We start from the raw sequence: 70,636 nt of genomic DNA on the forward strand, positions 1-70,636 counted from the left end.
TCAAGTACTATATCATGTGTTCTTATCGATTATTACGAGTGATGTACTCTTCACTAAGAGTTCGGTATAAGTGAGATTAGGCTCAGTGGTAGAACAAACCAAACATAAAAACTAATTTATTGTTAAAAATTAATAAGACCGTTAATTATAATTTTGTGGAAACTAGATTGCACGTAAAGACTCATCGCATATATAGTTTTACATGCGTTTATCATTTTGAGATATTTAACTCCTTACGTCTATTTCTTTGTAATGTTGGCAATTAGATCTAGAAAATAAGTGTGTTTTATATTGGAAGGCCATTTTGATTTCGAATAAGAGAGTTTAGACAATTGCTTCTGCATATATCCCTCTCCGGAAGGAAATTTGACCTAGAAGAGGGAGAAAAGTACTTTGTAAGAATCTTGCGAATACTATACACTTATTTAGAAGCTCACACGTAGGTCCGAATATTTGCAATACTCGAGGATACCCCTGCTTGGGAAGCTCTCAACTTTCATCGAAAACAGCGTACTTGGGTCTTGGGCTTCCCATCTCACGATACAGCCCATATATAACCAAGTTCATCCGTGCAATGGGCATCCTACCAAACGAGGGGAAATATGAAACTCGGGCAGTTTGCTGCAGCACTAGTTTTCCTCCAAAAAAAAAAGTTTCCCTCGAAAAAACAGTTTGCGGTTTGCTAAACAATCATTTTGGGGATTGAGTAATCTCCCAATGATTGACCTTATGTGTCGCAACCGTTGAGCTGCCATGATGAAGAATCTTGTAATGGATAATGATTAGGAGAAAGGAACACCAAATGTTAGGGTAAGCTAGAACAATTATTCTTCCTTTTTAACGAAATACGTGCTGGAATATAATAAGTTGTAGCGTTGCTGACGATGACGATCAAGGACCCAGTAATCGTGGCCCCGTTTGGTTTTGTAGCGCGCTAGTGAATAGTAAACTTTGACCGCTTATTACGGTGTCAAACAAAATCAGTTTATAAAACCAACTCCAGAACCCCCGCGCTAGTGACCCTGAAGAATCTAATGAGGCCTTTGACTTCATTTAGTGCTTCATACATGCGAGATTCTTTTTTCGGGATGTGTGCGTGCTAGAATTCTTGACCATCCAAACGAGGCCCGTATCATCACCGTGAAATCCCTTTAGCTCATGGATTCTGTTCCTCTCGAACAGCAGGTCCTGTCCTTTGATTCGCCCACTGTTGTTTAGAAGTTTAGAGCCACCAGGAGGACACAAGCCTATTGCTCGCAGGCCACGCAGTGGACAGGCCCGTCGCTGGCCACGTGCGAGGTGGGCGACCGCACAGGGCGTACAGAATTGGAGGGCCCCCAAATTGTTCGGTCAAGTTCCATAGCAAATAGCTGCCGCTAGAACTAGAGAGAAATGAAACAACAGTGGCACATTGCCGATTCCTTCCACACGAAGACACCGTCGCTGTCGTCAATGGCTTCGTTCGACCAATCGATGTGAATACTGACAACGTAACCGCGTCGCTCGTTGCTCGACGGCCGACACCCATTTGTGCCGAGGTCGAGGTGCCGTCGCCAATCGCCACGCTGGCGGCCGCGCCGCCGCCGGCTCGCCATGCCATGCCACGTCATCGCCGCGGGCCTCCATTTGCATTTCGCACACGATCCTCCAAATCCTGGAGACGGCCATGAGTGGATAGATGGATGGATCGATGGATCGATCTCGGCGGATCAGCCAGCAGAACAACAACGCGCTGCATCGTGCACCCTACGGTGCGCATCGACGCGGCCGTGCCACACGCGGGCAGAGGCAGCAGGCCGCATCGATGAGGCTGGCCCGTGCGAAGCGCACCGATGCCTGCCCTATTATGGCCACGGGCCAACAGGGCTTTGCAGATACTAGCCTGCTGCCGCCGCCGTGCTGTGCAGTGCAGCTGCAGTGCTGCTCCGTGTCGCACGCATGAGACGGGGCTCATGGCCGGTCGCTGGGAGTGGATGGATCACGGATTCACGGACGGGGACATGGGGTGCCGGCCGGCCGCCGGCGTGGCCCAGCGGCTAGGCTAGCGGCCTAGCGCCTCCCGCTCTGCCGCGGCGCCGGCCCTGTGGCCTGGGTGGGCCGGCTGGGCGGCCGCGCCGCAACCTGCCGTGTCTCTTTCTGATCTAGTTAAACCGACTCCGCCACCTCGCCGGCGTCTGTGTGTGGATGTTCTTATTCCTTGGCTTGCGGTGGATGTGGGTGGGTGACGGCGAGCGAGAGATGTGAACTTTGTCCAGGCCAGTTTTTTTGGCGGCTATGTTCATGGTGGAAGAGCATCATTTTTTTTTATCTCTAAACATTGTTCATAGGATAATTTGATGTTGGTTGAGGCCGGAGGGAACGACAAGGGAGAAGCTTCTTGAAGACCGGAGCGGGGGATATCCAAGACAAGAGCAGTTTCTTCGCTTGTTTTTTCTTTCTCTGGAAAAACAACAACTGTACCTCGATCGCGTGCGGCGTGCCTGGCCGGCTGGCCTCTGCACCGGAGAGTTTTTTTTTGTTTAATCGGTATCTGAAGCGCCGGTCTCGTCGATGCATATGCGGATTAAACTAATGCCACGATTAGCCGCGAAGCTGAATCTGCGGTCGATCGTGGCTTCCGTCTCCAGCGGTCGATTCTTCCCAACAGCTCCCACGTGATGGACCCACCACCCACTCCCACCTTCTAGATCCTGCACCCCTCCTTCCTCCCGCAGACAGTCCACAACTCTCCTTCCTCCTTCCCTCTTAGTGGATCCCGCACCCCTCCTTCCTCCCGCAGCTCTCCTTCCTCCTTCCCTCTCAGATCCACGGCGCGAGGCGGCCCTTCTCCTTCCTCCTGCATCCTCGGCGCGGCGGCGGCGGCCACGAGTCCGGGCGTGCGGCCGCGGGGGAGCTCCGTCCACGGCGCGGCGGTGGCGGCCGCGGTGAGATCCGCCCGTGGCGCGGCGGTGGCGGCCGCGGGGAGGCGCGCCGGCGGCGGCGGCAGGGCAAGGAGCTCCGCCCGCGAGCTCGCCCCTGGCGGCGGGGTGGCGGCGGCAGGGAGGCGGCGACGACGGGCAGCGCCTCCTCCTGCGCACCGACATGTTTTTTTTCTTTTTTTTTCAATTTTTTTACCTGATATTTTTTTGATGTAAAAGTTTTTCTCATGAGATTTTTTAATTTATTTTCGTACAACCTTCCAAATTTTTTCTTTGAAAGTTTCCCCTCGCCTCTAATTTTTTTCTTTGAAAAAATCTTTGTGGTCGCCAATTTTTTCTTTAAAAATTTTTCTGCTGCTCTCCATTTTCCCTTGAAAATTTTTTCGCTCTCCAGAAATTTTTCTTCAACTTTTTTATTTTTTTCGCTCTCTAAAATTTTTTCTTGAATTTTTTTTTTGAAAACAATAAAAAATTTACAAAAAGTGGAAAAGAAATGTAGCTGTCGGAAATCGACCGTACGGAGACCCCTTCCGTACGGTCGACTGTAAATTAGTCTCCCCCACGATTAGCGTATGTGCCGTTGTTCAGAGGCTCCTCCTAACCGTGTGTAAGAGGGCAACACGCTTGCTCATTTTTCTTTGCAATAATATATTCCCGATATGGTTGGTGTTGTTTTTTTTATTCCTCAGATCTGGAGTACAAGTTGTAGTATCTGAACGTACGCCCAACACACACCACACACAACCCACGCACCTCATACACACCCCTAAAGCGCATGCTAAACCTAAACTTATATACAGGGACACGCCTACAATATATTCACGAAGACCGGGCTTCGCTTAGCGACGAGAACGTCGCCTCCTATTGTGCTGCATAGGCGCTTGAGGATACAACCGCAGAGAACGGGGAATAAATCCCCTGGTGGGCACCAGGCGTCGAAGCACGGCTTCGAACGCGGGCAGGCAGGGAGCACACCGGCTTCCCTTGCCAACTGAGCTACGGCTCCGTCCCCGGTGTTGGTTGCCTGTATGCATGGGTGATGGCCGTGCTGGAGACAGATGAGGTCGTCTTCCTGATGGCGATCCCCTGGTTTTATCGAAGGGGATTGAAGTTCTTGACGGCCACTGTCCGCGTTTTGGATTGCACATCACCCAAGTTTACATCAAGGCGAAAGCACCGTGGATAGGCATGCTAATTTAGCCATCCTTTTAGTCACCTCTACTATCTTTGCCTCTTCGGTATAAAAAAATATATGCAGTCCAAAGTGCAAGACTTTTTTAATGAGTTTGAGGAAAGTGCATGATGTACATTGAAAAAACAATATGCATAAAAACTATTTAGCTTCGTCACATAAAAGAAAATTTTGATAATTTTAGCATATATAAATATTCAGTTTGGCTTTGTGTACCTCTCATCCTTTATTGTTAAGATAGTATAAAATTAGTAAAAGACTAGCCTATAAACTCGTGCTCCCGCACAGGCTAATTATAATTAATATAAAAATAAAGCTTATAGCTAATCTTACTATTATTAATTGGAGGCTTCTTTAGAGCCTCCACGTGAAGCCACCTAGGATCCTAGGTGAACACTATGAAAAAATAGAGAAATCCTATAAATTATCATAAAAATCAGAAACATCCAGCCATCAATCTAACAACTCTAATTATAATAACCATCGGATCTGTTATCTTTCCTAATAAATTAACAACCTCTGCCATTATGAAAATAGACTAAAATAACCCCCTAAACATATATCTAAATTACCCCTCTGCCATTATAAAAAATCTAAAGTAACCCCCTAATCTTTGTGTAAATTACCCACCCATGCTATTATAAAATAATACAAATACCCCTCTAAATTTGCATATAAATAATCCAATTATGTCATTATTATTACAAGTAAAATTGCTCATAAATCTGAATCTAAATTATATAATTATAATAATATATTAAAGTACACCAATATAAAATTCTAAAATTACTATTTGTATCATTATTATTATATATTAAAGTGCACCAATGTAAAATTCTAAAATTACAATTTCTATCATTATTATTATATTATTATTTATAAAAATACTACCCACAATATATGTCATCATATATTCATGCATGATGCAAGAGATAAGAATATCAATTTATAAACAAATAGTTCAACTAAACATATATTGAATACATATGGATGCGCACAAAATGAAATCTATTGTAACTAAATAATAATAAATATATATTTTAGACTATGTGTTAGAATGTTTAATAGATGAAAAGGGCGTGAGATAGATCATTATAATTATTGTCCTTATTTTTATATTAATTCTCGTGCAGGAGCAAGGGTTGATAGACTAGTAATTACAATTACCTATCTCACACCCATTTTCATCTATTAAATATTCTAACACAGAACCGATGATTATTATAATTAGAGTTGTCGGGTTGATGGCCAGATGTTTCTGATATTTGTGAGAATTTCTAGAATTTTTCTATTTTTGTAGAGTGTCCACCTAGAATCTTAGATGACTTCATGTGAAGGCTTGAAAGGGCTTCCAGTTAGTAATAGTAAAATTTGCATTGAAACCGCGCTGCCCCTCTATGAAATGATCCCATCCGGATATAAGACATGAGAACGACTGAGCGAGCATACAGGAGAGGATGTATGAGTTTCATTGCAATACTAACACGCGGCCCTCCACCTGTCGTACGTCAATGGAACGAAGTACTGCCCGAGGTCGGAATTAGTGGACTTTTCAGACCGGATGGAGGGAATAATAAGTGCTCCCATCCGTTTCAAATTATTAGTCATTTTAGTCTTTTTTTAGATGTATAGATTTACTATGTATCTAAAAATAATATATATCTAGATAAATATCAGGATCTATGCATGTTATATCTATATGCATGTTATATCTAAATGCATGATAAGATCAGTGCAATCTACAGTAAAAAAATTAACTAATAATTTGGAATTGAGAGAGTAGTAAAAGTATGGTCGGGCGTAAATTTGCAGGTAGGTAGCACCAATGCGCCGGAGATATTTCTGTCTCTGTGCTAGCTAAATGCTGTTTTGGAGTCTGCCTAACTAAAGTAACCAGTAACGTCTAATCAGTAATTAATCAACCACAATCACGCAGTGCATTCAGAGAACCTAGCTGCTGAGAGGTGCCGTTAGCTCCTAGCTAGGTTCATGAACTGCTAGGTTGCACACTCCTCGGCGTGCATGTCATGGTGACATGGTTTCAAAAGGAGACAACAGCAAAAGAGCCCACGGCCCTTTTTGTTGCGAGCTGAAAATACAAGAGGGCAAGAGGCCGTGGCGTCCAGCTCATGCAAAATATAGAAGCTTCTTCTGCCGTCCAACACGAGAAGAATCTTTTGCGACGCCATCAGCCGGGGAGAAAAAAGGACGTGAAATACGACACGTCGACAAATGCTTAGCACACAGTGCCAGTAGCCTAGTACACATGTGACGAGAGAAGAAAAAACAAATAGGCAATCGATTGCCAGGTAAGCAACCAGAAGCGTCCTGCGCTAAATTCAAAGTCCCTGACAGCAACCGCTGCCGCTGTATCGTAGTCTCATCGAGCAGCCGTCACTGTTGCATCAGCACAGGCGGCAGAAAGAAGAATCTATCTACACTTGTACAGTACTTTTGTACAGGAAGCCGCTTCGCGAGTACATGTACATGTATAATACACCAAACAAGCACACACCACACTGCACGGTATTTTCATTGCTCGTTGTGATTCATGCGTAAACAACGGAACTTCGATGGCTTACACACGTCACAACTTGAATGATGATGTCAATTATTTTAGCAGCTCTTTGTTTGATTCAGCAATATATCTCAACGCCAAAGCCGGATAAAAGGACACCTTAAAATGGTAGAATTGGCTCAAGAAACATGCAAGATAAAAAGTTTTTTCTTATGCAACAAAAGTCTTTTTTCCCGCCATAAAGCATCGCAATATTTGTCCTTACGTACATCATTTACTTGGAACATTTTGAACTTTATGAAAAGTCTTCAGGGTGACGGCCATGAACTATCTAGAACTTCTTTTCGCAAGCACACATGCTGACTTGAGAAATGGTCGCACTGAAAAAAAAACATAAGTTGAGTGACGTCCCGATCCCTTTTTTCCTACTATATATATTACAGGAAAGCCCCACAACTACTTCACATGACCTACTAAAACTATTTACAGATACACCAGTAAAAAACTAAAAATGGATAAGTAAACACAAACTCTCACCATCTGCATGTTTACATATTACCTGCACCGTTTTGCAAAGTCGCCGTCAAAAAACACCCTTTTGTGGTCCTAGTGTCACTTGCAGCATAGACAGCCCAAAAAGTGCACACACACAAATTAGTGGGCACATTCATGCATGGTTACAAAACCTCTAAGAAAAAAAAAGAAGGTTATGAGAGAGAAAGAAACTAGAAAGCAAAGAAAAGGATGGGATAAGATAATAAAGGTGGGGAATAGATGAGGTGTGGTCTTTGTAGCTCTAAGGCAAGAAGCGGTTTTAGGTCCACCAACTGGTTGCTATAAGGAGATGGAGACCATCCATCCATCCATCACCTATCATCTTCATATCCAGTTCCCATCCATCCTAACCAAAACGCCCACTCCCAACCTAAACGTGTGTGCTGCAAGCTCTCTGGTCCATAATTTGATTAAAAATAACCACGGGTGGCTAAGAGAATTTTGCAATCGTAAATTGTTTGTCTTGAGTCTTGACAGTTTTCACCAGGCATCTTCGTTCGGTGCTCGGGCTAAATTCTGGATGTCCAGGATTGGGATCTTAAGCGAGAGAATTATTATAGAAACACGTGCTATCCTAGTGTGGTCCGTGTGGGTCACGTGGTAAGGCCGTTAGGAGGGCAAAAAAATACTATTGAGAATAGCTAGCTGCAGTAGCTCTCTTGTAGTCTTGTTGTTAGGTGCACTAAGAGAAGGGTGATAGTGTAAACTTCTATAACTTTACTTTACAGCACAAATTGTAAAAAAGCTAAACCCGTGGAAATTATTCTCTAGATATTTTTAAGAAAAAAACTTTTTCCCTAAGTTCGTGAGGAATCTTTTACGATATTATTTCTATGAGAAAAAATGGACCAAACTTACCTTTTAGGTTGGGCAGTTGGAGGCATGATGCGTGTCTATGTCTCCATAATTCGGATAAATGCTAGCTATTGCGCATTCAAATTTGGATAAAGTCAACACGACATATTATTATGACACGAACTTAAGTAAAGTCGATTTAGCTTTAACACTGAGAACCTGTGTTTCCCTTGGTCCCAACGTGGCAACGACACGGGTGCGCCTAACGTTTTGCCCCTCCTACTCTTCCCAGCTGGTGCACAGAGAAGCTTGTTCGTTGTGGACCCGAAGCTACGGCACCACACCATGGATCGAGAGCCCCAACCCCCTTCATCCACAACTGCTACACGCACGGGCATAATGCAATTGTTCGAATCCCAATAGCAAGCAACTTTTTTCTTCTTCTAATTTTTCTCCCTTTATGAAGTTTATCGATTCTGAATGTTGATTTTTTTTTGGAAAGTTGAGGTTGATTTTCCTTGGTGGTGAGCGTACCGTTTGCAGGGTTTGAGGTCTCCCAGCAGTGGAGTGGAGTGTTGTCAGGGGGAGTTGGATGTCACATGCGATAAATCCTCTGCCCATGTCTTTGTCGTGGAACTATTCGCGCGGATCCTGCGTATCCCGGGCGCTAGATGCCGCCGAATCGCGGGCGCGAGCGGGCGCTCCCGTGCGCGGCCATTAAATGCGTGCGTTTTCATCGGACGGTAAACAGGTGAAAAATTCAGCAGGAGCAGCGCAAACAGGCCGCGCTCTCCCGTCACGGCCGTCCCTGTACAATTAAATGATTTGAGGCTCTTTTAGTTCGCACCCCATAAACCCCGTAAAAAAAACATCACATCGAATATTTCGATATATACATGGAGTACTAAATAAAATTTATTTACAAAACTTTTTGTATGGATGGGCTGTAAATTGCGAGACGAATCTAATGAGCCTACTTAATCCATGGTTTGCAACAGTTATGCTACAGTAACTATCCGTTAATTATTAATTACTCATGGATTAATTAGCATCATTAGATTCGTCTCGCGATTTACAACCCATCTTTGTAAAAAGTTTTGTAAATAGACTTCATTTAGTACTTCAAATTAGTAAGATTTCATCGCAATTTTTTTTTGCAAAAACATCTAAACACGGCCTTGATGCGTTGATGGGTGTGTAGTCCGTGGGTAGTGTGCCAAGCAAGTCGTTCGCCATTCTATTTCAGAATACTTTCTCTGTTTTCGAAAATAAATTTATCAATTTCAAAAATTTATCGACTCAGTATTCGAAGATTCTCATTGTTTGCATATATTTATAAAAATATAATGTGCATGCATTGTGAATGTCTAAGTTGTCGTGTAATCGCAAAAAAAGGCTATGGTAAAATACCACTTGCTTATCCTAAGACATTTTCTTTTCTGAAAAAGTTGCACGAATCTAGAGTTAATTAAGACAAAAAAAACCATTATGAATCTTTCCCGACCATGGAAAATCCCCACCGTACCCCGCGGCTCACGAAATGGTCCGGCTCGACCACATCGCACGGGCACGGCCCCGCACCCCCAAAGCCCAACCCGTTCCGAACCTCCGAAATGTGTTTTTCAAAAAGAAAAAAAATCCTCCGAAACGCAAAGCCGAGGCGGCGCCGCACCGTTCCTTGATCGCTGATCCTTCCCCTCCGCATCGCCGCCCTGACCCCCTCGCCGGACGCTGGGCCATCCCGATTCCCCTCAGGTCGGCGTTCCTCCCGGCCTTCATCTTCATCCCATGCGCAACCGGCGAGGTTTCACCTCCATCCCTCCCGTGCGATGCTGGAGCCTGATCAACCCCGCGCGATCAAACTCATCCGTTGTTCTCGGCGGCCCTCCCTCACCTCTGCTCCGGCGGCGAAGCATCGCTGTTCCCCATGGTTTCAACTTTCAAATGGCCCGGCGCATGCTCCACGTACGCCGATCTCTCGTGCACAGGTACCAGGAAATCCAGATCGATTCCCAGGAAAATTACAGGTTCCCAAGCATCCCGAACTTAATTCGCGAGATCTCTGTACTTGCCTACCTGCAGCTTGTTGGCGTCAACCGTCCGGTCCGGCTCTCGACTTCAGATGAGAGCGCCAGCAGCACGGTCCAGTCGGGGAAGGAGGCTCCAATTATTCAAGGCGGCCGGGGCTTTCGTGCAGTGGGGGCGGAAGTGTCGCGGTTGGATGCCGCTGGCCCACGGCGGCATTCCAGTTGCAGAGGGGCGTGGCACGTTTCGGCAGAGTATTCAGGCGTTGAATCACCACTATCCAAGGTACAACACATACTGTATATACTATACGCCATGGGAGGGGAGCACTGAGAGCGCACGGAGCCTCTCCGCGCGACACGCGTCGGAGAGAAGCCGCCCGACGCGAGCCATGGGCTGCCGCTTTGGCCGTTTCCCCACGCGCGCTGTCGTTGCAAGTGGGGCCGCGTGCCGCACCGCCTCCCCTGCAGTGCCGCGCACCCGAGCACGGTGAGCTGACTCCTTCTCCTCCATGAGGAACGCCGCCCCCTTCTCCTCCTCGCGGACCGCCGCCGGGACTCCGATTGCCCTCCCCACCCCACCCGCGCCCTCCACTGCCGCCCCCTACCCCTCGCCTACGCCTGGGCCCCGCCCGAGATTTCGCACCGTCGCCGTCCGTTCCGCCCGGCCGCCTGGGGGATCCGACCGGCGGCATCCCGGTGGGGGATGTGGCCCGCTCCGCCCTCCGGTGCCGTCGTTCGCTGAGGTCCCCGCCCCCGCCGCCGGTGAGATCGAGGCGCGAGCAGGGAGGAGGAGGCCCGCCCACTCGCCGGATTTGCGGAAGGAGGTGGCGGCGGAGGGGCCGAGGCGGTGGCCGCCGCCCCGAATCAAGGGAAGAGAGGCCCTTGCTCCGCCGCGCGCTGCACCCTCTGCCCTCGGGTGGAGCGCCCTCCCCCGTGGAGCTCGAAGAAGGAGGCGCCACCAGACGCAAGGAGGGAGGAGGGAGGAGCAAAGAGGGGGCGGATCTGCGCAGGGGATGGGCGGATTCGGCCGCCGCTGCCGCGCTGCGCAGCTCTCCGCCGTCGAGGAGGAGCTGGAGGAGGGGCGGGCCGGCGGCGTGGGAGGGAGGGAGGGAGAAGGCGCTCGGGCTCGCGTGCAGGGGCGGCGGATCTCACGGTGGGCGGATTTGTCCCGGAGGTCGAGCTCCGCACCGAAGCTTGGGGCCGCCTCGACCACAAGCACAGGCGGCACGAGAGGTGGCGAGGCAGGGGAGGTCGGAGTTGAGAGAGAGCAGAGGAGGGGGGCGGCGTGATCCAGTCCGGCGCGGCGTAGCGCGCGTTTTGCCTAGTCCCCTGTATCGATGCTAGTTTATCCTCTTGTTAAATAGAACACCTAGCTACGGATGTCCAGGATTTATCCTCTTAGCTTAAGCCCTGTTTAGATCACTTTGCATTTTGGACTTTTAAAAGGGAATCTTCAATATTTGAAGTATTAAATGTAGACTATATTACTGTAGCAGTAGTGTCTAATCACGTCCTAATTAGGCTCATTAGATTCGTCTCGCGATTTACAGTCCATTTGTGTAATGCGATTTATTTTTCGACTATATTTAGTACACCATGCAAGCGATTTACAAAAATTTTACATTTTGGGTTTTGGGATCTAAACAGGGCCTTAGCTAAGGTGTCGTTTGGCATGGCTTATGCCAAAACAGCTTCATCTGAGGGGTGAAGAGAACATCTCTTGTGTTTTCAGCGGGTTAGATGTTTATGTATTACTAATTTTAACTACATTTAAATTTGTGAATCTAAAATTCAAACAAAAATATGAATGGATAGAGCATACTAGCATCATCATCATGCAAATTTTGAGATAGAACTAAAATTTATGCAATGAGAAACAAAAAAGAGAAATCAGCCTATGAATAGTTGCGAATTACGGGTCTGAGATGAACAGTTGAACCCGCAACTATTTAAGTTCAAGATTCTCTTTTTTTGTTTCTTCTTGCGCAAATTTTTGTTAAACCACTTTGCATGATGGTATATACTTACATGCTCTATCCATTTATATTTTTGGATAAACTTTTGATGCACAAATTTAGGTGTAATTAGATTTGGTAACACGGTAGCACCATAATGGATGGTAACACCGGGTATGTTCTCCATTGATGAAACCAAAGCTGGTGATACAAAAAAATGCTTTACTTGCTTCTAGTTTATTTTAGCATGGACTTATCTGAAGTCAAAATAAACTATGCCAAACAAACCCTAACACAGAGTTTAACATAATGGGTGGGAGTGGGACGTGTGGGTGTGCAGTGTTGGAGTAATGGGCTTGGCCCATTCATTCTAAAGCATTAAAAGAATTTAAAGCCCACTATTAATGCTAGGGAATCAATGCTTAATTCCGTACCGGGAATTGAGGAGGATCTCAACCGACTTAAAAGGTGGACTTCGTGTACACCACTTGTGAAGCCGGCAAGAGGAGGACGGTGAACCACACGCGCGCACTCGCTCGCCTCGCCGGGCCGGGCCGGGCCGGGCCGGGCCGTGGCCGAGGCGAGGCGAGGCGCGGCGCAGCGCGGCTGGCCGGCCGGCCGGACGTGACGTGCAGGTGCGGCGCGGCGCGGCGCGATGTGATGGCTATTTTGCCGTTGACAGCAATTAATCGTGCGATTAAACATGCAATTAAATTTGTAATTAATGGCCATAACCGCATCACCTAAATGACTCTGATGGTGTCCAGGTTCAACGATTCTGAGCACCTGAGTCACTATATAAGGAGTGCCATTCCCCTCATCCATCCTGCACCAGAGCACTGAGGCAACTCGGCTCCTCTATTCTCCCTCTCCAGTTGCAACAACTGAGTTCCCCAACGCTAATTTTTGCGCGCACAGAATTAGCGTGAGCAGGCCTCCGAAACCTTGCTCGCCTTGAGATCCTGCACGGGATAGGCGGGCAATCAGGTTTTTGGGTAACGCTTTAGCGTGTCTGCTCAAAAATACTAAGGCTTTGCCCGATTGTACGACTACTTCCTGGTGGACGAGCCGAACGACTACGTCGACTACATTCTGGTGGCCGAACGACTACGTCGACTACATCTTGGTGACCATTCGCGGGACTGCACTGCGAACTTCTTCCTGCACCGATTTAGTTCGACTACTTCGACTGAGGCCAACCGAGTAGATGTCTACTCCAGTTGGTAACAGCGCAGCCAATGCCTCCGGCAACGGCCCCGCTTCAGGGTACTCCCTGAAACTTTGGTTATTTATATTGTTTATGCTTATATGTGTGATAAGTATAAACATGTTCACATGTTTTATTTTACTCCTTAAAGTCATAGAAATATTGCTAGTTTATACATTTAATTTTGGAATTAAAATATACCGAAAATTGACTAGATATCTAACAATCCAAAAACCTGATTGTGTTAATAGGCTTTCGGTATCTAGCTTTGCTGCATCAATCAAACCATCACCTTTTGATGGTTCAAATTACAAACGTTGGCAAGAGCGGCTTATACTGTGGTTAACACTATCGAGAGTGATCCATGTGAAAGAGGGTAAGCCTGAACAATTCTCTCCAGAGGAAGGGAGTGCGTTCGATGAGACTGATATCCTCTTTCGAGGCTTGATCATTAGTGTTCTCAGTGATAACCTGGTGGATTCTTATATCCGGCTGCCAACTGGCAAAGCATTGTGGGATGCTCTTGAGGCTCAATATGGAGTATCTGACGCCGGGAGTGAGTTGTATATCATGGAGCAGTTCCTTGAGTACAGGATGGTCGAAGACCATTCTGTAGTGGAACAGGCTCATGAAATACATACTCTGGCAAAAGATCTCAAAAATTGCAGCAAAGAGTCCCCATGTGTGTTACCCAATAAGTTTGTGGCTGGAGGTATAATCTCTAAGCTGCCACCTTCTTGGAGGGACTTTGCTACTTCTCTAAAACACAAGAGACATGAGTTCACAATAGATGGACTCATAGGGACTCTTGATGTTGAGGAGAAGGCGAGAGCAAAGGACATACGTGGGAAAGGAATTGTTGGTGCTTCAAGTGCCAATCTTGTTCAGAAGAACAACTCCCACAAGAACAAGAAAAAGCCACCGCAGAACCAACCAAAGACTAAGAAGACAACCACTTTTAAGAAGAAGAAGAAGACGGGAGCTTGCTATGTGTGCGCTAGTACGGATCACTTTGCTGCAAAGTGTCCGAACCGCAAAGGCAACGACTCCGCCAACATGGTTATTAGTGAGCCTGGAGGAACATCGGGGTACGGTAATTTATTACCTACTGTTCTTTCAGTCTTTGGTTCACCCGAGTGGTGGGTCGACACTGGTGCTAATATTCATGTTTGTGCTGATGCTTCTTTGTTCTCTTCTTACCAGACCGGCGGGACTTCCTCCTTGCTGATGGGGAACGGATCACATGCGCGTGTTCTTGGTGTTGGTACGGTAAATCTGAAGTTTACTTCGGGGAAGACCGTGCAGCTGAAGAACGTACAACATGTCCCCACCATCAAGAAGAATTTAGTCAGCGGCTCTCTACTGTGTAGAGATGGTTTCAAATTAGTCTTTGAGTCCAATAAATGTATCTTGTCTAAGTTTGGTACTTTTGTTGGAAAAGGTTATGAAAGCGGATGCTTGTTCTGTCTTTCTTTGTCAGATGTTTGTAATAAAATTGCATACAATGTTATTAACGTTGATGAAACAAATGTTTGGCATTCGAGGCTTTGTCACGTTAATTTTGGTTGTATGATGCGCTTAGCTAATTTGAGCTTAATTCCAAAGTTCACTTTTGTCAAAAATTCTACGTGTCATGTATGTGTTGAATCAAAACAAACTCGTAAGCCTCATAAGACCGCGGAGGCAAGGAGCTTGGCACCCTTAGAATTAATTCATTCCGATTTGTGCGAAATGAATGGAGTGTTGACAAAAGGTGGTAAAAAATATTTCATGACTTTGATTGATGATAGTACTAGATTTTGTTACATCTATTTGTTGAAGTCAAAAGATGAAGCTTTACACTACTTTAAAATCTATAAAGCTGAAGTAGAAAACCAACTTGAGAGAAAGATCAAAAGAGTTAGGTCAGATCGTGGTGGCGAGTATTTCTCAAATTTATTTACTTTATTCTGCGAGGAACATGGTATTATTCATGAGAGGACGCCTCCCTATTCACCTCAGTCAAATGGGGTTGCCGAAAGAAAGAACCGCACTCTAACGGATTTAGTTAACGCCATGTTAGATACAGCGGGACTTTCCAAGGAATGGTGGGGTGAGGCTATATTGACTGCATGTCATGTCCTAAATCGTGTTCCTACAAAGAATAAAGAGATAACTCCATTCGAGGAATGGGAGAAGAAAAGGCCAACACTGTCATACTTACGTACATGGGGTTGTTTGGCAAAAGTGAGTGTGCCAATAACCAAGAAACGTAAGCTTGGACCTAAAACTGTGGATTGTATCTTTCTAGGTTATGCTATTCACAGCGTTGGATATAGATTTTTAATAGTGAAATCTGGAGTACCTGACATGCATGTTGGTACTATAATGGAGTCCAGAGATGCTATATTTTTTGAAAACATTTTTCCCATGAGAGATGAAACAAGTTCATCTAGGCAAGAGTTCATCGAGGATGATGGCTCTGCTGAGCCGATAGAACACAATGAACATACACTTGTAGAAAATCCTGAGGAGAATAACAATGATGCTCCGAGAAAGAGCAACAGACAAAGGACTGTAAAGTCTTTTGGTGATGATTTCATTATATACCTCATAGATGATACACCCAGAACCATTGAAGAGGCATATTCATCTCCTGATGCTGACTATTGGAAGGAAGCAGTAAGGAGTGAGATGGATTCTATTATGTCTAATGGAACCTGGGAGGTCGTTGAACGTCCTTATGGATGTAAACCGGTTGGATGCAAGTGGGTGTTCAAGAAAAAGCTTAGGCCAGATGGTACTATTGAAAAGTACAAGGCTAGGCTTGTGGCCAAGGGTTATACCCAAAAAGAAGGAGAAGATTTCTTTGACACTTATTCACCAGTTGCCCGATTGACCACAATTCGGGTGTTACTTTCCCTGGCAGCCTCTTATGGTCTTCTCGTTCATCAGATGGACGTTAAGACGGCTTTCCTCAATAGAGAGTTAGAAGAGGAGATCTATATGGATCAGCCGGATGGGTTTGTATCAAAGGGTCAATAAGGAATGGTTTGTAAGTTGTTAAAATCTTTATATGGTCTCAAGCAAGCGCCTAAGCAGTGGCATGAAAAGTTTGATAGAACTTTGACCTCTGCCGGCTTTGTTGTGAACGAAGCTGACAGATGTGTGTACTATCGCTATGGTGGGGCTGAAGGAGTGATTTTGTGCTTGTATGTGGATGACATACTGATCTTTGGCACTAGTCTTAATGTGATTAAGGAAGTTAAAGACTTTTTATCTCAAAGTTTTGAGATGAAAGATTTGGGAAAAGCTGATGTTATCCTTAATATAAAGCTGGTAAAAAAGAGTAATGGTGGGGTGATTCTTACATAGTCTCACTATGTGGAGAAGGTGTTAAGTCGCTTTGGTTATAGCGACTATAAACCTGTCTCAACACCATATGACGCCAGTTTAATTCTAAGGAAGAACAAAAGGAAAATGCGAGATCAGCTGAGATATTCTCAGATCATTGGGTCATTGATGTATTTAGCTAGTGCAACAAGACCTGACATCTCGTTTGCTGTAAGCAAACTGAGCCGGTTTGTTTCAAACCCAGGAGATGATCATTGGAAGACTCTTGAAAGAGTAATGCGCTATCTAAAGGACACAATGGACTATGGAATTCACTACACCAGGTACCCAAGGGTACTAGAAGGGTATAGTGATTCAAACTGAATTTCTGATGCTGATGAGATAAAGGCCACAAGTGGATATGTGTTTACACTTGGTGGTGGAGCTGTTTCCTGGAAGTCTTGTAAGCAGACCATCTTAACGAGGTCAACTATGGAAGCAGAACTCACAGCATTAGATACCGCCACTGTTGAGGCTGAGTAGCTTCGTGAGCTCCTTATGGACTTGCCGATAGTTGAAAAACCGTTACCGGCAATCCTAATGAACTGTGACAATCAAACGGTAATTGTCAAGGTGAATAGTTCAAAGGATAACATGAAGTCATCTAGACATGTGAAAGGCGGTTGAAATCTGTCAGAAAATTGAGAAACTCCGGAGTTATAGCCCTGGACTATGTTCAGACGACTAAAAATCTGGCAGATCAGTTTACAAAGGGTCTTTCACGAAATGTGATAGACAATGCATCTATGGAATTGGGCTTGAGACCCACGTGAGTCATTCTATAGTGGAAACCTGTCCTATGTGATCGGAGATCCCGTGAATTAGGATGGTGAAACAAACTAAAGTCTGACTGTGAGAAGAGAACCTTTGTGAAAAGGGCTCATTCCGTGTATAAGGTGCATTTCTCTTCTAATCTGTATGGCAGGTTGGTCTATACCTTAATGTGTGCCAGGTGGTTTCTTTTAAACAAATGAGTTGTTTTCTTGAAACAAAGATGTTGTCCTACAGAACATCTGAAAGGAACACACCTATATGAGTTTGACCACTGGTCATGGTCTATGAGAATTGGGTATTTTCTAGAAACTCATGAAGGGCCTGGAGTATGACTTATAAGCTCCAAACCGCGGGGATGCTTATGCAGCCTAGTACCAGTGTAGGGCTCTGGTCAAACTTGTTTGCACAAAACTGGCAATTCAAGGCATAGTCCATTGCACAGTTGTGAATAAGTGTAGCCTTTGTCCTAGATGGAAGTTCAACTTAACAGTCTCTGTCGAATACTGGTATATCAATGAGGGAATGATGGTATTTCTAGTGTGGCTTGAATTTCTTGGTGGGGATTGTTGGAATAATGGGCTTGGCCCATTCATTCTAAAGCATTAAAAGAATTTAAAGCCCACTATTAATGCTAGGGAATCAATGCTTAATTCCGTACCGGGAATTGAGGAGGATCTCAACCGACTTAAAAGGTGGACTTCGTGTACACCACTTGTGAAGCCGGTAAGAGGAGGACGGTGAACCACACGCGCGCGCGCGCTCGCCTCGCCGAGCCGGGCCGGGCCGGGCCGGGCCGGGCCGTGGCCGAGGCCGAGGCCGAGGCGAGGCGCGGCGCGGCGCGGCGCGGCGCGGCCGGCCGGCCGGTGACGTGACGTGCAGGTGCGGTGCGGTGCGGTGCGGCGCGGCGCGGCGCGGCGCGGTGCGATGTGATGCGGTGCGATGTGATGGCTATTTTGCCGTTGACAGCAATTAATCGTGCGATTAAACGTGCAATTAAATCTGTAATTAATGGCCATAACCGCATCACCTAAATGACTCTGATGGTGTCTAGGTTCAACGATTCTGAGCACCTGAGTCACTATATAAGGAGTGCCATTCCCCTCATCCATCCTGCACCAGAGCACTGAGGCAACTCGGCTCCTCTCTTCTCCCTCTCCAGTTGCAACAACTGAGTTCCCCAACGCTAATTTCTGCGCGCACAGAATTAGCGTGAGCAGGCCTCCGAAACCTTGCTCGCCTTGAGATCCTGCACGGGATAGGCGGGCAATCAGGTTTTTGGGTAACGCTTTAGCGTGACTGCTCAAAAATACTAAGGCTTTGCCCGATTGTACGACTACTTCCTGGTGGACGAGCCGAACGACTACGTCGACTACATTCTGGTGGCCGAACGACTACGTCGACTACATCTTGGTGACCATTCGCGGGACTGCACTGCGAACTTCTTCCTGCACCGATTTAGTTCGACTACTTCGACTGAGGCCAACCGAGTAGATGTCTACTCCAGTTGGTAACAGCGCAGCCAATGCCTCCGGCAACGGCCCCGCTTCAGGGTACTCCCTGAAACTTTGGTTATTTATATTGTTTATGCTTATATGTGTGATAAGTATAAACATGTTCACATGTTTTATTTTACTCCTTAAAGTCATAGAAATATTGTTAGTTTATACATTTAATTTTGGAATTAAAATATATCGAAAATTGCCTAGATACCTAACATGCAGTACATCCGGACTCCAAATTCGAATCGTGTTCTCGAAGAAGCTCCAAACTAGAATTAAAGTTCCAAGTCTACTCTTAATACAAAATTGAGCTACCTCATCACTTGGTAAATGTAATCTCTTGTCTCTTCCCATCCATATTGAATTGTTGGAGGCGTTTGGATAATTTTGAATTTTACAAGATGGTACGCTGCAGAACATTAACTTAATATACCTGCTCAAGGGTGATGCACCCAAGAGGAGAGCTAACAAAAAAAGATGAGTTGGTACACCACAGGAATTAATTTTATGCGTACTCACCTATGACCAATAGAATAGCCGCATAATTGGTGCTGCGACGATGCGTATAGCCAATAAGAACGGCCCATGTCAGTACGCGTTATCGTGAAGAAAGAAGCAACCGGAAGTTGTGGTGGACACACCGCCAAGTCCCTCCCTCCCACCAGCCCGAGCAGAGCTGCCAAGTTGAGCCAAGGTGAGTAAGTTTAAACCCTCCAAACCCCCCACCCCACCAATAATCCTACACAACTTTCTTCCCGATAACGCGTACAATAATCAACGAACACCAGCAGCAATAATAAAGATGGGGGGAGGGAGAAACAGCTTTCTCTAGCAGGCCCTCCAATTATTTTTATATTGGGTGTTGTTGTTTGTTGCAGTTAGTGGGTGGGGCTGGATTTTTTTTATTCCGGAGGCAGGAAGGAGGAAGAAGAAGCAGCAGAGGAGAGAGTGTGGTAGCAATACAGAGAGACTCTCTCTCCTCTATTTTCCTTTTGGTATTGTTATCTTGGGATCTGATTTTGTCCCCATACTGGGAGGGAGGGAGGGGGTTGGGTTTCTTTCTCCTCTCTTCTTCTCTCCTCTGCTCACCTCACCTCACCGCCCCCTCCTCCCAAGGCTGAGCATCGGCTCGGGTCCGGTGACAGCAATCGCTGCCGTCTTGCCCTGCCCCCCACGAGGAGCACACCATCAGGTCTGCCTCCATTTTCCTATTGCTTAATCAATCGCCTCCGCATCATTGGCTCCCGCCTGTTGGTTGCAGCATCCGCAGCAGCAACAGGAATTCTTTGGTGCATATTCCCTGGATACATGATTCAGTTTGCTTGCTCTGGTTCTTGCTCTTCTTCTCTGCTTCTGGAATTGTGTCTCGTCCGATTTCGGTGGGTGCAACCAATCCTTTTGGTTTCCATGGGTACTGTTATGACCCCAATGATTGGTTAGTCTCCTCTCAATTATATGGTGTTTGTGCTATAGCACAGGGTTTTCTTGGTCCAGTGGGCTCTGGGCTAGCTGGTCTCTCTAAATTGTGAGGTTTCTTGGTTTCCCCTGGGTTCTTGGGTGGCTTGGGGATCTGTAGCTGTGAGAGTTTCATCGGGGAATTCCAGCAGGTCGGGGTTGCTGCGGTTGTGTTTGAGTTCGCTTTGTTGTGGAAGTGCAGGTATGGGGCTCAGGCTGCTGAATTCATGATTCTCCTTTTACCTCCTGGCCTCACGTTCTTGATTTTTTTTGGTGTTGGTGCTTGGAGAAACCATCCTCTCTTCTTCACATGTACTCAGAATTCTTGCGTAATTTCTTGAAATCAGTGTTTCCTGGTAGAATTTCTAGTTGCCGTTTGATATCGCATAGTCTGAATTTCTAGTTGCTTCGTGAGCCACCGGGAGGGATGGCTTTTTGTGGAGATGGTAGGATTGAGCTTCATTGCGGTGGAGCCCTTTTGGATTTGTTGCTGATTCTTGAAAATCTTCTTTTATCTCGGCTTGGATGCCTGCATGAAGGCCATGCCCTTAAAGCACCGAACCCCTTTTTTCTTCAATTATTTCCACCATCTTTTTTTTTCAGGAGTCGGTTCTTGTGTTGGATTACTCCCTTTATTACTCTCTTATATTCTTTGTTCGATGGAATTCTTAGCTCCTTTTATCGGAGTTGAAGTGCTTTCTTATTTATATCGTGTGGCAACTAAGTTTTGCCTAGGACATTTCTCCAAGTTCCACCTCTTTCATATCATTAAAAATAGTGAAATTACAGCTGCAAACGAGCAGCAAAGCATCCCCGGTCTCTCAAGGAAATTTCGAACTTGAAATCACATGCTATTTTATCTCTTTCTTCCAGAGCGATTCTGAAGCAATATTCATTCTACCTGGGTGCTGAGCTGGTGTAGGAGCTCTAATAAGCCTAGTGTACACATCAGTCATCAGCCAAGTGACTGAAAAAGGTATTGATATCTTACAAGCAGTTTCTGCTCAAAGAACCATTTTCGAAATTGAAACTTGTTCGTGGTTTTGCAATTTGCGTATGCTATAGAATGAAATTTCTGGTTGGGCGTCTTGAATAGCCATATTATTTTGGTGAAGCAGAAGGAATTTACAACCACGTTCTTATCCTCTTGGTAAGGAAGTAGCAAAAGGACAACTTAGCTAAGGACCACTTGTACCTATAGGTCACAAACCAGCGTCTTACCTTGTCAGTTATATGCTCCTATTTGATGAGCATCATTTCTCTTTGTCCTCCAGAAATTTGTTAGAGAAAAGAACAAGGTAGTGGTAACTACTGCCAAAACTGAGGGTTTGGCCCTGGTCTTCACACTCGTGACTGGCATTTGTGGGTGTCTTTTATGATTTTATCTTTGTAGAAGTAGCAGAACCGGTTTATGATTTAGCTACTTTTCACCCTATCTTTTTTTTGGAAGCTCTTTTACCATATTATTTTACGACAAATGAAAACTCTCTTTCATCATTTGCTATGTCACTGTATATGCACAGATTAATTCCTTAAACAGATTTTTGTTCAATTTGTTCCATTCACCCAATTGCAGGAAAAGCAGCAGAAATATTGGTCGAGGGCTCTGTAGTTGTTTCTCCAAACTTGTTTTATGCCTTTGCAGTAATCTTGATAAAGTGAATAGTCAAAGCTAAAACATGGCTACTTATTACTCGAGTCCTGGCAGTGAAAGAGATTCGCAAACCATGTACTCAACAGAGTCAGGCAATGCATCATATCCCATGCCAGCCCTAGGGAACTTGCTTTATCCGAACAATGCATCTTCTGGACCGTATACAGAATTTAGTGGCATTATACAGCATCAGCAGAATTTCATGGAGCTACCTGGCCATCCTTCAGCAATGTCACATGATTCATCATCCAACGAAGCTACTAACATGGGCACTTCACTCACAGATCAGCGCTCTTTTGGTCCTTTGAAAGATATGAGAAATGAGATGTTGATGCATTTGATGGATGGAGCACACAACAGTGGCAGTGATCTCATCCACAATGATGCCCATAACACAGGGCAAATCGAGTTTGGCATGTTAAACAACCACAACTCAACAAGTGTTCCATCAGCACCAGGCCAAGGGCTCTCTCTGAGCCTCAACACACATATCTTGGCACCTTCCTATCCGTATTGGTCTGCAAAACCAGAGTTACTGACACCAAATTCTTACCAGGGTGATGACAACAGAATGAAGAGTGTGCAATCTGAGGCCTCACGGGCAATCCGAAATTCCAAGTATCTGAAGGCAGCACAGGAATTGCTTGACGAGATTGTCAGTGTTTGGAAGAGTGTTAAGCAGAAAGCAGATAAAGGCCCTGCTGAAGCAGGAAAAGCAGATGGCAAAGAGACTGAAGGGGGGAATAAAAGCGAGGGAGTGTCTTCCAATCCACAAGAGTCTGGTGCCAATGCGGCAGCTGAGCTTTCAACTGCTGAGAAACAAGAGCTCCAGAATAAGATGGCAAAACTTATGGCAATGTTGGATGAGGTGTGTGAGTCTACTGCACTTGTAGACTTTTTAAATCAAACTTCAGTAACACAATGATGTTTTTGCTAGACTGATTGCTGTAGAGTGTAGGACTAATCTGCATGATTCAGAGAATTGTTCGCAAAGATTAGTTTCATTTATAAATTTACGGATATTGCAATATAAAGTTTGATAAACCAATAGTTTATTATGTAGGGATGGCTGTAGATTACTTTTTCTCATATATTGAAATTCAACTCTATTTTCTGCCATTTGTTCTTAGAAAATACTCGGGGAATCCCAAGCCCATAAGTTCTGGATGAGTTGTGGTCTAAATATCGAGTCAAATAGTTGGTTCCTGATCCAAAGGTCATTTGCAATGGTTCAACTCCTAACAAGAGCTTCACGAGCTGAGTTCTTTATAAAGCTGGGAGAGCTTGGTCAAAGGTTAGTTTAAGCGGGTCTGGCCTTCTTAATAATGCCTAGCTGCCCACAATCATAGCCATGTCAACAAGGCTTGAACCTATAGATAGCCAATTTTTTAGCTAAAAGGTCCTCCGAAGAAGGACTGAGCATTTGTAGGAACAGCTATATTGATAAAACTATTTTTCAGGGTAAGATTACCACCAAACCCTCAGCAGTAAATTGATCTTAGGATGGGATCAATCAGAGGAATGAGTTAGGTGTATTTTGATTGTTTCTCTAATGCGGTATATCTGGATTTTTAAGATGACACTGGTATTTGCTTCCAGGTAGACCGAAAGTACAAACACTATTATCATCAGATGCAACTTGTAATGTCATCGTTTGATACGGTTGCTGGTTCTGGAGCTGCCAAGCCTTATACTGCAGTTGCCCTCCAGACAATCTCGCGTCATTTCCGATGTCTGAAGGATGCTATCAATGATCAAATTGGTGTTATCCGCAAGAAACTTGGAGAGGATGACAATACATCCGGCAAAGAGGGCAAATTAACTCGCCTTCGTTATATTGATCAGCAAATAAGGCAGCAGCGAGCTTTCCAACAATATGGTATGCTACAACAAAATGCTTGGAGGCCGCAGAGGGGACTACCTGAAAATTCAGTCTCAATTCTCCGTGCTTGGCTTTTTGAACACTTCCTTCACCCGTAAGTTTCTTTTAACTTATAGATATGTTTACTCACAACTTTTTTTTTCTTTTGTTCTCATGACACTATGACACCCTTTCAGGTATCCAAAAGATTCTGAAAAGCTAATGTTATCGAGACAAACTGGGTTAACAAGAAGTCAGGTATTTTTGTTTGCTTAAGATATATTTTCTGTTGCTAGCAAGTAGCTATACTCGCTAGCACATCAATTTTACAAAGAATTGGCATGTCATATCATTAAAATTCATAGGCATGTTTTGAAAGAACTAATTTAGTTTTTTTTTTCATAAACTAGAACTAGAACTAATTTAGGTTGTTGCAAAGCTGTATGTGACTGTGCTGCAAAGTGCAAACATGTTCTACATGCTGCATGGCTGCTTATCTGCATGAGTAATATATACCTTACCGACTTTAGTTCAGATGCTACGAATAGGGTACCTTAAATTTTGTTCCAGTAACAAACAACTTTTATAAGATCATGCACTTGCTCTTTCCTGAGACAAAATACATTGACACTCTGTTGAGTATTTGGCTTTGAATTAGTACTGCCGATGTGACGGCTTCCTTTCCTTTGAATAATGAGGAAAGCATTATTTATTGAGAGAGCCTTATCTGTGTCCTTTTTTCCTAGATTTCAAATTGGTTCATTAATGCCCGTGTCCGGCTCTGGAAACCAATGATCGAAGACATGTACAAAGAAGAGGTTGGTGATGGGGAGTTGGACTCAAATTCCTCCTCCGACAATGGGGCACGAAGCAAGGACAAAGCACCATCTTCTGAAGAAAAGGAGGATCTGAAGACTTCAACAAGCCAGGCTTGCCAAAGCAACCAGCTTGACGAATCCAAGGCCAACTTGGGTGGGATGATGAGCCTCAACGGAGCCCCAGCCGGGGACTTCCACAACGAGGCGAACCCAGAGGACAGCTTCATGAGCCTGATGCTGAAGGCCCAGAGACCAGGCGAAACCAACGGCAGCAGCCTCCTTCACCACGCCGTCGCCCATCACTCGGACGAGAGCACGCAGTTCATGGCGTATCACCTCGCAGAGCTCGGGAGGTACGGCAACAACAACGTGTCCCTGACGCTGGGTCTGCAGCATGCCGATAACAACCTCTCTTCAGTGCCAACCACGTACACCCAGCCGGGATTCTCCGGCGTCAGAGACGAAGACATCTATAACGCCAACGCTCCTCTCAACGTTACTTCCACGTCTTCAGACTACGAATCCACGAACCAGATGGATCAACAACAACGGCAGCGCTTCGAGTCATCACCTCTGATGCACGATTTTGTGGCCTGAATTTCAGGTCACACATTCTATAACAGCGCTGGGAAAAGATTGGCATTTGTTGTGCCAGGATGAATAACATGCCTGGATTGAATTTTCAGGTGTGGAATTATTGTAGCTGTAGTTGCAATTGGGGTACAGAAGGGGAGGAGAGGTATATAGCGTAAATGTAATGTAAATTTAGGTGGTGGGGGTGATAGCGGTAAAGAAATCTTGTAAAGATGGAATACGTTTATACATGTAAAATGCTATGATTTAAGGGCCATGCTGTAAAAAAAAGATTTACCTGTAATGAGCACTTGTGATCCAGGTATATATATACTGTTCAGGATGTTAAAGAAAAGAGGTTAAAACTGAAATGGATTGCAGAAGAATCTTCAGGCTTTCCTGCAAGTGCACGCTTCAGGCTTTATGTCACTGGGGTTATGGTGACTGGTGAGGACCAGCTGCTTTGTTTCCTTTTATCTTGTGCAATTGGAGATTTGGAGCTACAGCATGCTGATAGTTTTGATATTTGATTTTTTTATTTTATATTTGCGATAAGATATAGCTTTCATTTTTCTGGGGGGACAAAACTCTGTTCTCACACTGAAAGAAAATATTGAAGTTGTGTCATTTTCATTGGATTTATTTTCCACATGGTACCTCGTGTCCCAGAGAATGGCTTGTATTTATACGAGTAATTGCGGGCCCGTTGCTGTCATGTAGGCCCGTTATGATGCTCGGTGGGTCCAAGGAATTGATCATCTTGGGCAAATAGCACTGATGATCTGTCGTCAGGTCGTACATCTTTCGACTGGGGAATTCTGTCCTGCACCCTCTGAATCAGTCCCAAACAAAGCCATATCAGTTCTTTTCCCTCGCGAGCGAAATTCAGAGATATGTTAAAAGGCCCAACCAAATGGATATATTTTCAACAGTAATTTCCTTGGCACGATGGATAGATCACTGCAGGAATTGCTTCCAGTGTAATGATGCAAATTTTAGTGTGATGCTCTGAACTTCCATTACCATTGCATGGCAGTCGGGAGCCTACCAGTCTAGAGTAGCTACCACTGACCTTTCACTGGAAAGTGCGAAAGGAATCGATCGTTGGTCAAACGTGAGCCGTTCAAAGCAGCCTCAAATCGATCAGTCGCCTGATGCAGGTTTGAACGTCACTGTGGAGATCGATGGATCACCCATCACCTGAAGTAGCAGAAAAGGCACAGCCCTGCCCTGCCCTGCCCCCCAGAAACGAACAGCGCCCGTCACTCTCTCACTCTCTTAGGATCCGTCCAATCAGTCTCACTTGAGACTAGACTACTCCCCAACGCATTGGCATGCATGACCATGGCACCTCCCAGAACTGTATCCATCTTGACCTAAGGCTCCTTTCCTGTTGATCAATCCCTGTTCCTGTTGGTGTGCTCATCCACCCGTCACATCCATATGCATGGCCGTATATAGTCACATACTCGATATGGGCGTGAGATCTCACGCCTGTTTGCTAGCTGATGAGTACTCGCTCCACCGTGCATGGCCAAACGCTTACTACTGTGTTGTGGTGTGCAGCAAGTTTGGGTCATGGTCATGGATCAGTCAAGCTGAAGCAGCAGCCAGCAGCCAGCAGCCATGTAGGTAGGAGTATGTCATGTCATGTGCACCCCAACCAACTGCTGCTGCGGCAGCAGAAGGCGCCCAGGAAAAGGATCCGGGCTTTCCATGGATCAGGACAGGAAGCCAGCCACCCAGCTGGGCCTGTTTGGCACGGAGCCAACTAGTCCTGTCATATTGAATATTTGGACACCAATTATAACTATTAAACGTAGATTAATTATAAAAATGGAGGATAATTGTCGAGACGAATTTGTCAACTCTAATTGGACTATGATTTGAAAATATTGTGCTACAGTAAATAAGTGATAATGATGGGTTAATTAGACTTAGTGGGTTCATCTCGATAATTAGCCGCAACTTATGTAATTAGTTTTATAATTAGCTCTTATTTAGTGTATTTAATCGGTATCAAACAGAGGAGTTCAGTGACGGGGATCCAAGCACCCCCAAGCAGCAACGCGGCGTGCAGCAGCTCTGAACTGAGCTACTGGCCTGGCTCCGGCTGGCCGGCCGGCCGGGCTTTCTTGAGATTCTACACTACTCCACACCACACCTAGCCCAGGAAGCCAGCTAGTGGCACTGCTGGGGTGTAGCATGCATGTCTTTGCAGCCGGCCGGGCCGCGGCCGGCACGCTTACACATCACACACACAGAGAGAGATGCAGTTGCAGTCCCCAAGAAAAGCTACTCAGGGCAGGCCAGGCAAGGCCAGCGGTAGATAGAGAGACGACTGGACTCAGCATCATAGCTCTACTAATGCAGTAGTAGTGTAGACTGGACAGTGGGGTGTTTAGTAGGTGAAAAAGTTTGGATTTGGATACTGTATCATATTTTGTTGTTATTTGGTAATTAATATTTAATTATAAATTAATTAGACTTAAAAGATTTTTCTCATCATAATCAGCTAAACTGTACAATTAGTTAATTTTTTCAACTACATTTAATACTCCATGCATATCTCCGAAGATTCGATGTGACAAGTACTGTAGGAAGTTTTTTGAGAACTAAACGAGTAACAACACACAAAGGAGCTCTACTGAGGCAGCTTGAATGGATCGATCCTGTGGTTGGTGCATCCTGGTTCTGTGGTTCAACGCAGTCTGTACAGTGGAACGCAATGCAAAGCAAAAGGAGGCAAAGATCGATGGTCCAAGGCGCTCCAAGCCTCCACAGTACAGACAGTGGGGCAGGCAGGGCACAGGCCAACCAAGCTAGCACAGTAGCACTCCACACTCGAGTGTGCACGGCTGTGTGTACATGTATCCCGCTGCCAAGCTCCTTTTGGCATGCCTTTATTTGTGCTGTATATCTTTGCAACTTTATATATATGCATCACATACAGATAGAGATAGACATCATAAGATCGCCTCTACTCTCCAGCTAGCTGCGTCTTCTGCATCCCGTCCAGTCCTCTGCCGCCGGCCCCCGCCCCACACCAAAGCAAAGGTAAATGCGAGAGCTGTCACAGGCTCAACCCCGAGCATGTTCTGGCGATCGTTTTACTCGGATCTTAATCTGAGTCGTACGAACACTGCTTCGTATTACACTCTGAGCATGCAATCAATCTCTCGTTTACCTCGGTTCAACGTTCAATCAGATGGATCGTAGTTAGTTGCTCCTTCTGTTTCTGATGATCTAGTTTCGGCAGTTCTGTGATGTGCACCGAATTGATGTTTCAGGGTACGGCTCATAAGTGCGCGTCCTTGGGTTAGTAGCGAGCAATCAATGGTCATGGCGAAGCAGCACGGGAAGGGCTCCCCAAAGCGAGCTCCCAACGAGCCTGCTCCCCGCAGCGCCGTCGCCGGCCGGCCAAGCCAGCCGACGGCGCCTTTACGGCTCGAGCAGTGCTGCCGTTGCGACGACCGCCGCCGTCAGGAGGACGATGGCTCGTCGAACGGCGCTGGCCCGCTGCTCCTGACTCTCGGGCCTCTCGGCCCGGCCGCCGACCGCCGCTGCTCGTGTGTCATCGCGCCGGCGCCGGCCACGATGTCCGTCCTGCGCGGCTCCCGGTACCTGAGGCCCGCGCAGGAGCTGCTGGGCGAGGTGGTGCGCATGGCCAACCTGGCGGCTGGCGCGGGCGCCGAGGACGAGGCAACTGCAGACAAGCAGGAGCGGCTCGACGCCGCCGGTCACCGGGCGGTGCGTCGCGCGGCCATGAACGACGGCGACGGGATCCAGGCCAAGCTCCTCGGCCTGCTCAGCGAGGTAACATGTTGCTACAGTTCTTGCGTCCCATCGGATATAGCAGATTACCATTGTATTTTGCTGGTTACACACACACAAAAAAAAAAGCCATGGCGGATCACTTGCAGCTGGAGAGCCGGCAGGAGCGCTACTTCGGCGAGCTGGGGCGCGTGGCGTCGTCGTTCGAGCCGGCGCTGGGGGACGGCGCGGCGGCGTCCGCCTACACGTCCCTGATGGCGCAGGCCATGGCGCGGCACTTCGGCAACCTGCGCCGCGCCATCCTGCGCAGGCTGAGGCTCCACGCCGCGGCGGCGGCGAAGCGGTCGCTGCGGGCCGGCGAGGAGGGGGAGCAAGGCGACGGCGATGGCGACGAGGAGGAGGTGACCGAGGAGATGGTGGACCGGGTGGCCCGGCGGACGAAGCTGGCCGCGGCGGCGCGGGCGGAGCAGGCGTGGCGGCCGATCCGGGGCCTGCCGGAGGGCTCCGTGGCCGTGCTCCGGGCGTGGCTCTTCGACCATTTCCTCCACCCGTAAGTGCCCGAAACTTCCGCCATGCGATGTGACTGGGACCACACACCTGTGCTGCTCGCAAGCGTAATCAATGGCGCCCCTCGTCCCTGCAACGAAACAGGTACCCCGACGACGGCGAGAAGCTGAGGCTGGCCATGGCCACCGGTCTGAGCAGAAGCCAGGTCCGTACTGCTGCTCCACACCACATCACAGATTCACAGGTTAATCTTCATTTGGCGTTGCAGTTAGCTGCGTGGTTGACAACCACCTGTTACGATGAGCAGATATCGAACTGGTTCATCAACGCGCGCGTGCGGCTGTGGAAGCCGATGATCGAGGAGATGTACAAGGACGAGTTCTCCGAGGGTTCCGCCGTTTCCAGGGAGGACGACACCAGCGGCGCCTCCTCGTCCTCTTGATCTGCCATTGCTAAATCCTGATGAAGAGCGGCTAGCTATTTGAGAACTGGAGATTGTCACACGTTGGTTGGGTATCACTACATTATAGTTATTTATATATCCGTGCTCAATCACGTGTTTTTTTCTCTAAGAAACTCACGCGACAAAGATTAGGGCTGATGAACTCGACTATAAGAGAAAAGGAGGCGATCATGTTGTAATGTAGGAATCATGGGGTTGTTCATGTTCGTGATGGTATTGTCAGAGGAGCCAGGTGTCTTGTGTCTTTTATCAGAGCGAGCACACTTGTATGATTAAGTGCCCGTTTTTTTTTCTTCAGTGGCCTGACCACCTGTCCTTTTTGTTCATGCATTCATCAATCATTTCTTCCTGTCCAGTGCCAGAATTTGGACTCGGTTCGGATTCATTTTTTTCCCGATTTTCGGACTATCAGCTAATAGCCATGGTACGAAATTTGCGACTAAATGGCAAACAAGTGGGAAAACATCCTTTAGTCCACAGAACAAAATAATTCACTTGTTGTGTGACAAAGAAGGGCAGTCTCAGTTTTCAAAAAGAAAAAGGGGGGCATTCTCTATCTTAAGCTTCGGGCCCATGCACAATTGTCCTCCATTGCGATGGGCCCCCATGGCTAATTGTTCCAACTAGCAGCCCATTTAGCGCCAGTCAAGAAATTATTCGTTCGCCCCGCTATAACTTGCTACGGTCCAACTGACTGACCCCAAGAAATAAGGCCCAATGACGGCTACAATTGGCTTTAAGGTGGACATATCGCAACTATATATTCACTGATAATTTTTTTTCAAGAGAAGCAGAGCACTGCTTGATTCATTTAAAAGAGAAGTTCTAGATTACAAATGAATCAATATTGACATAAGAAACGGAAACAACTCTAACCCAACTCCGAGTAATCACACGCTCGAAGCCGGAAACCGATAATTGTTTTTGCTGGGTCAAAACATACCCAAAAAATTCGTCTCCGATTTGGCCATCCAAAACTCAAAGCACCACCGCCGCGACGAGGATCCCGAAGAGAAACACACAATACATCAACTAGATGTCGATGGGAAAAATGAGTCGACCAAAATAACCGAAACAAACAGAACAAAACGACAACTAGAGGCTTGAGCATAACAGACCGAACAAAACGACAACTAGCAAAGCACAGTAAAAATGACGCAGTGCAAATCGGGAATGGGCAACACCGGGACACAGATAAACACCTAACAAGAGCTCCATTGACCGCCAAACTTCGTTCTACTTCCCAGACAGAAGCATGCACAAAAGAATCTAAACTTGCTAACTAGCCGTCATTTGGTTCAGCAGCCAAGCAGTGCCGTGCAGCTTAGAGTGATCAACCCCATGCACCCTAGCGCACTACCACGATTTCAGACAATTCCACGTAGTCAGTGACTGTCTACACATATACAAAATGGGCCGCACAAAAGAAACCCCAGAGCGTGCATATATCGTGCTGGGTCCTCTAATCGATAGACCCAAGGTTCTTTGCGCCAACACAGTCCTCCTTCATGGCCTCAACTGCCTCCCTCTCCCTGCGAACAGATTCATAAAACATGGACAATTAAACAACTTTTCCCTAAACTAAGTAGAACTAAGTAAAATCCTTCGCTTAAAAAAGTACTACCCACCATTTTGAAATACATGACATTTAGGACAAGCAAATTGGTTCAATTTGGGTTTTAGGGGAAAGGGACCAATGGCATTATGCTAAACTGAGTTAACTCACACCATTAGAGAAATATTTATGACACTACAGATTATTATGAGAATTAATCATCTAAACAACTACTATCATCCTATCACCACTGCACATAATAGAAATGGCTTTGCTGTTATTCCCAAATAAACCAACCAAGAGGTTCGTGTAGAAAATGAAAGCTTAAGCAATTAGTCTAATACTCTAATAGTATATAGTTACCGGAACATTCTCTCCATCTCAGCATTTGCAGGGTCCAGCTTCAACCCAGCAAGGAATGCATCACATGCTTCTTTATACTCCTGGGGATAAAAGAATTTTGCTAATAATTATACCCCTAGTGACAAGTGACATAAGAAGGTACACCATGAGGAATTACATTGTTCTATCTGACCTTGAGTGACATGAGGGCGGCTCCTTTCCTGTAGTAACCTTTTACCCATTCAGGTCGCACCTTTATGCAAGAATTCGCATCAGATAGAGCCTTTGTTGCTTCACCAGTTTGCAGAAGGCAAAAGCTCCTGTTCGAATACAGTATTGCATCAGTTGGATCCAGGTCAATTGCCTGCATCAGAACAAAGACAGACTTAGTGAGCAACATAATCTAACAAACTTTCAATGAATGCAGAAAAATCAGACTAAGAGTATGTGCGAATAAAAAATGCCATAAAGATATATTAATGCTTGATGAAGGATCACGTCTGCTAGATTGCAACCTGAAAAACAAAGGTTTGAATTCAGGCCCTTGCACACCAGCAGGTGTGAACAAATCATGCACCCCCTCCCTTTCTATTGAACATTAATGCAAGCACAGTAGTCATCAAGCATAAGAAGAGCACAGCATACATATTGTTCCTTGCACCACCACTAACCTCGCCATAGAGCTTTGATGCAGCAAGGTAGTCCTTTCTCCCAACAGATTTGTCACCATCTGATTTCAGCTTATCTTTCGTGTTTTTACCATACTGCTCAACCTAAATCATGAAGACAGAATCAAGCTTCAGAAGAGCATAACAAACATATTGTAAATCATATCACAACTAACCTCGCTGTATAGCTTTGATGCAGCACTGTGGTTCTTTCGCCCAACATCCTTGTCACCATCAAATTTCTGCTTAACTTTAGTGCTTTTATCATATTGCCCAACCTAAATCATGAAGACAAATTAATCCAACCATGAAATATATAACGCTTGCCAAAAATAAAAGTTCAATGAGTCAACATCACATTAATAGACGAAAGAATTTCAGAAATAACCAAGTCATGTACAGTTCAAATAAAACAACATTATCGCTTTTTCTAAAGATGGAAGGGTAATAGCTAAAGAACATAATACAAACCAAGGCTTCACCCTGGCTTTGTTTTGCCAGCACATGCCACCATGGTGACATGGTACAGTGTTCACCTAGCAGAAGATTTAAATAGTATGCTGTGTGGTTGACACCCGGCAAAGAGTTGCGGTCTGGTCATGAAAGAAGAATAGAGGGTGGAAAATACATGAATGCAACGGAAAAAGGCACATAGCAGGAGAGGTAGAGAAAGAGAAGTTCTAGGCAGGAAGGATACAAAACTAAGAGTATCTACAGAGAGTCAGGGCAAGGATAGAGGTAGAATACTACTTCTAGCTTGAAAACAATAGATAAACATCCCTCTTTTCTTTTATGTTGAGAAGTCCTAACATAATTTCAAACCGCAGAAAGTGAAACCTAACTCATCAGTACAAGTGTACAACTACCCGAGCTGAACAAAACTCCACAATAAAACCAACATGTATATATAAACTTTCATCATCATCCCTATATCCTAAATATATTTTTTCTAGCTTACAAATTTTGCTTCCAAATACAAATTCAAACATGTTTTGAGATGACTTTAAACTTTCCTTATCTACTCCACTTTCATTTTCCCACCATTCCAAGAGCAATAGCTTAGCAAAGGGCCTATATGAGGGTACTCTGGGCTCTTGTAGATGTGTCTAGACTGTTTTCAAAATTTAGAATGACTACAATTTTGGAACAGAGGAATTATATACAAACACTCACTGTTCATACCTTATGCTTTGAATGTTTCAAACTTTTTGATTTTATATGAGCAATAATTCCATCAACAGTCCATTTTGAAACAGTTTGAATGGGAGAAGTGAAAGGAAATAGCATCTCCACATGCTTTCTTCTTCCACGGCCTGCAGCTATTTCTATTGGCATAGCACCACACTGTCAGGAACACACAAGAACAAGAGAGGAACCTTATTAGATGTATTAAGGCCATTCAAGAAAAAAAGAAGAAGGAATGACAGACATATTTGATAACTGAAAAGGCTAATATAGATCTCCCACGACTCAGACCAACATGATAATGCAGCAAATACAAAACAATGAAGTGCTGCTATTTATTTTTCTTTTTTCCCGTACTAAGCACTACTCAAGTGATATAATTATCTGTAGTCAAGCAAGATTCTTGTTGACATACTAGTTCCTCACATTATTAGCCTGAAGTACAACTAATTTTAGATCGATTTACTGACGTAAATCTGCCCAAAATCTCAAGAGCACAGATCTCATGATAAAAAAGTCACAACCTGTGCCCTAACTGTAGGATCCAGACATGTGAAAATTATCCATTTCATCATTGGATAGTAGCGGCAGTAACAATAGGGAAGCTAGCAACAAATGTGCGAAACTGTTATTTACAAACAACAAGGTTGTGGCAAATTGATCGTATGGCTTAGGTAGAGGCTTGACCGTTAAAACTAAAAAGATGTTTTCTGTCAGAGATGTCCAGGGTATCCTAAATAAAATCAATGACTAACAAAACAGTAGACACAGATCCTACAGTTAAACTATATATATTTACAGGTAAAAAAACACTAGAACAACAAAACTGCAAGAACCACAAAGACCAGCAAGCAGGAAGAATTCAAATATGGTGGTGGTAGTTGTTGGCCCTGTTCCGCTAGGCGCTAGGCGGAATCTAGGCGGTGACCCACAGCCTAGAGCCTAGTCGGGAGTAAGCGGAGCCCAGGCGCTCCTAGGCGTTTCCTAGGCGTTTTAAATCCATTCATATTTTACAATAAAAGTGTATAAGAAAAAGAAAACAGAACACATGTAGGCCAATAGTTGTATAGAAAGGCCCATAAACAGCCCAAGCCCATATCCTAACCTCATCCCCTCTCCTCATCCCCTGCTCACGTGCTCCAGCCGCCCGCCTCTCCTCCACCCGCTGCTCCCGCGCCGCCCGCCTCAACTCGCCCCCTGCTTCCGCGCCTCCCGACGCCCGCCACTCCTCGCCCCTGCTCTCGTGTTGCCCGCCGCCCGCCTCTCCTCGCCCTCTGCTCGCGCGCCGTCCGCCGCCCGCCGCCCGCCGCCATCTCTTTCTCTAGCCCGCCTGTTGCCGCCTGCTCCTCCCTCGCCGGTGACCCAGCCCGCCTAGGGTTCCGCCTCCCCCCATAGGCGAGGCGGGGACCCTCCGCCTCGCGCTTAAGTGCGCCTAGACGCCGCCTGGGCGCCGCCTAGCAGAACAGGGGTTGTTGGGAGGGGGAGGGGGTGGGGGGGTTACTCACACAGTTATTTGGAATATTAGCGTTTGCACCAGCCTTCAACAAATATTCAATGCAATCAGTCAAGCCATGAGTAGTTGCTATCACTAAGGGACTGTCGGGATCAGTACAATTCACATCAGCACCTGCCTGTAGATATGGAAGTTGTGAACAATGTATCAAAAACTCAAATATTAGTCACACAAGTCACTCTAGGAGATTACACCTTCAATAATAAAATATGAATAATAAGTAGCTGACCTCGACAAGTAGCTTCACACACTTTAACGAAATAGATTCCTCGAGTCCTTCCTTAGTAGGATGAAGTGTTGCAGCCAATGGCGTACCTAGTTCTGAGACCATGTTTGGCTACATTTTTTTTAAAAAAAAGGGGAAATATCACCTCTAGTGAAAAGAGAATGAATATGATCTAAGCAAGACACAAAATGCTTGAACAAAAATATAAAGCAAAGTATTTTCAAATACAAAAGAGATCCAGATATAAATGCAAAGGCCACATTATTCAAAACATCAAACAATAGAATACTATATATAGAAATAGAAAATGCCCCCATTTTCATAATTAACCTTGCCTTTACTTGCTAATGGCATAACAAAAGAAATACTATAGGATTAGATTATGATAATTTTTTTCTTATGGGTAGGGGTGGTAAAGGGCCCAACATTTTGAACTAGAAAATCTGCCGGGCTCTAATCTTATGTAATTTTGAACTAAAAATTTTAAGTGTCTTATTGGGCCGTAAAGAGGCAAAGATCGCAATGAGAGGGGACAATCAATCAATTGGTTAAGAGACCATAGTCTGCGAACAGCACCGGCAGCCACCGAGTTAAGAGACCACCACAAGAGCAAAACCCAGAATGCAAAGCGAGCGAGAACAAGATAATCGGAGAGGAGCAGCCATATCGGACGTACTGATGGTGCATCCGAACCCTAAGCGGGTGGCGGCGTCGCACATGGCCTCCAAAGCATGCCGCTGCTGGTCGTAGTAGTCCCCGCGCCCAGCCCCGCCTCCGCCCCCGCTCCCGCGTCCAGACCCGACCCCCACTCCGCCTCCGCGCCCCGCGGACGATCCCCGCCCGCCGCCGCCGCCGCGGCGCCGCCTCCCGCTCGGCATGGCGATCGGAGCACTGTAGAAGCGGCGGATGGGATGGGAGATGGGACGGGTCGGTTATGGAGTGTAAGGCGTTCTCCAACGCCTCCCCCCCAAACCCCCCTCCCCTGTGTGGGGGGAGGGAGGGTGCCTCCAACGGCACCCCTAAAACTCCTCCTACGTAGGATAGAGTTGAATCTCCCCCCACATATAGGGGTGGAGTTGAATCTCCCCCCACATATAGGGAGAGATTACAATTCCCTCTATACTCTAATCACGTCATTTATTTGTGATAAAAAAATTATTTGAATTTCGTAACTTGATAACAATATATATTATAGTAGTACAAATACAGTACTATTTTTTTCAGAATTTAAAAATGATAAATAAATAGTTAAAGAGTGAGGTATAGTGTATAGGGGGAATGGATATGGGGGAATGGTTGGAGAGAAGGAGTTATAGGGAGAGGAATCTTTTGGAGGGTGGTAGTAAAATATAGTAAATAGTATGTTTGAGGGGAGTTGGATGGGGAAATGGTTGGAGAAAGCCCGGTAGCTTCGATTGGTGGAAGCTGAAGGGGGTGCGGCCGTGCCTTTATGGCAGGGCGCTGGTGGCAGATTGGAGAGAGAAGGGGTGGAAAAATCGAGAGGGCGAGATTGGTTGACACGTCTCCGTGTGGACGGTTGAGATGGATCAGGGAGGGGTCGTGGGGAGTAGCATTGCTCCGCGGCACCAGCGGCCGTGGCTTGTATGGTGGCGGAGACTCCGGGATCGTGCGGGGATCTGGGTGTGGAAATGCTATGGGAACATGCAGCCTCCGCCAACTGCCTCTTGCTGATGGCCGAGTTTGGATCAAAGTCTAGAGGTATTTGGGCTAAAACTAATTAGTTTAATCAAATAATCCTCTAATAAAATAGCTCTTGATATATTTTGATTTAAGGAATATTATCCTTTAAAGTATTTTTTCTAATCGTTGGAGTCCTATTAACTCTCTTGCTATAATGAGCCCCACCTGAAATAGTCCAAATAATCACCCTTTAGGTGGATAGTTTTTTGAGATAGGATATTTGTAATTAGCTAAAAACTATCCCTCATTTTTAGACTTTTGGGTTATTTTATGCTAAAAATAGCTCTAATCCTTAGATCAAAAAACATGCCCAATGTGTCTCTTGCTTAGACCACTCTCAATGGGAGTTTTATGGTAACTGTGTCCGATGGGTTTTATGGTGATGAAACTCTCCTCACATCCTATGAAACTCCATCATTCTTTCTCCTTATCATATCAGCAAAATTGATGATATTTAATACTATGAAACCCACCATGAAACTCCCATTGAGACTCGCATTAGGCCAATCTCAATGGGAGTGGTATAGGAGTGTGATAGACATTAAATTTGCTAATATATACTAATAGTATAAGAAGAGAAGAGAGGAGAGGAGAGTGTCATGAAATGTGAGAGGAGTGTCATCACCATGACACTCCACTGGTACAGTTTTCAAATTTTCAGTTTTGATAACTGTGTCGATGGTGCTCCCACTGAAACTGACCTTATGCCAACACTCACAGTTGTAGGCGAAGCCATAGCCATATGTAGGGCTCTAGCTTTGGCACCACCAATGGTCGCACTCCACCAATGGTCGCACACGCCATCATCGATAGGTCTGGCTCATATCAATTTTGGGGAAGAGTTCCGTGAAACTTTGGAGCTGAGCGAGAGACATGCCGCACCCCTTGGATGTGGCGGAGTGGTAGTGGGCTTGCTTGAAGAGACTGAGAGACGGGATTACGTTTTCGACTTAATTCTAACTAAGGAAATGGAGTATTTGGCCCAACATAATTTATACTCATGCATATACCTGAGATACACTGAAGTTTTGCTGGAAAAAGTTTGGTATCCTGGAAATAGCTAGGAATCAAGGTGGCTCCACCCCTGCGAGGGTCCATTTGGGATGGGTATATCTTCTTTGACTTCACCTATTTACGCAAATCATGCAATGTAATGTGAATCTGTTTGGCAAACTGGAGAAAAATAAACTAGAAATTGAGGGAAGCCTTTTTTTTTTTGCTTTATCGGCTTTAACTTCACCATTGGAATCGTTTTAAAAGAAACACTCCCAAACAGCTCTTTAATTTTTTTCAGCACATTGTGCCTTACCATGCAAACAAGTGCAAATACCCGTCGTTTACTTATTGACATCGCCTTTTCTGGAGCAATTTTATCCTGGGCACGGCAACCCTGTGTTGGTCTGTTTAGCTATGCAGAAATGATGTGGTGTTCGATAACAAAATTTTTTCCTTTTTGCAGGTTATCTACTCAACTACGCATTGGCTCCGTACTTGGGCTATCCCTCAGAAGCATACTTTGCAAGACAAGCTTGTAGCGGCCTCTCATTTCTTGGCACAGGTGGCCAAGGTTTTTTTTGCCCGGGCACATAGGTGGCGGTCTAGTTTTAGGATTGACAGTCATTATTGTGGAAGGATATTTATCAAACTCTGATTAGGCTGTGTGTCGTTCAGACAGAGGTCGGGAAAATTTCAAAACGATGTATCACCTTGATGTAATGTGCTTGAAATAAATAAAATTTCCCTTTTCCAAAAAAAAAACAAGTGGCCAGGCACGATCATCATTCCACGGAAGCTTGCCATTGCCAACCTGGTCCTGTTCCATCGGTGTATGTCAAACGATGGAAGTATGGCCAAGCAAACTACAAGAGAAGGAACAGAATGGAAGTTCCTTGCATCTCACAAAGTACACAGAGATTAACTGCAGCAAAGGTTTGGTAACATCAACAACCACACAGACCCGAAGACACATAGACCTCAGGCACGGCATTTCCCATCAGAATCCACTTGTACCACTGGGTTTGCTTTGTCTTCTTGGATTTCAAGATCTTGGAGTAGGCATAGGGACCAGCTTTTGAGGATCTGGCGCTGATCGCCCAAGAAGAGCCCTAACTTTTACAACACAAGAAGCGCAATGCACAAGCGTGACAACACAAGAGGCTGGTTTATTACATCAGGAATGAATGAGCATTAGTACTCGTAATGGAGTGGAGCAGATGGTGCAAACAACGTAATGTTTTGTATACCAGGTGTCATGCCTTTTGGCTTGAAATGTGATATTTTACAGAGGTCATCCTTTGATGTGGTGTGGTTTGTATAAAGACAGAAATAAATGTACAAGATCGCAATGAAGGGGGACAATCAATCAATTGGGGAGTTGTATCATCATTGTCTGGCGATAATACGACCTCTAAAGAATGGTTCACTACGGGAAACCGAACATTTGCTGTGTGTCTAAATATTTGACGTGTGTCGGATTTCGGGCACACGGCAAAGCTCATATTTGCCGTGTGCCGCAGATCCAGCGCACGGCAAAAATATACGCACGGCAAAGGCCCCTTTTACCGTGTGCTAATCATGGAGCCACACGGCAAAAATCAAGCACACGGCAAACATCGGCAAAGACGTTAGTTGCCGTGTGCTAGCATAGACGGCACACGGCAAACATTTGAGACACGCCAAAATACGGAAAATATTTTGGGCAAGCCAGACAGGCCAAATTTGTGCCGTGTGCTAGCCCGTAGGGCACACGGCAAAAATATTTGTCGTGTGCTGTCCCAAAAAAACACACGGCAAACTACTTGGGCAAACCACGTGGCCCTTTAATTTGCCGTGTGTTTTTGGCCTTTGTCGTGTGCCTCTTCACAAGCACACGGCAAATGTGATTCAAAAAATTTGAACCAGCCCTTCAAAATTTTGTGGGTATCTTCATATTGTTCATGGGTCTATAATCTATATTTTGGTGTTTTTTTCGGTTCTTTTTCTATTTTTAACATTTTAATTTCATGAAACTGAATTTTAGAGAAATAGTCAAATTTGAACTACAATAATTGTATGTAGTTCAATACTGTAAGGAAAAAAAATGATATTCACACCCAGAAGTCCCATGTGAGACCGTATCCAAAAAATGGATGGAAAATTCGAAGATCTTGGTCATGTACCATGACTAGGATCGTCTAGTCATATCGTTTTAAAATTCTATAAAAAGCAAACGAAACCTAAAAATCACAAGATTTGTTCGGATATCATCATTTCATGTGTGTAGCCTGAGGTAAAAAAATTGAGAAAGATTCGCACAAGTTGTCATGTACACTGCTTATAACGCGGTCAAACTCTGAGAAGATTCGAAGAGTTAATACGAAGGAGCCACTCAGATTTCAATTTGAAGTGACGGGTGAATTGGGGTTGGACTTCTAAACTTTTTGTATATGCAATAGACTACTTAGTTTGTGTCATGCCAATTTTTTGTATCTTTTTGGTATTTCTTAATTTTTTAGAAGTAAATAATAACATGTGATATATACATATGCCTACATGAAATAATGGATTTTTTTTGCAGATTTTTTTTGCATGAATTCATCAAACTTAAAATTGTTGAGTGATGTTTGCAAGATGTTTCAATTATTTAAAAAATAAAATTTAGTTTAAGATATATGGAAATTAATTTTGTTTTTTTATTTGCCGTGTGCATCTATTAAATGCACACGGCAAATAGACCCTTTGCCGTGTGCCATGTATCTGGACACACGGCAAAAATGATCTTTGCCGTGTGCCCTGTATCTGGACACACGGCAAAAAGAATCTTTGCCGTGTACCCTGTATCTGGACACACGGTAAAAAGGCTCTTTGCCGTGTGCTTTGAATCTAGGCACACGGCAAAGGCGCGGCAATGACACTTAGCCGTTTTGATTCCGTGCCGACAGGCACTCGCTTCACTCGTGTTGCCGCCACGCCTCCACTCCGCCCCCGCCTCCACGCCGCCGCCGCCGCACCACCACGCTGCCGCCGCCGCGCCGCGACGCCGCCCCGCCTCCACCGCGCCGCGCCGCCGCCGCCCCGCCTCCACGCCCGAGCCACCGTCGCCTCCTCCACGAACCACCGCGCCTCCTCCCCGGTCAGCACGCCCGGGCCGCGGTCGCCTCCTCCCGGTCGCCACGCCCGGGCCGCCGTCGCCTCCTCCCCGGGTCGCCATGCCCTGGCCGTCGTCGCCTCCTCCCCGGCCCTGAGTTCCGGCGCTGAGTTCCATCGCCCTGCCCCGCACTGTCGTGATCCGTGCGCCAGCGTGGAAGGTCCTCACAGACGCCGGCGGGCGCCTGCTCCGCATCGACGTAGCCATGCTTCACTGCGTCAAGACATTCGTTGCACACTTGCACCGCTATCGAGCTCGCTACGGCATTAGTACCAGCAGGACGCTGCTACCGCCCGTATTTGCTGCTTTGTGCTTGCCGCCTGTCAACACAGCCACGCTTGCCACGTCGAGGTGATTTTGCTGTTCTTAGTGCAGCCTGTCAATTCGACCATCCTCGACCCACCCAAGGTGATTTGATGTGCTAATGCTCTGTCTTGCTAATGCTTGCACTTTAGGTGTTTGACAAAATGCAAGTTCAAGTTCATAAATTCGTTCTTTCAGTATATATTGTTGATTGCCTTTGTTACCGTATTTTCAATGCTGCTACCTTCTCTGTTAGACAACTTTTCAGCCAATAATAGTGGTTGGAGTCCGTAACAGTTTTTGACTTGTGCTACCATATCTGACTAGCTTTGCATGCTTAATTACAACAACCTAACAAACTGATTTACTATACTGTGAATTGTGTGCCACCATCCCGTCATACTCATATCAACATATTTATACCTCTGCATTCCTGCTTTCTTTTTAAATGGTTCATATGTTGGATACTCTACTTTCATCAGACAGTAATACAGTAATACTTATTCTTGATATCTTCTTGGAAATGATGGTCCTCAATTGCTAATATCTGGAGCTACACATTGTGTTTTGTCTACTGTGAGGGAATGGATAGCCCGGGAGGAGTTTGAAACAAGGAGCGGATCAATTCGGCGTTGTTCGCTAAAGGTTAATGTGCTGTGTTTGTTCAGATTTGCCCCGCACTGGCGCCCCCGCCGCGGCGCTCCACCGCTCCACCGACTCTTTGCCGCCCCGCTGTGGCTCAACATCCCATAGGTGAGCCAGTGCATTGATGCTTCTTTTTGCAGGGTTAGAAAACTTCAATTTCGAGGGGAGAGGTGGTACTAAAATTTTCAATTGACACCATTCTGTATCTGTTTTGGCAGGAGAGGCTATTGTGCACACCGTCCTCGAGCCGTCCGCACCGACACGCGCGACATCGCCTAGGCCACCGTCGAGCCCTAGGTGAGGACGATGCAAACAACACTTCATTTCGTTTCATGTTTGTATAGGAGTAACCGAGTTAGGCATCACCCGTTCGAAGGAGATACGGTTGGATATATTAAGATCTTTGCATATGTATGACCGTATCTGTTTCGAATTGTCCATGTTTTTTGGACAGCCTGATAGGGTGCGTAGATGGGGTTAGTTCTCATGGTCTACGCCGATTCGAGACAGAGTCTCGGCATCATCTCCTCGTTGTTTATTATCTGTCATACCCGTGCCAAACCGACAATCGTCTCAAGGGTTAGGATGTTGTGTATAAGGTGTCCCCTCACGGTAAACTACCTGTCCCGAACAATGAAGATTACAACATAGACCCAAACACATATACAGAAGAGTTCTTTCAAGAAGATGGGCTAGAAGGGAGTTTCCAAATAGATTTAACAGAAGCAATCGGAATGGAAGTAGACAATGAAAGTTTTGTTCACGAGGATGCCGGGGATGACGTTCATAATGCGAAGGACTTGGAATTACTTGAGCGATTACGTTTAGGCAATGACAGTGATGATGAAAGTGTTCCTCCTTTGGAGCACGCCGTTGATGATATCGACGGACGTGATAGCGATGATGAGACTTACGATCAAGCTAATCCCGATCTTGAAGAGTATTTCTAATACATGTATGATCCGTATTTGCAACAATTATATCAGTTTTTCACTTGTTCTAATTATGTTTATTTTTTACTACTGGCAACAATTAATTTGTAATACATGTTCGGATTATGTTTATTTTTGTACTACTTGCATTAATTAATTTCTAAATATTGTTCTGATTGGTTTGCCCCTTTTAATTTCAGGTGATAGATCAAAGATGGTGGGGCGCGGCGGAGGTATGATGCAGTCGTTGGAGGCTGTGCTGCACAGAGTTGCTGGGACGGTAAAAGGTAAGTAACTTTAGCCTATTTCATTACGTTTCGTACTTATATAGTTCAATTCCAATTTTACACAAATATTTTTCGCAGGAATTTGTAATTGTCGTTCCAGGTGTTCACAAACGCATCCCCAATGGCATTCTGGGCCTGCTTTGCAAGGACCACTACCCTGGATGCATCGAGATTGACGGCCGTCTTCAGCCGGCGTCGGCTTGGGAGCACTACATCCAAGCCATCGATAGACCGGACCGGGAAGGCAGGTGCTTTGCGAGCAAAGCAGAGCGGGTGTTGCAGGAACTGTGGGTAAGTCTTGTATGCGCTATAATTGTCAATACATCTCATTAATTGGACATTCTTGATATAATGGCTTCGTTCATCATCATGTGCAGGATTTCTACAGGTGTGAGGAGGGAATGATGACCGTGGCACGCGAGGTGGCAAACACGGCCTGTCACAAGCTGGTGGCGGATATGCTCTACGAGGCGCTTATCCAAGCCAACTGTGATTACAAACGTCGCATCGAAAAAGTGAAGACCAACAAAGGGGCTGTGTGAAACCTCAGGCTAACTCGGGAACAATATATGAGGGTAAATATACAATATTATTAATATTGACTTTTACTAAAATGAAGTACGCTACAGTTGATCTTCTTATATGTCATGTATGACCTGCAGGTGATTCCTTGGTGGTTAGCCGGGAATGAACAGTGCTGGGACATGATAATCGACAGGTGGTATGCGGAAGGTTGGGTGGAGATGCACGAGTCTTGCCGGCAGCGGCGTTTGATGATGCCAGGTGCACCACACCATCAGGGCAACAGTCACCTACGACAGTACGCGGCCAGATGGGTAAGTGAATTCATTTCTTCATTTTAACGCTCAACCGTACACAATTTGTAATCATCTTTCTTTTTTCACAGTCGGCCTCACATGGAGGCGAGCCTTGCCCCCCGATCAAGGCGTGGACTTTGGCCCACAAAGGGAAGGCGACATCGGATGTCAACTACAACCCGGCGGACCCCCCAGAAGCGTACAGCCACGCGACTGTCCACAGTCGCCTCAGTGAGTACAACTTGATGGCAACGGAGGTGCATGGGCCGGACTTTGATCCGAGCACGGAGCCCATTGATGGAGAAGTCGTGATGAGGGTGGGAGGAGGGAAGAAGCATGGCCGGTACTGGATTGGAGACAGCTTGATTGACACCGCCAATACTCCTACTCTCGCGCAGATTCGAGCCAGGAGCACCAGCTCTAGCCCGGCCATACGCCCACGTCAGAGCACTACGGAGATTCAGATGGAGGCACTGAAGGTTATTTCTGTTACAACAAAGGTTTATTAATTTTTACATCTGTTTCTTGGTACTCTAACCATGCAATCTAATTTTGTAGGCCCAGATGCAACGGGACTTTGAAGCACAGCTCCTAGCACAACAGCAGGCGTGGGCGGCACAGCAGCAGGCGTGGGCGGCCGAGCGGGAGAGGATGCAGCAAGACCTTCGGCAGACACAGGAAGCCTCCTAGCAGAATCAGATGCAGCTGGCCCTGGCTTTTCAGTTCATGCAGACTCTGGGCTCGCAAATGGGTCTTTCGCCACCGCAATTCACTCAGACTAATATCCCTACGCGTGCAGCTACCCCTACTCCTGTGAGCGATTTCACAACCTTCTAATTTTATTTATCGTTATTTGACTAATAGACAACTCTATCATGACTTAGAAACAATGCCTTAGAAACAAAGACTTAGAAACAAAGACTTCAAATTAATGACTTTGAATTTGCAGCCTCAATCGGCGGCATCAAATGATGGGCCAACAGAAATATCCCCTTCGCCGATGCCTCAGAATGTGTGGCCGCCTCCTCATTGGGTGACTTACATGCAACAGTTCCAGCACCCGCCGCCGCCGCCGCCACCGTAGTCGTGAGTTGTGGTTGTATGGACATGCACTCTTTGTATAGACTATCGTTTGAACTTGTGCTTGTATGGACATGTATGAACTACCGGTGCTTGATGGACTTGTATCGACTACATTTGGGTTTGTATGCATTGCGATATTTGTATTTGGACTTCTATGGATTGAATGTGATGCAAATTGTGATATATGAAATGATTGTGACATTTGATGCAATATATATGAATTGCCTGTGATGTCAATTTGATTGGAATCTGAAATATTTGTGATTAAACAAAAAAAATAAATCTGAAAATTAATTTTGCCGTGTGCTGTCATTTTTTGCCGTGTGCCAAGGCAAGGCACACGGCAAATCTGCCATTCTTTGCCGTGTGCCTGTCCACGTGGCACACGGCAAAACGGCTTTGTTTGCCGTGTGCCTGGGACAGGGCACACGGCAAAGCGGCTGTGTTTGCCGTGTGCCACGCCGTTACGGCACACGGCAAACTGGCTGTGCCACGTAGTGTTTGACACTGCACTTTACTTTGCCGTCGGCCTAATATTGCACACGGCAAAGTATTTGCCGTGTGCCCGAGATGTAGCACACGGCAAACTAACTCTTTGCCGGCCGTTGTTTGCCGTGAGCTGTTTGCCGTGTGTTACACTCGGCAAACACTTTGCCGAGTGTAAAGCGGCCTTTGCCGTGTGCCCTTGGTGGTTCTATTTCACCTTCCAGAACCAAGTTCAAATCTGATAACTGGTTGCCTGTGTTGAGATCATGGACCAATTTCTGAGGCCCAAATGTGTACCTTCGCGTTTCACGGCTGCATATATCCTTTATAGCTTGTTTGTTCATCATCTTCATGTTTGATACTCCCAATTCTCTTGCTAATAAAAGGAGCTTTGCTTTCAACCTACTTGTAGCTTTTAGCCTGTTTGCAAAATAGCTTCTCTCCCCTGTTGAGGGCTAACTTGTTAAATTCCATTAACAAATTACAAGTGCATGCCAATTTACATTTGTATATGCAGTAGGCTTTTGTTCCGTACCTGAACTTTCCGCAGTGACTCCACTTGGTTTGTGTTGAACACTGACAGCAGCACAGTTTCTGCTATCTCGCTTCTTACATTCAGAAGAAGGTGAGGGAGTGATCTCTATATCATTGTCATCCAAGTGAAGATTAATTGGCCTATCCAAGAAGAGGGGAATTGCGTCTACTCTAGCTGATAAGGCCTGCAAGCTTTGGTAAATTTTGGGTTAGCCATTCTGATAAATAGCAACATATGAAAAAGATCATGATAGAATAGTTCGACCATGATACAGATGTGCACACAAGCTAGAATCCAGATTTTCTACCTGACTTTTGCAAAAGTAGGCGTGGCAGTTAAACTATAAGGTTTAGCACTGAAATACGAAGTAAAAAACCACACAATCTATTATTCAAACTTAGTGGTCAAATAATCAGAATTCATAACATGTTACTTGATATTTTAACTTCTATCGGCATATTTGTTCCAACTGTGTTAGAAAGTTCTTCAGAATTACCATGATTTTCTTTTCAAATAGTATATTTACTTGTAATGATGCAGCTTCGATCAACCTCTGTGTATTAACTTGTAACTTCCTCTGCTACCAATTCATGAGTGGGCGACATAATGATATCAGTCTATATAGTTCTTGTTCTATCAGTCTATGCATATTAGTCAACACTTGCAAACAATTATGAAATTGTTAGCCTCAAACATTACTTTCCATAACTTGAGCAATCTATTGGTTAAACATCTTGTATTGCATTTATGTGCTGTTTGATAATTACACGGATAAGTTGCATACATAACCTAAACTTTGTACACAACAATTCCTGATGAATTCTGATAAAACTAACAAACAACAATAGAAAGCATAATCACCTGATATTTATCAGAATTTTCAAGGGAAGAGTATATCATTCGATGCATTCCTTTTTCTCCAAAATGGATGCCAAACATGTACTCTGATTCAATCTCCATAGCTAAAGTCCGGACATGGCCACTCATTGAAGAAATCTTCTCAATCAATCCAACCTTGCAACCTTGCTTCCGTGCCCAACTTGTATACATGCCAAAGACATTCGCTGCCCATAGCTGGAACAGAAAAATACCAACTTTATCAATTTCAAAAGTAAATATAAAAATTTCAGAAGGTTGAAGATGTCCGCATTCATAATAACATATCAATATATATGTAGTAGTATGAGATCACCATATGTTGTTAACATATTTTGAAGAAATTTTATAAATGAAGTAAGCACTCATTAGCTTTATTTCTTCAGTGGAGTTGAGCAGAATAATAATTGAAGCCTAATTTGTAAGAGTAAACAGGATGGTAAGATATGTATTCAAAGCAAGGTGAAATTATAACTAAAGCTACATCAGCATTTTTTAAACTGTTACCATTAACCTTTGACCGATAATACATAGACCAATCAACTTACCTCAGAAGCAACACCATCTGATACTGCAGTAACAATAATACAAGCTCCTTCCTTGTCGTATGGACCCTTAAGAAGCTTGTACATCTGGTAGCGATCTAGATACTCGCTAGCATCTACTGAAGATTTGTATGCTTGCTTAAATAGCTCACCATTTATGGCATCCATCTCAGATAGTTGACTTATCAACTTTGCCTCTTCAGCCTGCAAAGTATATTCAATGACAACTGCTAGATAACCAAATTGCAAATTCCTATGGTAGGTCTATGCATAAAATCAAGACAAAAGAATTGAAATTGTGAATTTGCACTGTTTAACCAAGTGACGGGATAGGCATGGTTCCACTTATATTGTCTGTTCAAACCTTGAAAACAAGAGCCGTTTGTTTAACTCAAATTATTGTACAGAAATCACCTTGAAGCGAAGATCTTTTAGATGGTCGACCACCCTGATGGCATCTGCCAGAGCAGAGAGCGTCTCATACTCTCATGTGACTTAGCTGGATTATCCCACAAGTTACGCTTCCGCAGTACTTCTTCCTGCTTAATTCTCCGTGCTTCCTCCAACTCAAGAGCACTGGATGCGGTGGTTTCCACCCGGACAACTGCATCTTCAATCCTCTTTTTCAAGGAGTACAGACCTTAAAACAACAAGCAAACAATGTATTTAGCAGTTTGAGCTTTTGGGTTTAGAGGAATTTTACAATGATTGAAAAAAATAGGAGCTGTCCATATGATAAAATCATACGATGGTGAAGGTAGGAAGTACCTAGGATAAAGTACCTGGTACTTCCAAAATGTGGGGCCAAATACCAAAAAGTGAGATCGAATACTAATTTAATTTAATTTTTATAAATACTTTCTATAAATCAACGGCTAGAAAAAAATTCAAGATAAAAGTACCTGAAAGTACCCATTGGTATTTTACAATAATTGTAAAAGAGCTCTTGGGTTTAGCAAACAGTACTTTGTTCAACTTGGCTCAGTGTAAATGTGCAAATGTTGTCCCAGCCACCTTAACTTAGATGCCAAAAGAAAACATGCATAAAGAAAACACCGACAGTCTATATTCAGGACTGCCCTTTATCAGGAAACTACTCCAGATGAATTATGACTTTATGTACCCAAAGCTTCTGTTTTTCATAGAAAATCCGTCCCCGGCAATCTCTTTACCCAAAAAATTAGCTATTTTGCTACTCTTTCTCCTTTCTCAGTTCATCCAACTGACCAGCATTGTACACCGACGATGCCCGTAACAAAATTTACTGATCCGCAACATAATGAGAAGTGCTTAAAGCTTGAATAGCAGACGTACCGAGCTCCTTGTAAGAGGCGGCGCCGTCGCCGCGTCCGTCCGCCGGGAGGGCTGCGGTGCGGACGGCGAGGCAGGCCCCGTGCGGGGCCGGATGTCCGAGCGCACGTTGCCGGCGAGGCTACCGCAGCCATTGCCGCACGTGCATTACCAAAGAAATTTTTTTGTTATCGAACACCACAGCATTTCTGCATAACCAACAGACCAACACGTATTTGGGCTCATGGGCTCCCTGCAGGTCGAACCCGTCCCGGGTACCCTGTGGGTCGAGCCTAATGGGCCCCTACCCCTCCCAAAAAGGCTACTTTTTTTCCCTAAAAGAATCACGCCTAATCGGCTGACTCAAAAAATAAATACGTGCTTCAAGGCTTAAAAAAATAATCACGGTCAATAGCAGATTTCGTTACCATACCCCTCCCAAAAAGGCTACTTTTTTCCCCTAATGGGCTGACTAAAAAATACGTGCTTCAAGGCTTAAAAAAAAAGAATCACGATCAATAGCTGATTTCCTTACCATAAAAAAACCATAGTCATATTGCTTATTTCCTTACCAAAAATTCCTAATTAGTGTTTAATGTAAGATTTCATATCAGATCAATTTAAAAGAAAATATTCTCCACGATGCGATTACTCTCCTTTTTTGTTCCTGTCTAATATATAGGACCATATATATCGATAGTAGGAGCAGATCTGGCGACCGCCCTCCGCGTGCAGACCGCCCCGGAGCTGCTGCCGGCGTGCACCAAGCTTTCACAGTCCGATCTGCCGCCGGACTGCATCAACTAGCCCGCCACTGCCACAGCCCCGCCGCGCCCGTCACCTCAGGGAGAGGACGCCCCCAACCAGATCCTGTTGAGTGTTTGCAAGATGAGTAGTTAAATCACCCTTCCATTGGTGCATGTGCTGCCGTCCGTTAGCCTTTTCCTATGCTGATTCCCTTATTACAAATTCCATGCAGATAATGGGTACTAGCAAAGACGATGCACAAATGATGGACGAGTTGTGGGTTCCGTTGAGAACATTAGTCTCACAATGGACGAGTCTGATGATGCATTGACTAAAGCGGCAACTTTTAATACGCCACCATATGCTTTGAGAAGTTTGTTTGCTACTATTATTGTTTACTGTGAGTGTACTAATATCCGAGCTCTATGGGATAAGCATTTTGAAGCTATGGCAGAAGATTATCGTCGTGACAATGGGTCTTCACCAAATGTGGTACAGATGGTGCTCAGAGATGTCTCTGATATCGTCTCGTCCATGGGTAAAGATATCCGAAAGTTACGGACTTCCTGAGTTGCATGTATCACAAGGTAACATGGAATTTACCTGATTTGTTTCTTGGTAGATGTTCATTACCCATTGTATGTAATGGGTCATGGTTAATATTACTAAAATTTTGTTTTTCTGTATATGAAATATCTAGAGACTACTTCAGAGAACTTCTCGAGGAAATGAAAATTGGATTTGATCCCAAAGACTTGGAAATTATTCCAACGCTGAATAAAGAACAGAGGTCCGGGTTTGAAATGAACAGATGCCGTGCGGATCGTGATCAACATTATCACTCTATCATGTAGCAGTTTGAAGATTTAGCCATAATGTACTTCCATTTGTCTACATTATCAGTCTATCATGACATTCTCAAACGTTCAATAATAATATTATGTCGCATTGTGGAAATTTTTTTTGATCATCTATTTTTTACTTAGATATAAATATGATTTCATAAAATATATCGCAATCTCGCCTGTCCGGCGGCAAAGGCGAAACCGTGCCCGGGCCGGCGGGCTTCACAGCGGCAGGTGCTCGCGCACGAAGCGCGACCCGAAGATGCATGCGACGACGTACGTGCCGTGCCCCGGTCGCGGCCACGCTGACCACCATCGCCTCTCGCGCACGTACGGGGCGGGGCGTGCGGCCTGACGGACAGCCACGGCGCTAACAGTGCGCGGCCCATATAGAAAAATATGATTTGATAAAATATATGTACCAATCACACTTGCCTCAATTTCGGTATTGAAGCAAATGTGGAGAGCATATCGTGATGGTGCAGTCTCTTGCCCCTCCCAAAAAGGCTTATATTTATTTAATTCGAACTCAGCAACGTTTTCTCTCATTTTTTGCTATTGCCTAATATATACGGGCATATATATATATATATATATATATATATATATATATATATAGCTAAGCAAATGTGGAGAGCATATCGTGATGGTGCAGTTAATGGGGATCTTGAGCAAAAAAAAAAATGTGCTTCAAGGCTTCAAAAAAAATCACGTTCAATTGCTGATTTCCTTACCATAAAAAAACATAGTCATATTGCTTATTTCCTTACCAAAAATTCCTAATTACTGTTTAAGGTAAGATTTAATATCAGATCAATTTAAAAAGGAGATATTCTCTACGCTGCGTTTACTCTCCTTTTTTGCACTTGCCTAATTTATACGGTATATATATAGTAGGAGGATGTAATGGTCTACATTTTGTAATCTTTCTGCGCCCAAAGAAATCCTGCTCCAGTTCATGCGTTTGGTTCCGGCGTGGGCAACTCGCCGGGTAGCCGTCCGCCGACTCCCACCGCCTGGCTGCAGCACAACGGCCGTCTCCAGATCTGCCGACCGCCCTCCGCCTGCTGCCGGCGCGCACCAAGCTTCCGCAGTCCGATCTGCCGCCGGCCTGCATCAACGAGCCCGCCACTGCCACAGCCCCGCCGCGCCGTCGCCTGAGGAGAGGACGCCCCCAACCAGATCCTGGTGAGTGTTTGCAAGATGAGTAGTTAAATCACCCTTCCATTGGTGTCTGTGCTACCGTCTGTTAGTCTTTTCCTATGCTGATTCCCTTACAAATTCTATGCAGATAATGGGTAGTAGCAAAGACGATGCACAAATGACAGACCAGTTGGTGGGTTCCGTTGATGAGAACATTAGTCTCACAATGGACCTAGATTCTACAAATGTCCAGGAAAAGTCTGATATGGACACTATGTCTCCCTCATATGAAGATAAGGGATCATGCCAAGTTGATGTACCGACTGAATCTCTATTGGTAGAGGTCAAAGACTCATCAATCGATGCAGATCAGTCACCAGCTAATGATTTTCCACAGGCTATTAGACACAACAAGCCCAAGAAAGCACACGTCACATCCATTAGGGCAGAAGGTACGTATCCTTTTACATATATGAATTCTAATTTTTTCCTATGTGAAAGGAATCTAGACCCCTAAGTGGGTTTTGGTGTTTGACGACAAAACCGTGTACGCTTAATGTGTTGATTGAGCATGTGTGCAGGAGCTACGCTTGGATAAATACTTGAGAATGATAAAGTACGCCCCTAAAAAAGGAAATGAAAAAGCATTGTTGGATATAAACTCTAGAATTAGATTTTTGATTTATGAATTGAGTTTAGGAACGCCGTAGGGGGACGTTGATTCTAAGGTTGTGACCAAGTTCTAGTGCTCAAGGAACCTAAACAAAACCTATGAGAGATCTTTGTCACACAAAATACAAAAGAGAAGCAGCAGTGAGTGAACTTGTGAGGAGGACCCGATTAGTCTGGAATTCAGCCCGAATAGTCCGGGTGTCCGGAGTATCCGGACAGTTCGCCCGGAGTATCCGGGTACCTTTTATCCAACGGCTATTTTTCAGAGTGTGGGGTATAAATACCCTTCTTACCCCCTCACTCTCTCTCTCACTCTCTCTCTCTTGCTCATTTCGAACCAGAACAAAACCTAACCCTAGAACAAGCTCTCTCACTCCCTCCCTTTGATTTTCAATTCTTTTCTTGAGGGATTCAAGTGAGAGACTTGCAAGAGAAGAGATTCGAGCTAGTGAGCATCCATTCCAACCCTTGGGCACTAGTTCTTCGTCGAGCCCGCGGATTCAAGTCTATTACTCTTGTAGCTTTGAGCTCCTAGACGGCTAGGCGTGCTCATGAGTTCTCAAGCTGCATTGTGAGCTCCACGGGAAGTTTGTAAACTTCATTCTTCTCCGAGGAATTCATAGTAAGTGACCTTGGGCTTGAGCGTTGGTCTTGCCCTTAAGTGAGGAGCGTAGGGGTTCTTGAGCACCGTCTCTTGAACTCTTCCTCAATGGAGACGTAGCACCTTCGGGTGTGAACTTCGGGAAACAATTTAAGTGTCTCTTGTTATTTCTTTACTTGTTTACTTGATATTTGCTTGCAAGTCAATTTTGTTAGGGTTTAAGGTCGATCTACTCGTTTATAAGGTTCTTGTCTAGCTTGCCTGGTAGAACTATCTTAGAAGCACCTACTGGTAACCTCTATTTCACTTGATTCAAGTTACACACTTCATTTATCTGTTTTTGTGCACGATTGCACTGTGACCCGGATAGTCCGGATTTCACACCCGGATAGTCCGGACAGTCCGGAGTATTTGGACCCCAACCCCGGACAGTCCGGGTCACCTATTGCTGATCAGATTTAGCCTATTCACCCCCCTCTAGGCATCTTCAGATCCTCTGAATTGGTATCAGAGCTTGGATCTCCGTTTTGAGCTTGACCGCTTGGAGATTAAGAGAAGATGTCGGGCGATCACTCTCCCGAGCGTCCCGTCATTCTGACGGGTGACGATGACAAGGACAAGAACAAGCAAGATGATGGCAAAATTGAGAATGAAAAACAAGATGAGTCAAGTGGCTCGAAAGGGAACAAAAAGGAAAACAAGAAGGATGATGACACCTTGGAATCAAGTGATGACGAGATGTCATATAAAGAATGGAAGGCATGGAAGAAGGAGCAAAAATTGAAAAGCAAAAAGAAGAAGAAAGCTAGCTCCAAGATTGTGATTGACTCAAGTGATGACTCGGATTACGACCACAAGCGAAGATCATTTCGCCATTCTAGTAAGAGTGAGTCATCAAAAGACAAGAGGAAGGTTGAGTATCACTGTGTGTCTCATGATTATACATTTCAACTTCCTAGTGATCATGGTGCATCCATTCATATGGGAAAGCCTCTGTTCTTTGATGGAACCGGATACAATCAATGGAAAACCAAGATGTTCGGATATTTGAATGCAATTCACAAGGATTTATGGAAAGTTGTGGAAGTTGGATGTGAAATTCCGGATGAAGATGAGACTCCAACACCATTGCAACAATATGTGCTAAAAAAAACTTTCAAGCCTTGAACATTCTTCATACCTCCGTAAGTCCGGAAGAGTTTGACAAGATAGAGGATCACCAACCGCCAAGGATACTTGGGACACTCTCCAAGTCAACCATTAAGGGTCAAGGAAAGTTCGTGAATCAAGAATAAATACTTTGGAAGATGAACTAAGTCTTTTCTCTATGAAGAAGGATGAGAGTGTCAAGGAAATGTACAACCGAATGAAGAAGATCACCAATCAAATAAAGTCACTTGGTGGTGACAAATGGGGTGATCGTGAGATTGTGGACAAGCTTTTGACCGTGTACATGGCTAGGGATGTCACTTTACCTAGCTTGATAAGAGCCGAACGTGGATTCAAGCACTTCACCACCGAGAATGTTCTTGGAAGAATTGAAGCTCATCATGATCAATTAAGGAGAGTCAAGATAAATCAAGATTTGGCCGAGCTTCAAGAACAAGCAGCAAAGAACAATGGCATAGCATTGCAAGCAAGTTGTAAGGGCAAAGAAAAAGCCAATCAATCATCCAAGAATGAAGAATCTAGCCATGAAGAAGATGATGAGCTTGATGATGGGCAAATGACATTGTTTATCAAGAACTTTAGAAGAGTCTTTAGAAAAAGAAACTTCCGGAATTATGGCAAGAACAAGGGCAAGTATGAACCAAGAAGAAGATCCAACAAGCCTTGTTTTGGGTGCAAGAAACTTGGACATTTCATTGCGGATTGTCCGGAAGAGAAGAAAAAGAACAAGGATGACAAGGAAGGCTCTTCCAAGAAAGAAAGACCAAGATACAAGAAACAAGCCGGTGAAGCTCACCTTGGTCAAGAATGGAATTCTCAAAAAGAAAGTGAATCCGAAAATGAAGATGTTGCTACCATGGCATTCAAGGCCTCTCCTCATCATTCCACTACCCTATTTGAAGATCTCACCGATGATGAGAATGAAAATCAAGTCATATGTCTTATGACAAAGAATGTGAAGGTAAACACTCCAAACTCATCCGATGATGAACTAGATGAGGAAGATGAAGTTGCTAGTCTAATTAGTCAATATGGTAAAAGGGGTGCAACTAAAATAATGAAACTAATGATGAAAGTGGATGAGTTAGAAGAAACTCTTGAATCTCAAGAAGAATTGGTTAGGCTAGAAAGAGAAACCTCTAAGACTCTTGATAAGAACCTTGCCATTGAAAGGAAGGAAAACAAGAGGATTAAGGAATCTCTCAAAACCAATTATAACAATCTTCTTGAGGTGAGAGAGTTGCTCACTAGTGAAAAAGAAAAAGTGAATGACTTAACCAAGAAATACTCCTTGGTAGAGGACACTAATGCTAACTTGAGAAGTGAAAATATAAAACTTCAAGAAAGCTTCACAAGCTTACAAGCCATTCACAAGGCACTTGAGGTTGAGCACAACACTACTCTTGAGAGCTACTCAAAAGTTAGTGAGAAATCTAGTTCATCCACTCCATCAACAAGTAATGGTTGTGCACGTTGTTATAATGTTGATATTCAAACTTGTGCTACTAACCATGTTGAGATGAATGCCATGAGGAAGGAAATTAGTAGGCTCACCCAATTGTTGCAAGATCCAAATGAGCAATCATCCAAAACAAATCCCGATTTAAGGGTAGGTGAGTTCGAGAAGCATGCCAAGGGATTTGGCTCAAAGTACATGAGCAAGTTTGGATTTGAGAAAGGTAAAGGCCTTGGTAAGAATGAGCAAGGAATTCCACAATCTATTCCATATGTCAAGAACAACAAGACCGCCGCCTTGGGAGCAAATGGAGGTCTTGTGAACATGACTACTCCCATCCGCAAGGGAGAAAAGAAGAATCAAGCATCAAGTCATATTAAGTTCATCAAGAGAGGAACAACATGTGATGAGGGTGCTAAGATTATTGCATCCTCATCAAAGCAAGACAAGTTCAAGAATTCAAGCAAGTCATAAACACAAGAACCGGCATCACATGTATCCTTTTATGCGGACTTTGTGTTGACTAGAAACCACCATGGTAAAGTGGTTGCTAGGTTTGTTGGTCACCACAATTTTAACACTAAAGTAAAGAGTTGTGTGTGGGTGCCCAAGGTGCTTGTGAATGACGTTCAAGGACCCAAGTATTGTTGGGTACCTAATGAAAAGAGTAACTTTATTTTGTAGGGATACTCCTCCGGTGGATCAACTTGGGTGATCGATAGTGGATGTACAAATCATATGACCGGAGAAAGGAGTATGTTTGATTCTTTGACAAAGTCAAGTGGTGATCACTACATCACGTTTGCCGGTAATGAAAGAGAAAAAGTGCTTGGAACCAGTAACATTACCTTAAACTCACAATTTAATCTCTTAAAGGTTTTTTAGTTGATACACTTGGGTACAATTTGTTGTCCATTTCACAACTTTGTGACTCGGGCTTCAATTGTCTTTTTACTAATGAGGGTGTGTCCGTCATTAGAAGAAACGATGACTCCGTTGCTTTCAAGGGTGTGCTCAAGGGAAAGCTATATCTTGTGGACTTTTCACAAAAGAAAGCCCAACTTGACATATGTTTGGTGGCAAAGTCTAGCTTGGATTGGCTATGGCATCGCCGACTAGCTCACGTTGGGATGAGAAATCTCAACAAGCTTCTAAAGGGGGATCACATCCTAGGACTAACAAATGTTTCCTTTGAGAATGATCGTGTATGTAGTGCTTGCCAAGTGGGAAAACAAGTTGGTGTTCCTCATCCATCAAAGAGCATCATCACCACCCTCAAACCATTTGAACTCCTCCATATGGATCTCTTTGGGCCGATGGCTTATATAAGCATTGGTGGTAACAAATATGGTTTTGTCATTGTTGATGATTATTCTTGTTTCACTTGGGTATTCTTTTTGCATGACAAAAGTGTAGTACAAGAGACTTTCAAGAAATTTGCAAAAAGAGCCTAAAATGAGTTTGAAACCAAGATCAAGAGAGTAAGAAGCGACAATGGCACCGAGTTCAAGAACACCAACATAGAAGAATATCTTGATGAGGAAGAAATTGGTCATGAATTCGTGTGAAGCGTCCCCTCATAAGGGAAGACTTAAAAGTGATACAATATCAGTCCCAGGAGTCTGATAACACTTTTATTACATCAGATGGTACATCACTGTACAACTCTACGCGGAAGTGGGCAGTGAAGCGCCACTATCGCGAGGATAACAACTAACACCCACACAACGATATTAACTATGAAAAGGGGGTCATCAGAGTCTTGCGCCATACGGAACTTCCTGCGGGTGACCCTATCCACAGGCAAGGTTGGGTACAAAGTATGGATCTTCCTCTATAAAAATTAAGAATGTGGTGAGAACAAACGTACTCAGCAAGTCCAACCACACCCACGGAGGGGGTACAAATAGAATATAATGCATAGGGTAAATTAAGGATAAGGCTAGGGTTTTATTTGCGGAAAGCTAATTTTTATGCAGGGGTTCATTTGAAAGAAAGGATTTTCAAAGCAAGTTTTCTTGTACCAAGTAACACATAGTGTTGATCCACACATGATCCAAGTTTTAAGTTGCTACCAGACTCCTCATCCGCCGTAGTACACAGCACAACTGCCGGACACCTTTCCAAAACAACTCACGCCAACCCATCCATTCCCAGAAGAAACACTAGTTATGTGACCACACCGTAACTCGCCCAATACCGTGGGCACGGCTATTTGAATAGATTCTTAACTCTGTAGAGGTGTGCAACTTTACCCACAAGCGGGGTACCACAACACGATCACCTTAATGTCGGTGCAGATCCCAATAAAGCCATTACCCACCTTAGCTAGACTTGACTAGCCACCACGGGATCCACCAAGGGTCATCGACCTATCACCGAGGTATAACCGGGGCATAAGTCACACAGAGCATATCCCTTCTCCTTGGTCACCCGTTGCTCTCAGCTCTCCTGATGGCTATCAGACTAAATAGTGGGGTTTATGCTAAGCCGTTGCCCATAAACGGTCGAGTGGTTTGCACGATAGTGGAGTTAGGTGAGATGACACACCAACTCGGTCCTTAGTTGTGACAAGATGGATATCTCCCTTCCTTGCTCTACCACTCGGGTATGAGCACACCATTTGTCAATTCACACAGAAGTGCCATCCATCGCGTCTATACTTATCTTTCGAAAATATCACATTTTCCCTTCCCACACACACTCACACATTTTCTTTTTATAAAACAAGTCGTATCGTGTTTAAGGTCCTAAGCATTCTAGCAGCGATTAACGTCCAAACTCATCACATTCAGACATTAACCTAGGTGGTCAAGGAATGGTTATAACAAATCAAGGGGTGGCTATCCAACCATGTTTTCAGCAGGCAAAACATATGCAGTTTTGTAAAGGGAAAATTCGATTCAAACTAGGACAAAACATGCATCAAAGGGCGGGATTGAACTTGCCGTTCTCAAAGCATTCCGGGAAGTCCTGATCGAGGTACTGTCCTTCGGGTTCGAGGTCGCGGAACTGGTCCTCGTTCGCTTGCTCGCAGTACTGCTTGTCGAAGGGGTTCTCCCTCGTTCCCACCGTGATCTACAACGCACACAAACAAGCACACAATCAAGAAAAAGAAATAAGAGTTTTATCGTTGAGCTCGAATCGGAAACAATTAAGATACGGAGATAGGGGTAATATTTTTGGGCGGTTTTCTAATGGCACAGCCGAAATAATATTGGGAATGGCGTGGTCGAGTTTCAAAATATTTGGAGGATTTTTGGTGCATGAAATGATAGGTTAAGGATGTGTTTAGGCGCTAAATGGGGGTGCAAGGGTTTATTTGTAAAAATTCTCGAGATAGCAGGGGCTTGATTAGTATTTCTGGAAATATTAGGGTTACTCTAGGAAATAGGCAGGGGTCCGTTTATAAATATTTGGCATAGTGGAGGGATTGTTTTATGAAAATAAAATGTAGGGAGGGTTTCTTTTGGAAAAAGGATTAGAGAATGGTGGGAGGGCTCTTTAAAGAAAAAGAGAAGACAGAGGGGGCCAGGGGCAAAATTGCCCCTTCTTCTTCCTCCCGTCCTCTCCCTCAACAGAACAGAGGGGGGGGGATGAAGGGGGAGGGGGCCCTGGGATCCTGCTCTCCGGAGCACGGCGGCGGCCGGGAAGAGGGGGAAAAGGGAGAGGAGGCTGAGGGGGTTCGATTCCCCCTACTCACCTCGGGCTATGGTGGTCTGTGGAGGGCGGGCGACTGTGGCGGGCGGAGGTGGCCGGCTATGGCCGTGGCGGCGGCGCTGCAAACTTAGGGAGGGGGCAAGTGGTGGTGAGGGCGGTTGTGGAGGAGAGCTGCGCGCAGGGCCTATTTATAGGCGGTGATAGGCGGTGGAGCGCGGTGGAGGCCGGCCGGCGAGCTCGGTGGCCATTAATGGTGCTTGGACTCGTTGGGGCGTCGCGGAGCGGCGGCGCGATTCACGGCGGCGGTGCAAACGACGGGACGGCTCGGGCAGAGGCCAAGCGGCGTGCCGGGCAGCGCGATTCACGGCGGCGGTGCAGACAACGGGACGGTTTGGGCAGAGGCCGAGCGGCGCGCCGGGCATCCCGGCCGCGTGGTGCGCGTGGGCGTACAGGCGCACGCGTGTGCACCGCGTGGGGGAGGTGCTGTGCTCTTCTCTGTGCTTGTCCGTGCGTGCGTTGTGTGCGTCACGTGGAGGAAGCTCGGCGAGGGGGACCTGGTTTGGCGAGGGTGCACGCGGTGTGGAGCAGCAGCGCTACTGGAACATGCTGTTGCCGTGGCCTGCGGTCATGGAGAGCTTGCGCGTGGTGGTGCTGCACCTAGCTAGGAAGCAACTGACCTTTGTGTGATGCTTTGCATGCGAGTGTGCTGCTTGCTTACTGTCTTGTATGTACAACGATACAACATGGAGATAGAGAAAGAAGAGATTAGAAAAGAAAATTGATTAGCTGGAGTGCATGCGGGGAAGAAGATATTTATGAGGTTTAATCCAGAGATGGATTGGATGCAAGGGGAGAAAAAGAAAAGGGGAAAGAAAAGAGAAAAAGAGAGATGCCGGCGGGATTCGCGGCGCCGGTCGCGCGGCGACGGTCGCGAGTGGCTTCGGCACGAAGCGACATGCACGCGGAACTAGGAAAAGGAACGGTGATGGATCCTGATGTTGGACGGCGGATCGTTGGGAAGAGATTTCGAGAGATTGGAAGCTCGGACGGAAAAAGATATTGAATGATTTGAGCTTAGCGATGAAAAAAGATTTGAAAATTATTTTTATCGCGTGATTTGATTTGGTGAATTTTTTTTGGGATGTTACAAATCTACCTCACTTAAAATGAATCTCGTCCTCGAGATTCGGCTGGCTTCTAAAGAAGTGGGGAAACTCCTTCTTCAGAGCATCTTCACGCTCCCACGTAGCTTCTTCTATTCCGTGTCTGCTCCACTGAACTTTTCAAATCCGTACTTCAGAGTTTTTTGTCCTCCTAGTGACAGTGTCTAAAATCTTGACAGGTACTTCCTGGTACCGAAGGTCTGTTTGTAGGTCTATTTCGTCTTCTGACGCATGTTCTTTCTCAGGTTTCCTCAAACATCTTCTTAGTTGTGAGACATGAAACACTGGGTGTATGTCTGACATTCCTTCTGGTAGCTCCAGTCGGTATGCTACGACTCTGACTTTCTTCAGAACTTGGTACGGTCCAATGTATCGAGGGACCAGTTTTCCTTGTACTTGAAATCTCCGGGTTCCCCGAATAGGTGAAACCTTAAGGTAGACGAACTCTCCCGGGTTGAAGCTTATTTCTCGTCTCTTCTTGTCTGCGTATCTCTTCTGTCAAGACTGGGCGGCCTTTAGTTTTTCTCTAATCTCGGCCACTCTTTCTTCTGCTTCCTTTATGAGTAAGGGTCCGACTAGGGCACGTTCTCCAACTTCTGACCACATCAGAGGAGTTCTACATTTTCTTCCATAAAGGGCTTCGAATGGTGACATGCCCAAGCTTGCTTGGTAACCGTTGTTGTATGAAAATTCTGCATAGGGCAAGCTCTGCTCCCAATCCTTGCCATAGGTAAGGACGCATGCTCTCAACATATCCTCTATAATCTGATTTACTCTTTCTGTTTGGCCATCCGTTTGTGGGTGATAGGCGGAGCTGAAATCCAATTTGGTGCCCATGGCTTTATGCAAACTTTTCCAAAACCTAGAGGTGAATTGAGTCCCTCTATCTGAAACAATTCTGCTAGGCACACCATGCAACTTTACTATATTTTCCACATAAAGCTTGGCTAGCTTTTCTCCACTGTAATTGGCCCGTACGGGTATGAAATGAGCCGCTTTAGTGAGTCGGTCCACTATTACCCATATGGAGTCATGTTCTTTCTGTGTCCTGGGCAAACCCACTACAAAGTCCATTCCTATCTCATCCCATTTCCAAACCGGGATGGGTAAGGGTTGCAACAATCCTGCTGGCTTCTGATGTTCGGCCTTGATCCTTTGACAAGTATACCAATGGGCAACAAATCGTGCAATATCCGCCTTCATACCTTTCCACCAATATTTTTGTTTTAAATCCATATACATCTTGGTGGATCCTAGGTGGATGGAGTAGGTCGAGTTATGGGCTTCATCCATAATTATTTGCCGAAAGTCTCCTTTCTGGGGCACACAAATTCTATTTTTGTACCATAAAGTTCCCTCACTATCCACTCTAAAATCCGGTGCCTTATTTTCGCCAGTCTGCATTCGGATTTACATTAAGTCCTTGTCCGAACTTTGGGCCTTTCTGATTTTATCCTCCAGTGTAGGTTGAATGCTCATCATGCGAATGGAACCTCGGGGGACAATGTGCACATTCAATCGTGCCATCTCTTCCTGTAGATGAGCATCCTTGGGTCCATAAGATTTCCGGCTTAAGGCATCAGCTACCACATTAGCTTTACCAGGGTGGTAATGGATTTCCACATTATAATCTTTAAGTAGTTCTAACCATCTTCTTTGCCTGAGGTTCAGGTCTGGTTGGGTAAAGATATACTTCAGGCTCTTATGGTCGGTGTAGATCTCACACTTATTTCCAATCAGATAATGTCTCCAAATCTTGAGGGCATGCACTACAGCTGCAAACTCCAGATCATGTGTTGGGTAATTCTGCTCATGAGGCCTGAGTTGTCGAGAAGCATAAGCTACTACCTTTCTGTCTTGCATGTGGACACATCCTAATCCTTGTCGGGATGCATCACAATAAATGATAAAATCCCGGTGAATGTCCGGTAGGGTTAGTACTGGAGCGGTTGTCAACCTTCGCTTCAATTCCTGAAAACTCCTTTCGCAGGATTCTGTCCAGACGAACTTCTTTTCCTTCTTAAGTAGTTCCGTCATGGGCCGGGCTATCTTGGAGAATCCCTTAATAAACCTTCGATAATACCCAGCTAATCCAAGAAAGCTTCTGATTTCACTAACATTAGTTGGTTGCTGCCAATTGGAAACCGCTTCGACTTTCTCAGGGTCGACTGCTACTCCTTCTGCGGTCAGAATATGTCCAAGAAAAGCCACTTTCTCTAGCCAAAATTCACACTTGCTGAATTTTACATTGAGTTTGTTTGCTCTCAATTTTTCCAAAACTACCCTCAGATGTTGCTCGTGCTCCTGGACACTCTTCGAGTAAATAAGTATGTCGTCGATGAAGACTATGACAAACTTATCTAACTCGTCCATAAACACCTTGTTCATGAGGTTTATGAAATAAGCAGGTGCATTAGTGAGTCCAAAGGACATCACAGTGAACTCAAACTGCCCGTAACGGGTGACAAAAGCTGTCTTTGGGATGTCGCTTTCTCTAATATTGAGCTAAAAATATCCTGACATCAGATCAGTCTTGGAGAAGTACTTGGCTCCTTTTAGCTGATCAAAAAGGTCATCAATCCTGGGGAAGGGGTACTTATTCTTGATGGTAACTTTGTTCAATGCCCGGTAATCTACACACAACCTCATACTCCCATCCTTCTTCTTGGCAAATAGGACTGGGGCTCGCCAAGGCGACGAGCTTGGTCTGATGAATCCAATTCGTTATAGTTCCTCCAGCTGCTTCTTTAATTCTGCCAATTCAGAGGCTGCCATCCTATAGGGTCTCTTGGCTATAGGAAAGGTTTCAGGGACCAGGTCGATGACAAACTCTATATCTCTATCTAGTTGCATTCCAGGAAGTTCTTTAGGAAAAACATCTCGGTATTCGTTTACTACCGGGACTTCTTCCAAGGACTTGGCTTCCATGCTAAATACCATCGGGTCTGATCCACTTCCCCGGGTAGGGCAGGTCACTCGTACTCCTTCTAGGTTCGTTAGGTGTACCACCTTGTCAGCACAACCTATGAGACCATTGTGCAGGCTTAACCAGTCCATTCCAAGGATCACGTCTATTCCCTTAGACTTAAGTACTACTAGGTCTGTTAGAAATTCTACCCCACTTAAATTGATCCTTACCCATAAACAACCTAGTTGACACTTGATGTCACCTCCAGGCGTCCGGGTTAATAGGGGTGTTTTTAGTAGTACTGTAGGTATATCGTGTTTTTCCACAAAACTTGAGGATATGAATGAGTGTGATGCTCCAGAATCAAATAGTACTGTTGCAAGAGCTGAGCTGACTAGGTACTCATCGAGCACTACACCCTGAGCTCCTTGAGCCTCCTGCGCGTTGATGTGGTTGACGCGGGCTCGTCCAAATGACTGCTGGGGCTGCCTCATCTGCTGACTATTGTTGTTGGTGTTGTTGTTGTTGTTGCGGATGGGCACTCGGTTGGCACCTGACAGAACTGACCTTGGTCCATTCACAGAGTTGCAGAAGGCTGAGGCTGCCGGCTTATTGTTGGCATACGGGCAGTTAGCAATGAAATGCCCTGTCTCTCGGCAGTTGAAACAGGCCCTAGCATTGCTGTTGTTGGTGGTGACTTGGCTTGCATTACTCTGCGGGGCCTTCATGGTGTTCTGGCTCCTGAACTGTGTGTTAGGGGCCTGTCACCTGAGACTGAGTCCTATACTACATTGGGGCCTGAGATCTTGGTGCAGTGTAGCTGAAGCTTCTTGGTTTCTAAAAGCGGTCATGCTGGCGGGCCTTGCTTTCCAGAAATTTGCGCTTGTTATCCTTCCTTTCTTCAGCTTTGGCCCTTTCTGTGAGAATAGCCTTGTTCATCAGAGTATTGAAGTCGGGGTAGATCTGAGGGGTAAGCAAGGTCCGGAGTTCTGGGTTCTATCCCTTCTTGAACATACCCTGCTTCTTTTCATCATCGTTCACTTCCTCTGGTGCATATCGGGCCAGCTCCATGAACTGGTAGGTGTACTCTTGCACTGACATGCTTCCTTGCTGCAGTGCTCGGAACTCATCGGCCTTGTGCTTCATGGTGGCCGAGGGGATATGATAGTGGCGGAATTCCTTCACAAACTCCTTCCAAGTGATAGTGGAGGCGTCTTCGGCAGCGGCACAGTAATTCTCCCACCAGGCTAAGGCAGTCCCGGTGAGTTGGTAGGCTGCCAGAAGAACTTTGTCTCGATCCTGGCATTCGAACGGCTCGAGCTTCCTCTTGATCACCCGCAGCCAGTCGTATGCATCCAAGGGGTTGCTGGATCCGGCAAAGGTGGGCGGCTTGGTCCTCAGAAAAGCTGTCAGCTTATCATTCATGGTCTGCTCTCGTGGCCGCTTGTTGACGAGGGCATTGGCTAGTGTTTCTAGTATGAGGGTCTGGTTGTGTATTATCTGTGCCAGGTCCCCGAGGGGTGGTGGTGGTGGCAGTGGCACTTCTCCTTGATTTTCTCCTCTGTTCTGGCTCACTTTCTGTTCTTCCTGGGGAGGGTTCTGTCCATTAGGCTGTCCTCCCGCGCCAGCGGCTGCAGGGGTCCGGTTGCGGCAGGCCCTTGTACCGCTTCGGGAAGCCATCTGTAGATTGGGTAGAATCTTTGTGAGATTGAGATTAGAATTAAGTGATGTTTAAATTGTTTAATTCGTATTTTTGAAAAGGTAGAATCTACCTTCCGCCGGAAAGCACACAACTAACAAGCACACAACATAACAAACAACAAGCACAAACAACTTTATTACTGCAAGGGAGGGTACAATACGGAGACAAGACTAAAACGCGTACTACACATCCGGGTACAGGATCACACTAAAGGGTACAACTTAAGCCGAAGGGGTTGGGGTGGCTTCGGGGCATGCTACTCGCGGAGCGAGCCTTCTTCAGAGTGTGCGAGCAGTCCTTACTCGCCGTTCTCTGGGTTCCCGTTTTCCAAGGGTTGTCCAGCAGCTTCCCCTTCAATGGCGGTAGTAGGCCCTTCGGGGTTCTCAGGCGGGGCTTATGGGGTTCTCAAGAGTGGTCCCCATCCTATGATGGGCATCCCGTGTAGAACATGATCTTCCCCAATTGTCGGGACTGGCGTTCCACTTCTGGTCCATTCTTGCATACGCCGGTCCCAGGCCTGCCTGAGGCTATCCTGGGCAACCGCTTCGTTGCTGACCGCGGCTGCGGCTCTTGCCTCGGCTTGGGCTGCCCGGATCTGTTGCAGTCTTACCGCGAGTTCTGCTTGCTCGGCTCGATGGGTCTGCTCCCTCAGGATACTGGCTTGCTCGTCAAAGAGCTGATCCAAGGAGGCCAGGTAGGTAGCCACTTGGTACAATGGGTCTTCTTCATGGTGGCGTCGTTCCAGGCTTCTCATACGATCTTCCCAAACTGGGGTTCTGATGGCCAGAGGGAAGAACCTCATTGGTGTGGGGGCTAGGTGTCCTTCAAAAATCTGGCACAGATAACGGAGCGCCTTCCTGATGGCCAAGGGATAGGTGTCTTGGTGCCTGAAACCTGTGGCGGTCAGTCGCTATGACTGGATGTCGGGGTAGCGGTCACTTCTGGCGAAGACCAGGATCACCCTGCAGTGGAGGGTACCATGGTGCTCGTACTCTCTGCTGTAGTACCTTGGGCATTCCGTAATGCCAAGCCTTTCCAGGGCATTGATCAAAAGGCTGGGGAAGCCTGGTGTAGCTTGGCAATTGCCCTGGATCCATCCTTCCTCAGCCATCTGAAAGCAAAGATAGGGTGAACAAGCTTGCACAATTATTTGGATACAAAGGGGATAGATGGTACTTATTATTACAACATGGTGGGGTACAGTTTCCATGGATACACGATTAATAGGATAGAGTTCTAGCTTGGAGTGCTACTCCTATCATGGGGACTGTTCCTCGATCTGGATAGGGCGCTTCTTTGGTGGCAGACACTGCTCCATCACATCATCTTCGGTCTGAGTACCCCTATCCCAATGGGTCTCTTCGGGTTCTTCTTCTATCCACCCACCTACTGTAACACCCTAACTTAATTTTCCTAGTTAATAATAAATTTAATTGGTTTATTTAATTTTCTAAGGATTTAATTGGCTTAGATTTCATTTAATCTAATTTTGTTGCATAAATAATTAAAATTTATTTTAGGTTAAATTTGTGTTGCATTCATGCTGGTGCATACTTTTATTTGAGTGTGGTTTGAATTCAAATTTGGTTTTGAATTCAAACTTTGTTTGAATTAGAAATAGAAGAGAAGAAGAAATAGAAAAGGAACCCAAAACTAGAAACCCAACCCAGCTTGAAACCCGGCCCAAACCCCAACCGCCAGCAGCCCAGCTCGCGCGGCCCAGCTCTCCCTGACGCCGGCCCGATCCGCTCTGTCCCTCTTTCCCGTGGCCCAGTCAGCCCAGCCCGCGCTGCGCGTCGCTTCTCTCCTCCTGGCCCAGCCGGCGCGCTCTCCCGCCTCAGCCCAGCTGTTCCCCACGTGCCGAAGCCCAGCGCTCGCTCCCGCGCGACCCGGAGCTCGCACATCTGACCCAGCCCGGTGCACCGGCCTCCCGCAGACCCCGCACTGGCCAGCCCGCGCGCGTCGCCTGCGGCCCGCTCTGTGTCTGACCCGTCGGGCCCACATGTTGGCGCCGCTCCTCCCGCAGCCGCGCCCGCTTCCCTCTCTCTGCCAAGCTGGCCCCGCCCGTCAGGCCGTCGCCTCCCTCACGCAGCGCGTCCCCCTCTGCTCGCCCGGGCCCGCGTGTCGGATCCATCCCTTCCTTCCTTCTCGCGCGCGTCCGCCCGAGCTCACCGCCGCGAATCTCGCCACGCCTGCAATGGCACGGACGCCCAAATCCGTGGCTGAGTTTCTTAAATGGCACCCCCACAGCCCCTGCGCCACACCTTCCATCCCAGCGTCGCCTGAGGCCGAGATCCAGCCGCGCCCACCTAGCTCCGCCGCGCAAAGCCACTACGTCGCCGTGGCCGCGTTGCTCTGCTGCTCCCCAGCCCCACCGGAGTAGCACAGCGGCTTCGCCTCGACGCCAGGAGCACCCCGCGCCGATCCAAGGAGTCCAGGAGCCCGGAGCGACCCCGATTCGGCCTTCCTCCGCGAGCTACGCCACAGCCCGCCGCCGAACTTCGCCGACGACCTCCATACTCCGCAACTCCGGCCACCACAACCCCACGGTGAGCATCACCCCAACCCCCCTTATCTTTTGCGCTAGATGCCGTAGGCCATAGCGCCCTCTAGGTGCTAGCGTGTGGCACGCCGGCGACCCAGGGCCGCCCTGCACCGCCGCAGGCCACGACCCAGCCCCAATCCGCCGCCCAGTTTGCCCAGAAGGGTTCTCCATCACGCGTACTCGCTCCCAGGTGTAAGGATCACCGGGGTGTCCGACTCTAGAGGGGGAGGGGGTGAATAGGGTCGCTAATCGCTTTTTAACCTAGGGCTCAAACTACTTGCATAAGATAAACCTAACACGTCCTACACATGCTAGTTATGACTAAGGTTTATCTATGCTACTCTCTACTTACCCCTAAAAGACTTGCAACCTAGCCAATCCTAATCAAACTAACTAGGAAAGTAAAGGTATGCAAGATAGAGTAAATGCGGAAACGTAAAGCGGTAAGTAAAGAGGTAAGTGCAAGAGGGATGCAAACTCCCGAGTAGACACGGTCATGTAACGTGGTTCGGCATGAACGCCTACGTCCACGGGACACCGAGGCTCTTCCGATCACCGTCTTGCACTTCGCCACCAAGGCGATGCCGGCAAGCAAAGGCAAGTGCCCCTAAGACACCGAGTCTCGTGCACCGCCACCGTCTCTCTCGGTCACCCGGCCGTAATCCACTACGGAGCTTCTCCACCAAGGAGGGGGCCTCCTCTTCCCCCGCACAAAGTGTCGTTGCCACTCCACACCAAGACGGAGGGTCACACGACGGATCACAAGTTGCTTGCCGCAGCAAGACTTCTCTCAAGGGAGCTCTCGCAAGAACTAATCCCTATTACAAGCACTAAGCACTCTCACAAGTGTGCTTAAGCCTATATGATGTACTATGAAGCTCTATAGTGGTTGGAGATGTTCTTGGGTGTGTGTGGGATGTCCAGCAACTCCAGCACACTTCAAATGGCCGGGGTGAGGCGTATATATAGGCCACCAAGTCTTGTAGCCGTTGCTCCAACGGTCAGCTGAAATTCTGCGTATCACCGGTTGAACCGATGCCTCAGGCAGGGGTAGCGTCGGTTCATCCGGTCACTCATAAACCGAAGTAGCCGTTGAGCTTCTGACAGCTGACGTAGTGATCACCGGTTGAACCGATGCTTTGTACCGATGCATCACCGGTTCATCCGGTGCTTAAGAATCTTCTCCTGGGCGTTGACGTCATTGCACCGATGCCATACTCCGATGCACCGTCGGTTAAACCGGTGCTGAAGAAACTTCTCCTGGGCACTTGACATCGTCTCTGGAACAAAGGACGCCCAATGCACCGATGCCCTTTTCTTGGACCGTCGGTTCAACCGGTGCCTATAGGCTGACTTGGCTTCGTTTCCCTCCTGCACCAAATATCCTAGCGTCGGTTCTTCCGACAAGCGGAACCCCCGTAGGGGCAGCCCTTCGGGCCTTGCTATGCCTATCTTATCTTTCTCTTTGTCATCACTTGAACCTAAAAATCTGAGAATGATCATCTTAACAATCATATTAGTCCAATTGTTGTGTTGTCATTCGATCACCAAAATCACTCGAAATGGCATAAATGGTGCCATGTTCCTTACACCAGGCCAAACCCCGTCCAGAGCCGCACCCGGAATGGCGAGAACACGCAGCCTCGGTGAGCCCCGCCGAGCAGACCCGCCGCAGTAGCTACGCTCGCCGTTGCAGTCCTTCCCGAGCCCAGCTGAGTGCCCAGGTGCATCACGCGTGTCGCGTAGACAGCCCTAGACCCAAACCCTGGCCGGATTGACCCCGGGAAGGCCGAGATTGGCCACCTCCGGTGCAGCGCCGCCGCGGAGCTCGACTCCGGCGACCAGCGCCGCCGTCCCGTGCGCCCAAGCCCTCCTGGTCGCCCGATCTAGAGGCAACGGCTCTGATTAGATCTAGAGCACAACAAACCTGATCCCTCAGATCGCGATCCAACGGCCTAGATCTAAATGTACCGCTTCACCCTGGCCACTTTGCTAAAGAGCCCTCGGGCTTTTGCAATATCAACCCGCCGTCCCAGCCAGGTCAAAAATAATTACAGTTTGACCCTGTTTTTATCATTTAGACCCCCGCGCTTTCCAGTTTTAGAACCCGAGGTCCAAGCCCTGCGGTTTCGCGAGTTAGACCCTAGAACTAAGGTTTATTTACATTTATGCCCTCAGTTTTTGCAGAAAACCCCCTGGAACCTTAGTTTTTCTCGCAGATAAGCCCCTAGAACTTGTTTTAGGCCTAGTTTATGCGTTTTAGCTCCGTTTTTAGCATTCTTTATGTCCACGCGATCGTTGTATCGCGTAGAATAGTTTTAGACTAGTTTAGTGTGCTGTTTTTATGTATTGATGTATTGTTTCTTAGTTTTTATTAGTGTTTGCTTGTATGCTTATTATTGTGCATTGTTTTGGCCATGTGTTCGTGAGTAGACGTTGATCCATCTGAGGAGCCCCAGTACCAGTACCCGGAGCAGCCGTCTTCCGAGCACTTTGAGCAGCAGCAGGAGCAGTACGAGGAAGGCAAGTATAACATGAACAACCTATCACTTTTAAATACATTTTCATACTACATTTTAATACTGTATGCCTATAAGTATTTCCTAGCCACTTTATATCCTTTATATATCCCTTGGGTTGCATTTTGGTTAGATGTGCTAGGTGCCGCGCTATAACGCATAATGGTCCTTTTTAATTAATTTGATTAATGGTACATGCAACTTAATTCTGAGAGTGGCCCTCTGTGTGGCTTGAGTGGCTCACTTCTCGTTAAAAATTGGTTTTGTTAGAAACATGGTTTAGGGGGCCAGCACGGTGCTTACTGCCTGGTTGGCCACTCTCCATAAGGACCGGTTCATAGAGCGACAACCTGGGACAACAGCGCTACCACAAGACTGGAATGGGACGGTCTTGGCTTACTAATTAGGCCATTTTGGTTCGGGAGTAACTTACCGACGGGGCATGGGGGGTGGTGAGCTTCAATGGTGGCCA

The 70,636-nt window shown here is 45.9% G+C and overlaps 3 protein-coding genes and 1 pseudogene across 8 annotated transcripts; 2 read left to right on the forward strand and 2 right to left on the reverse strand.

Annotated features, from left to right (window-relative positions):
- The first annotated feature begins 19,764 nt into the window (after window positions 1-19,764).
- Window positions 19,765-25,538, forward strand: LOC120691691 (BEL1-like homeodomain protein 7). 2 transcript variants are annotated; one of them, XM_039974840.1, is made up of 6 exons: window positions 19,765-20,004; window positions 21,141-21,243; window positions 21,844-22,789; window positions 23,521-23,897; window positions 23,980-24,040; window positions 24,529-25,538. In XM_039974840.1, exons 3-6 carry the CDS (start codon window positions 21,947-21,949, stop codon window positions 25,195-25,197), a joined length of 1,950 nt encoding a protein of 649 aa, XP_039830774.1. In that variant the 5' UTR covers window positions 19,765-20,004; window positions 21,141-21,243; window positions 21,844-21,946; the 3' UTR covers window positions 25,198-25,538. The 2 variants fall into 2 exon arrangements, with proteins under 2 accessions (XP_039830774.1, XP_039830775.1); XM_039974841.1 differs by lacking the exon at window positions 19,765-20,004 and adding an exon at window positions 20,437-20,469.
- Window positions 25,539-28,096: 2,558 nt separating this feature from the next.
- On the forward strand, window positions 28,097-30,210 carry LOC120691692 (BEL1-like homeodomain protein 11). 3 transcript variants are annotated; one of them, XM_039974842.1, is made up of 5 exons: window positions 28,097-28,230; window positions 28,464-28,989; window positions 29,097-29,497; window positions 29,599-29,659; window positions 29,723-30,210. In XM_039974842.1, the coding sequence occupies exons 2-5, from the start codon at window positions 28,510-28,512 to the stop codon at window positions 29,894-29,896; spliced, it is 1,116 nt and encodes a 371-aa protein (XP_039830776.1). In that variant the 5' UTR covers window positions 28,097-28,230; window positions 28,464-28,509; the 3' UTR covers window positions 29,897-30,210. The 3 variants fall into 3 exon arrangements, with proteins under 3 accessions (XP_039830776.1, XP_039830778.1, XP_039830777.1); XM_039974844.1 differs by having other exon boundaries at window positions 29,762-30,210; XM_039974843.1 differs by having other exon boundaries at window positions 29,112-29,497.
- An 817-nt stretch (window positions 30,211-31,027) lies between these two features.
- On the reverse strand, window positions 31,028-36,383 carry LOC120692866 (tetratricopeptide repeat protein 33-like). 3 transcript variants are annotated; one of them, XM_039976261.1, is made up of 9 exons: window positions 36,083-36,383; window positions 35,410-35,517; window positions 35,173-35,298; window positions 33,665-33,826; window positions 32,659-32,760; window positions 32,486-32,587; window positions 32,008-32,178; window positions 31,836-31,915; window positions 31,028-31,443 (listed from the first exon to the last, which is right to left on the reverse strand). In XM_039976261.1, exons 2-9 carry the CDS (start codon window positions 35,509-35,511, stop codon window positions 31,380-31,382), a joined length of 909 nt encoding a protein of 302 aa, XP_039832195.1. In that variant the 5' UTR covers window positions 35,512-35,517; window positions 36,083-36,383; the 3' UTR covers window positions 31,028-31,379. The 3 variants fall into 3 exon arrangements, with proteins under 3 accessions (XP_039832195.1, XP_039832194.1, XP_039832196.1); XM_039976260.1 differs by having other exon boundaries at window positions 31,028-31,449; XM_039976262.1 differs by lacking the exon at window positions 35,173-35,298 and having other exon boundaries at window positions 31,028-31,449; window positions 36,083-36,349.
- A 9,382-nt stretch (window positions 36,384-45,765) lies between these two features.
- On the reverse strand, window positions 45,766-50,941 carry LOC120688722 (annotated as a pseudogene).
- Window positions 50,942-70,636: the final 19,695 nt, after the last annotated feature.

The sequence above is a fragment of the Panicum virgatum genome, chromosome 9N (assembly GCF_016808335.1).
Source record: "Panicum virgatum strain AP13 chromosome 9N, P.virgatum_v5, whole genome shotgun sequence".
Classification (NCBI taxonomy): Eukaryota; Viridiplantae; Streptophyta; class Magnoliopsida; order Poales; family Poaceae; genus Panicum; species Panicum virgatum.

What these genes read in the sequence shown, in the direction of transcription:
- LOC120691692 (XM_039974842.1), top strand. Translation starts at nt 28,510, where the DNA reads ATGGTCATGGCGAAGCAGCACGGGAAGGGCTCCCCAAAGCGAGCTCCC. An exon ending in TCCTCGGCCTGCTCAGCGAG is followed by an intron (nt 28,990 to 29,096) that starts GTAACATGTTGC and finishes GATCACTTGCAG; the next exon opens with CTGGAGAGCCGGCAGGAGCG. An exon ending in TTCGACCATTTCCTCCACCC is followed by an intron (nt 29,498 to 29,598) that starts GTAAGTGCCCGA and finishes GCAACGAAACAG; the next exon opens with GTACCCCGACGACGGCGAGA.
- LOC120691691 (XM_039974840.1), top strand. Translation starts at nt 21,947, where the DNA reads ATGGCTACTTATTACTCGAGTCCTGGCAGTGAAAGAGATTCGCAAACC. An exon ending in TTTGAACACTTCCTTCACCC is followed by an intron (nt 23,898 to 23,979) that starts GTAAGTTTCTTT and finishes ACACCCTTTCAG; the next exon opens with GTATCCAAAAGATTCTGAAA. An exon ending in CTGGGTTAACAAGAAGTCAG is followed by an intron (nt 24,041 to 24,528) that starts GTATTTTTGTTT and finishes CTTTTTTCCTAG; the next exon opens with ATTTCAAATTGGTTCATTAA.
- LOC120692866 (XM_039976260.1), bottom strand. Translation starts at nt 35,511, where the DNA reads ATGGTCTCAGAACTAGGTACGCCATTGGCTGCAACACTTCATCCTACT. An exon ending in CTAATATTCCAAATAACTGT is followed by an intron (nt 33,827 to 35,172) that starts GTGAGTAACCCC and finishes TGTTCCTGACAG; the next exon opens with TGTGGTGCTATGCCAATAGA. An exon ending in CATCAAAGCTCTATGGCGAG is followed by an intron (nt 32,179 to 32,485) that starts GTTAGTGGTGGT and finishes GTTCTGATGCAG; the next exon opens with GCAATTGACCTGGATCCAAC.